Source organism: Callorhinchus milii, unplaced genomic scaffold (assembly GCF_018977255.1).
Source record: "Callorhinchus milii isolate IMCB2004 unplaced genomic scaffold, IMCB_Cmil_1.0 Scaffold5, whole genome shotgun sequence".
NCBI classification, from domain to species: Eukaryota; Metazoa; Chordata; class Chondrichthyes; order Chimaeriformes; family Callorhinchidae; genus Callorhinchus; species Callorhinchus milii.
In genome coordinates, this window is record NW_024704746.1 from 1,994,840 (window position 1) to 2,066,928 (window position 72,089).

Here is a 72,089-nt window from a genome sequence, read left to right on the forward strand (position 1 = left end):
CCCCAACCCCCACACCCCACCCCGCAAAAATCATCCCCAACCCTGAGGTGCCGAGGCCAAGAGAAGAATAATCTTAAACAGAAATAAAGCCTTCTCCTTCAAAAACAAAATATGTAATTGATTTCAAAGCTGGAATTCATTTAATTGCGCCCTATTAAAATTATCGGAAACAAGGGTTTCTTTTTGAAATCAAGACGCCCTCAATTTAAAACTTAAGAGTGATTTTCTTCGAGCGAGTTGAAGTGATCTTATCAAGGTTGGATTGTGCGCTAAATGGGTACCATCTGCTGCCTGACCTTGACTCTGTACAAGGAAGTGCTGTCACTGTGCCTTTCCTTAATCAGTCACCGGCTGCTTTTCATTAAACCTCACGGAATCGTGTTTCTGGGGCTGTTTCACCTGTGCAACGAAGAGGAGCTCACAGCAATACCAAACGGGTACCCATTGCTGCAGCTTCATTGCATTGTCCCTAATACTGCAGAAAGACAAAGCATCATTGTATTGTACCTAATAATTATAATAATCCCTGCATTTAATAACAGCGCCTTATCACATCGTTGAGACATCTCAACGTGCTTCACAGTTTATAATGTTAAGTGGTTTGACCGTATATTTTGTGGGAGAAACGCGGCAGCCAATTTCACACGGCAGTGTACCACAAACAGGCATGGATTTCGTGACCAAATTATTATTTGTTTGAACAGATTATTATTAACCCCGGGAGATGATCTGCCAATTGACTAATGACCGGTCTACTTACTGCTAAGTAAACAGAGGCGTGTGGAGTAGTGAAACTTGCCTAAGATTTTGCCCTGCCCGGCAATCGAACTCAGGTCCTCTCGCTTGTGAGGCGAGCGCTCTAACCACTAAGCTACAGGACTTCATGATGCCCATCTCCTATGAAACATGCTGCATCTGAGCAAACCAGCAGAGAGGGTGGAGGACACAGCTACCTGTGTCATAGCTACACAGCTATGAAGGTTGAAGAGATCCTGGACAAACCAACTTCACCTCCTTCCTCAACAACATGAACACTCTGCAGAATTCTCTTCCTCAGTGAGGATTTAAAGTGCCTGTTGCTACAGCTATCTCGTCAGACATCTGTTACCTCAATAGAGCTCCCAAGATAGAGCCATCTTGTTAAGATGGAGCGGCTGAAGGTTTTCCTAGTTCTGCTATCTCTGGTGGCTTCCCACTCTGTGCTGACAGCAGCAGGCGGGCTTGTCCGGCTAAACCGAGGGATTATGGTCGGCAGAGGACAGTCTGTGTATGTGACAAATAGGGACCTACAATTCAATGTCCCTGAAAACCAGGATCCCTGCAAAGTGGAAGTGGTGTTAAACGAACCTGCTACGCAGCAAGTCGGCAAGTTAAAACCTCAGGTGAGTTGGTGTTCATTCTGTAAGATACAGCGGGGAGAGAGGTAAGGGGCGATTTGCTACTAGTGTAATGTAATAAATAACAATAAAACCAGAAATTGCTGGGAACACGCAGCAGGTCACGCAGCATCTATGGAGAGAGGAAAGGTCGATGACCTTTGGTTACTTTTAGTCCTCGACCTGAAACGTTAAAAAACAAATAACAGACCTCGCGTTTGATATGATGCCCAAACCTCTCAAAGTGTTTCAAAGGGAATTAGTGTCAAGTGTAGTGACTGAATTGTTCTAGCGGGTGAATTATGCACAGCAAGGAGTTTGCTGGTTTCAGGCAAGGCTGCTTCGGGGGTGGGGGTAAATTGACTACTTAAATGAGTCCCGTTACCATCTATGTACAAAGAAATACTTCCTGTTGCATATCCTGAAATTATCCCTCCAACCCTAAACCTGTGCCCTCTTGTTCCCCCTGCCCTGGCATAGCTGGAAGTATTGTTGTGGGGTTTAACCCTCTCAAACGTGTTTGGAAGCTTAAGCACTCCGAGACACTACCCCATGTAATTTTGCTCCAAGTCTATGCAGAGCATCACACTGATGTATCAAATTGCCGAATGCTTCACCTTTCATGAATGATTATATCTCCGAGCAGGTGTTTGACTGCCATTTCTTCCCCGAAGAAGTCAAATATACTCACAATGGCTGCCCCATCCTGGAGGAGGATAATGTGATGATGAGGATCTACAGGTAATGACAATTTCCTTACTCCAGGCGCCTCTGTTTACCCAGCAGTAATTAGGAACCTGGTTGTTAGTCGATCGGTGGATCGCTTTTCCAGGAGCAGTAATTCTTTCAAAAGATAATAATAATTGATCACTCAATCCACAAGTGTTTGTGGGACGCTGCTGTGCGCAGTTGGCTGCCACGTTTCGCCCATAAAACACACAGTCAATCCACTTTACAGTGTATCCTGTGAAGTGCTTTGAGACGTCTTGAAGAGATAATAAGGCGCTATATCAAATGCAAGGATTATTATTAGAATTACATTAAATTGAAGGATTATTAGTATTCGCACCTTGAGTTATTTTACTCATCTGCATTTCTCTCAATTGACAGATTCACAGAGACCGAGACCTTGATGGAGACCTTCCTGCTGAAGGTGAGGGTCAGCGAACCCGAGGCCGGCCTGGTTTGCTTCGGGACGGTTGCCTTGGAGGTGCCAGAGTTTTACGGCGTCTCGAACCCCATCGACAAAGAAGTTGTATCATTCAGGTACAATGCGGAACGATCAGGGACAGTCTGCACAGTCAGGATCTTACCTCCTGAGGCTCTGGTTCCAGCTCATGGCCAGATCATCACTGATGTTCCTCAGTATCCAAGAGGACGGTCACTAGATGCAGGAATCAACAATGATCAGAGGACAGGTAACGACTTTGTCATTCATGAATCGCACAAAAATCCAAAATCTAAAATAATATTTACACAGCGCCTTTCACGTCAGCAGGACATCCCAAAGTGCTGGTCAGTCAGGGATTTGGAATCCTACAACACAGAATGAGGCCATTTCCACAGAGTCCCATAGAGTAGTGGTTAGCCCTCTCGCCTCCCAAGCGAGAGGACCTGGGTTTGATTCCTGGGCAGTGGGAAACCTTAGGCAAGTTTCTTTACAAGTAAGTATTCAATTCCCTTTTGAAAGTTATTATTGAATCTGCTTCCACCTCCCTTTCGGGCAGTGCATTCCAGATCGATCAATCGATCGACCCACTCCACGTCTGTCAACCTTGCAAGCCAAAGCCCAATCAAGCACTGGGAAGGTTGTGAGACAGTGATCTCAAGGACAACCTATGCGGTTTTAGCGGATTAGAACCCAGCAGTTACCCCAACACATACTCTGTGCTTCCCAAGTTTTGGGCCTCTCTCTGTACACAAATTGGCTGCTATGTTTGCAAACAGACATTGCACTTAAGAGCGAATTCTGTGAAGCGCTTTGATGCATCTTTCCGACATTAAAGCACTGTAACGAGTAATGATTATTATAAAAATGGGTAGAATAATACAACAATAAATTACATCTATATAGTGCCTTTCATGTCGGGAGTATGTCCTGAGGCATTGAAGGAGATTAATGTATAAACAAAAGGCAAAATACTGCAGATGCTGGAAATCTGAAATAGAAACCAGAAGTGCCTGGGAACACGCAGCAGGTCAGGCAGCATCTATAGAGAGAGGAAAATGAGTTAACATGTCAGGTCGATAACATTTCATCAGAACTAGCTTACTGCAATCTGGCAGGTGGTGAAATAGGCCTGAAACAACACAGACTAATCTATATAGCACTCGGATGAGGTATTACCCCCCGGAAAGCGGATTGTGTAATTTGCTGCTGTGGTTCGCCCACAAAATTCACAGTCAATCCACATTACAGAATATTCTGTGAAGCGCTTTGAGATGACTTAAACGACACTAGAAGGCATTTATAAAATACAAGGATTATTATCATTATCATCATCATTATCATTATTATTATCATTACACCAATGCTCTGTTGACTTGATTGGTTCATAAAGCAATCCTGGTAATTTGTATTTTTGTATTGTATTTTTTTGCAATGTTAATTCTTCAGTCAGACAGACTGGGCTTCTGTGTGCCGGGAACAAGGCTTGCCCAGCTGGGGCTAAGGAGGTGCGTTTCCTGAAGGCTGACTGTGAGCATTTCCTAACGATGGGGCTGAAATATCAACACCTCAGCCCACCTTCTCCTGATGTCGACTACATTCCCATTACTGTGGAGATCAGAGACGAAAAGAGTAGATTACAGCTGCAGGTAACTCCGTCCCCCCTCTTTTCCGCCACCTCTCCGACTCTCTCCTTCTCCCCCCCCCCCCCCACTCTGCCTCTCTCCTTCTCCCTCCTCCCCCCCATTCTGCCTCTCTCTTTCCCCCCACTTTCTGCTTCCCGCCCACCTCCTTCCTGCCCCCACTCTCTCCTTCCTGCCCCCTCTCTCCTGCCACCCCCCTCCTACACCCCCTCTCTCTCTCCTAATCCACTCTCTTTCTCCTGCCCCCTCTTTCCTTTCTGCTACCCATCTCCTTCCTTCCCCCCTTCTCCTACTACACACTTCTCTCTCATGCCCCACTCTCTCCTTCCTACACCCCCTCTTCTACCCCTCTCTCCCCCTCTCCTCCCCCTTTCTTGCTGCCTCGTTTTACCCCACAAAATATACAGTCAATTTATTTAACAGTATAACAACAAAAATATAGCAGGATCCCTAGAGAGTTTTGGTTGCTCAATTTCTCAGTCAATCTATATTCTGTGAAATGCTTTGAGACCTGCCTCGATGACGTGATAAGGCAAGGACTATTATTGTTATTATTATTATTATTCTCCATGCTCTGGAATGCTACCCTATGTGAGGGTCGCTATATAAATGCAAGTTGTTGTTGTTACCGACCAATCTGATTTAATGCTCCTTTCCCAGGTGGAAAACGCTTGGATTCCTGTTAAGATTAAAGGCGGAATTCCAAACCAGCGACCAAAAGCTGCCTTCATGTCAATGTTCATCCTCGAGCTTGACCAGTTCATCCTCACGCCGCTCAGCACGGCAGCCCTGGACGCAACCGACGATGAGTCCCCAAAGCACCGGCTGTTCTTCAAGATCACCAAACCTCCAGAGGAAGGTTACATCACCCACTTGGAGGACCACACCAAGCCCATCACCTCATTCACCTGGCAGGACCTGCATGAGATGAAGATAGCGTACCAGCCACCGAACATCAGCCACACTGAAAGAAGGAACTACGAGGTAATAATAATAATTCTTGCATTTGATACAGCACTTTATCACGTCTTCGAGAAATCTCAAAGCGCTTCACAGAATACTGTAAAGTGTAAATACTGTAAAGTGAATTGACTGTATATTTTGTGGGCGAAACGCGGCAGCCAATTGCACACAGCAGCGTCCCACAAACAGTTGTGAATTGAGTGACCAAATTATTTTCATTTATTTTGAAGAAATTCTTCCCCCTGGAAAAGCGATCCGCCAATCGCCTAACAGCCAGGTTCCTACTTAATGCTTGGTAAACAAAGGCGTGTGGAGTAAGGAAACTTGCCCAATGTTTTGCCCTGCCCGGGAATCCTTGCATTTGATATAGAACCTTATCATGTCTCACTGAATTCACAACCATTTGTGGGACACTGTTGTGCGCAATTGGCTGCCGCCTTTTGCCCACAACTTATTATAAGAGAATTATTATATTTAATCTTTGTCATATTTCAGGTTGATTTTAAGGCAGTCGATGTATTTTTCCTGGACAGCGCTCCCATCATGGTCCATTTTTCAATCAGAACAGCCGAAACAAATGCTCCCAGGGTTTCCTGGAATATGGGTAAGTGTATTTTCAAAGAAAACGTACAGCTGCCTTTTCTCTGTGAGTAGCACAATGGGGAATGTCAATTTATTACAATTGCCTTGTTTTTTTTTCCTATTTAGAACAGAATCACAGAAATTTAAGTAAGGAAAATGGGGCCTGGCCCATGATGTCTGCACTGGTGCTCGCTCCCCCACTGGAGCTCTCTACTCTAACCCCATTCCCTGCTCTCTCTCTCTCTCTCCATCGTGTCTGTGCTGGGGTTCCCTCCCCCACTGGAGCTCTCTACTCTAACCCCATTCCCTGCTCTCTCTCTCTCTCCTCATCGTGTCTGTGCTGGGGTTCCCTCCCCCACTGGAGCTCTCTACTCTAACCCCATTCCCTGCTCTCTCTCTCTCTCCCCATCGTGTCTGTGCTGGGGCTCGCTCTCCCACTGGAGCTCTCTACTCTAACCCCATCCCCTGCTCTCTCCCCCCATCGTGTCTGTGCTGGGGCTCGCTCCCCCACTGGAGCTCTCTACTCTAACCCCATTCCCTGCTCTCTCTCTCTCTCTCCATCGTGTCTGTGCTGGGGTTCCCTCCCCCACTGGAGCTCTCTACTCTAACCCCATTCCCTGCTCTCTCTCTCTCTCCTCATCGTGTCTGTGCTGGGGCTCGCTCCCCCACTGGAGCTCTCTACTCTAACCCCATTCCCTGCTCTCTCTCTCTCCCCATCGTGTCTGTGCTGGGGCTCGCTCCCTCACTGGAGCTCTCTACTCTAACCCCATTCCCTGCTCTCTCTCTCTCCCCATGGTGTCTGTGCTGGGGCTCTCTACTCTAACCCCATTCCCTGCTCTCTCTCTCTCCCCATCGTGTCTGTGCTGGGGCTCGCTCCCCCACTGGAGCTCTCTACTCTAACCCCATTCCCTGCTCTCTCTCTCCCCATCGTGTCTGCACTGGGGCTCACTCCCCCACTGGATCTCTCTACTCTAACCCCATCCCCTGCTCTCTCCCCATCGTGTCTGTGCTGATGGTCGTTCTAGTGAGTACTAATGTTACTGTATGCCCATTAAATACACAGTCAATTCACTTTGCATATTCTGTGAAACGCTTCGACATCTCAATGACATGATAAGGTTTTATATTAAATACAAGAATTATTATTACTGTAATATTAACATAGTTACAGTGAGTGAATTTAGCTCTGTTTACACTGCAACTTTGCTAACTTTTGATCAGTTTTCTTCCCAACTGTTAACCGGAGCATATGGGAGAGTGGGATTAGACAAGGTCGACCAATGTTTCAAAATATGTGGAGTTGATGGGCCAAATGGCTTGTTTCTGTGCTGTAGTGTTCTGTAATTCTCTAATGTCAAGGCTTAGGGTCTGACTGGTCTTTTCTGCCCTGCTAGACAAAAGTCATTTGTTTTTGTTGGTGTGCCCCATGTCCTGTGTTCTGATCTTCGGATCTCTTCACTGTCCAGGCCTGGACTTGTTGGAAGGTCAATCTCGATCAATCACCTGGGAGAACCTGCAGATAGTGGACAATGATAACATCAACGCTGTCCGTCTGGTAACAGTGGAAGGTCTTCAGCACGGGAGGCTCACTGTTCGAGGTAAGGTAACGTGTATTCTCATGAGCATTTTATTATTGCTATGTCAGCCTTTCATTCACACTGCACCGTTACATACAAAACAAAGCACCGGTGACAGACCAGTATCGTTAGTATCAGCCTGGTTTGGCCGGTAACACTCTCTCTCTTATCATGGTTCAGATGATCACGGCTTCTAATCCCAAATCAGGAATAGTCCAGTGAAGAATGAAGAATATTAAAGATTCTGAAATACTGTCCGAAGTAAGAAAGGATTTTTTCCCGATGTTCTGGGCAACAATTCCCCTAAATGAGTGGATCAGTCACTACACTTGACAGCAATTCCTTGTAAAGTGGCTTGAGACATTTCTGGGGGTAATAATACCTTTTAAGAAAATTGAGTCCCACAACTGTGTGTCAGACACTGCTGTGCGCAATTGGCTGCCCCATTTCGCCCACAAAATATACAGTCAATCCACTTTACAGTATATTCTGTGCAGCGCTTTGAGGTGTTTGAATGACGTGATAAGCCGCTGAATCAAATGCAAGGATTATTATTACTAATTATTATGATGATTACTGTTCAAATATGGCAGCAAAGCCTACCATATTTTTTGTCGACTTTTCTGTATTTGAAAAGTCTACCAATATATATAGGTTTTCAAATTCATATTTTACAAAAAGATGATGTATATTTCTGATGGCTCTGTGTCTGATCACGAACCCCCTTTTTCCTGGTTTAATTCTCAATTTAACCATCGCCAGATGGCAAAGGCTTTCTCTTCACCGTGCGAGACATCAAGGACGGGGTCGTGCGCTATCACCACGACGACAGTGACACCACCAAGGACTACATTGTTTTCAGAATCTCCGACGGGAAACACGTGGCTCGACACAAGTTCCCAGTCAACATCCTGCCCAAGGACGACAGCCCTCCCTTCCTGATCAACAACCTGGCCCTCCAGCTCGCAGAGGGGGAGCTCCTGCCCATAGAGGACCACATGCTCCTTGCCTCCGACTTTGACTCCAGCGACGATTATATTCTGTACCGCATCACACACCCACCCAAAGCCGGGGATATAGTGAAGAAGACAGTCTCTGATCTGCCAGGTAAGGAAAGGCTGATGGTGTTAAAATGGTGTGGTTAACAACAATGACAAACTATATTTACATGGCGCCTTTCACGTCAGGAGGATGTTCCAAGGCGCTGGACGGTCAGGGAACCGCAACGGAGCTGGGGGTTGGGATCAGGAGGGAGGGTAGGGATTGGAGGGTGACTGAAGACGCGGTCAAGGAAAAGGGTCTTGAGACGGGGCTTGAAGGAGGCAAGGGAGGCAATGTAGATCAGAATCATCACTCAGCCCACCTGAACTTCTCAATCAACTAATTTTGTGGCTGGTGTCAGTCTTGTATTGGCATCAGTGTTCTTTAATGTTGTCAGATATTTGCTCGCCGGCAAATACCAAAGGCAGCTATGGAGGCTTAGGGGTATTTCATTTGTCGTATAAACGCTCTAAGTGAGTTAACGGGAACCGAACTTCAATGCAAACTTTTTGAAAAGATTTTGGAGAGGTCATGTGCCTTTCCTTCCACCTGGTTTGACGTCAGGTTCCACCATTGTTAAGCGCTCCGAGACTGCCCCACACGCATAAAGGCCGCTATTTAAATACAAATTGTTGTTGTTTTTGTGCCAGCCCGGCTCAGTCGGTAGCTCTCTCGCCTCTCGGTCACTAGGTTGTAGGTTGAAGCCCCACGTGAGGACTTGAACTTGTGGTCTACGCTTGATGTTTTGTTGTGGTGAGGGTGGGGGGGTGTTGGGGTTGCCATAGATCTGATCCTTCAGATGAGGTGAGGGAATAGCAAGCTTGTTTCACTGCCTTTTTGAACTTCATTCCCACAGGCCTTCCAGTGACCAGCTTCCTGCAGCGGGATCTTATCCACGGATTGATTTATTACCGGCATTCTGGAGGCGAGATCTTTGAGGATTCAGTAGTATTCGTTCTGTCTGACAGCCAGGAGCCTCCTAATCTCTCCGATCCTCAGGCGAGCTGCCCCAAGTAACATCCTGGATCTTAATTCTCAAAAGCATTAACCACCGGTGGCCACACTTTCAGCCACTATGCCCCAAAACTCTGGAACACTCTTCCTCTATCCCTCCATCTTGCCCCCTTCTTCCCCATCTTCAGGCCGCACCTGAAGACCTTCCTCTTCGACCGTGCCTATGGTTACCTCCCCCCTCCCTTTGGCTCGGCGTCATGCTCCACCGCTATCAAGCGCTCTGGGACGCTACCCTGCATGAGGGGCGCTATATAAATGCCAAGTTGTTGTTGCTGCTGCAAGGTTTTGCACAATGCAGAAGATCAGAAGAAGTGATGAATATTTACACTAAATATTGGACTGTCCATCAAACTTTGGAGAATAATTCACAAACAGTGATATTCTTGTTACTTAACAAGAAAAAACTCTTGTTTCTGCACTTATCAGGTCTCAGTCTGGCTCAGTTGGGAGCACTCTCGCCTCTTAGTCACAATGTTGATGAGTTCAAGCCCCACTTTGGTAGAGTCTGGAGTGGACATTCCAATACAGAGGTGGGGGTTCTTCACTTCTGTGGGCACCATCCTTCGGATGAGACATTAAACCAAGGTCCCCTCCGTGTTTATTTCGGGTGGATATTAAAACACCCACAGCAATATTGGAAGAACAAAAGGAGTCACTCCCAGTGTCCTGCCCAACGATCCCCAGATAAATTACTCATTCTTTCATAATAGTAATCCTGGCATTTGATAGCGCCTTTTCACGTCTTCGAGTTGTCTCAAAGCGCTTCACAGAATACACTGTAAATTGAATCGACTGTGTATTGTGTGGGTGAAACACGGCAGTCGTGTCCCACAAACAGTCGTGGTTGCTGTGTGTGGGACACTGTTCAAATTGGCAGCCGCTTTCACCTACAAATTATGCAAACACTACATTTTACAATACATCTTATGAAGTGCTTTGAAGTGTTCTCCAAGACTTGATGCTGCATCGAATGCGGGAGTTATTATTAACTTTTATTCTCTTTCAGACGATGATGGTTCATGTGACCCCCGTGAAGGACCAGTTGCCGAAGGAGGTTATCGGGACCACCCGCTCGCTGGTGGTGAAAGAGACAGAGATTGGTTACATCACCGAGGATCACCTGCACTTCACAGACACCGAGTCCCCAGAGAATGAGCTGATGTACATTGTCACAAAATCCTGCTTCTTCCCATTCAACCGAAAGTATGTTATTGAGATGAATGCCTTCTGCACATCCCTTGTCCCATTGGCTCCACCATCAGTGGCTGTTCTTTTAGTCACTACTGCCCAAAACTCTGGAACTCCCCGCCTCAGTCCTTCCACCTTGACCCCTCTTTGCCCATCTTCAGATCGCATCTGAAGACCTTCCTCTTTGACTGTGTCTAGGGTCACCTCCCCTCTCTCCCCAGTTTGGTGTCAAGCTCCACTGTTAAGTACTCTGAGGACCCTACCCTGCAATGAAGAATGCAATATAAATGCAAGTTGTTGTTGCTGTCAAGCCTTTTTGCCTAGGGATTAAATTATCATGTGCCTTTTCTTTGATTATCTTTTACTTCTCAGCTCTTGAGTTTATATGCCTTTCAGTGATTAGGTGTTAGACGGCTCAGTCAGTAGCACCCTCGCTTCTCAGTGACTAAGGTTATAGGCTGAAGCCCCACATTTGGTCTTTAGCTCACAGTCTAAGCTTGATGTTCCATTATGGTGCTGGTCAGAGTGGGGAAGAGCATCTGCAGATGAGACGAGACCCATCTGAGCTGTTCAATTGGTTGTTGAGAAGAGAAGGGAATGTCTCCTGCTTCCCTTTTCCTGCAAACTTCCAGATAAAATTGGTCCTGGCTCCCTGAGCTTGTCTATGCTTTGGTAGCCCAGTTGTTAGTCGATGGACAAATTGCTTACTGGTGTTGATAATTCCTTTAAAAAGAAATAGTAATGATGATTTGGTTGTCCAATCCATGACTGCTGTGTGCGATTGGTTGCTGGATTTCGCCCAGGGAATACACACTTTACAGTGTGTTCTGTGAAGCACTTTAAGAATTTCTCAATGACGTGATAAGGCACTATATCAATTGCAAGGATTATTTTTATTATTGTTATGATCACCACATGTGATGGTAATTGCCTTTGAGACATTTTGATGTTGTTAGACATGTGTCAAATGCATAGATTCTTATTCTTTTAAGAAGCAGATTGTCTTGTGTTACAGAAGGTACGACGCAGGGAAGATATTTTTCACAGGCAGTGTAAAGAACACGAAGAAAGACCCCTCTATCCCAATGTTGAAATCGTTCACACAGGTATCTGAAAACAAAGCAGATCACATTACCTGAGCGATAATTTCCTTCATTCACTGTATTTTATATATCAGAATTTTGGAATCACACCCATCCTCTTGGAAGTCCGGTCCCTGAGCCAGACAGGTCTTCAGGACACTGCTGATGTCCCACCAGCCCAGCCTGGCCTGTCAGCATGATTTGGATGGGCAGATCAGTCATCGAAGACTGGGATTTTCCCACTCAACTCCCAGTAACCCTGCAAGGCAAAGGCTTTATTTAGACCATAAAACCACACCCAAACAGGATGCTATGGCGTAATACCCCCTCCAGTGAAACCATCCCTCCTATCTCAACTCCCAGCTCTTATAGGTGTTAGTCTGGCTCAGTTGGTAGCACTCTCACCTCTGAGTCAGAAGTTATGGGTTCAAGCCCCACACCAGGCCTTTGACCTTGCAGTTTATGTTGACACTCCAATCCATTGTTGGGGGAGCGCTGCACAATCGGCGGTGCCATCTTTTTAGATAACACATTAAACTAAGACTCTGACTGCCAGTTCCCAGGGTGGACGTTATAAAGAGCGCTTACTTAAAATGAAAAAGGAGTTTCTACCGGTGTCCTTGCCAACTATCCCCTAGATAAACAATTATTCACTTCATGGTTCAAAGGGTAATTAGATAGGTACTTGAAAAGGAAAAATTTGCAGGGCTATGGGGAAAGAGCGGGGGAGTGGGACTGATTGGGTAGCTCTTCCAAAGAGCCAGCACAGGCACGATGGGCTGAATGGCCTCCTTATATGCTGTAATATTCTAAGATTCTATTGTTGTTCGTGGGACATTGATGTGTGAAAATTGGCTGCCGCATTTGTCTACGAATACATAGTCACTATGTTTCACAGTGAAATCCCGTGAAACGCTTTGAGACGTCTCCACGAGGCAATGATTATTATTTATGACTGGCATAACAGGTGCTGTAAAAATGCAAGTTTCTTCACTTTCCTCCTTGTTATTGGACTCAGACGTTGTCTCTCTCTTCGCAGCACGCGGTCAGACACATGAAGGTGGCCTACATGCCCCCGCAGGGAGACCTGGGCCCTGCTCCGCTGCTGGTGCAGTTTGTGTTCTCCGTCACAGATCAGCAGGGAGGCACAGTGACCGGCCTTGTCTTTAACATTACCATCATGCCTGTGGATGATCAGCCGCCAGAGGTATGGAGAGCCACACAACGTGGACCTCTGAGAAAGTCTAGTTTATTTATTTAAGACGCTGTTGTCTTGTCCTCTGTTCATTTTGATCTGTACCATCTGTTTAATCGCACACTTTCACCCCGACCCAAGACCACTTTATGTTAAGCATGTTGCACATTGAGTACATGAGACCAATTAGATTCACTCCAGCACCAACTGACAAGCTCCCTGGGCAGCTTATGAGGAGACAACATCGTTTAAACTCCTTTTCTCTGCATTAATATATATATATATTTATACTTTTTAAAAGTGGTGAATTATTGTAAGACACACACATCTTTATAGATCCACTATTATTTAGGAAATAATGTGAAGCAAGATGGACTTTAATAGCATTCTCTGTTACAGTGATTTCTTTTTCCTTACGATGTTGTCCAGGCGAGGGTCCAAGCCTTTAGCCATTCTCCGGAACCTTCTCCTAGGGCCCCTTTCGCCTTGTCCCAAAAACCCAGGCTCCCCCCCCACAGCCACAACCGTTGAAATGAAGTGTGAACAAATAACCGACTTCCGGGTCGTCAGGTCGCTGCGATGTCACTTCCTGTGGGCGATCTATGAACAGGAAGTGTTGCCAACATCATTTCCTGTGGCTGTGTGGATGTGGATGTCTATGTGGGTGCTATGCGCAGGAAATGGCATCATTTGGTAAGGTGGCCATTTTGTAGTGTGGGAAACCGGGGATTGTAGCTATAAACACCCGCACGTAAAACCAGGGCCTACCATAACACGGCTGCCCTGTATCTCTTTGCCTTCAGTCAACTTCTCTTCAGTTAAATTCTTTTTAGTTAAATTGCCTTTCTTCTCCTCCACGTTCCATGTCCTCCCTGCAAAGCATTTTGAGGCATTCATACAAAGCGGAGAGTGCTAACCTTCCCCCCAAACCCTCCTCACCACCCAGGAACGTGTTCTTATCACACACGAGGCATGTCAACGAGATTCTTTGTCCGCTGCATGTTAGATTTTCACCAACCAAATCAAAGCGGAGGAGGGCTCGGGGTGCCTCATCACCCAGGCAAACCTGATGGTGACGGACAGAGACACCCAGGACGAGGACCTTCGTATTCAGCTGCAGCGCAGACCTGAGCATGGAGAGGTCCAGGTGCTGGGCAACGTGATGTGGGAGGGCGACATGTTCACACTCCAGGACCTCAGATCCTTTCAAGTCCGGTAAGGACTGCAAGCTCTCTTCTCCCCCCAAGTTCCCCCCCACTTTTTTCCTGCATTTCCTATCATAATTCCTTCAAAAATTAATAATAATAAATTGGTCACTCAATCCACGACTGTTTGTGGGTCACTGCCGTGCGCAATTGGCTGCCAAACGACTAACAACCGGGCTCCTACTTTACTGCATGATAAACAAAGGCATGTGGAGTAAGGAAACTTGCCTTAGCTTTTGATTATTATTATTATTAACTGTTGTTTTGAGTCTGCCTTGTGATGGAGGGTTTAGCAGGTTCTGCCGTGTTGTACTAATTTCCGACACGGTTTCCGCTGTGTTCACAGGTACCAACATGACGATTCGGAGACCTTGTCAGATTCAATGGTATTCACAGCCACAGATGGCTTTAACACTGCAGATGGAGTGCTAACAGTAAAGGTAATGAGCGAAGACAAAGCATCAATATATATCGCAGCATATGGCAATCTAGCACAGGGTTTTATGTAAATCTATGGGAGAACAATGAAGTGTAGTTTAATTCCTGCGGGATCTGACAAATGGATTAAGCTTTCATGCTTTACACTGCATGTACAACCTAAAATATATCAGAGGAAGATTTTACAGAGTGCCTGGGGACTGTTTGACTGACATTAAGTCTGCCTTTCGTCTTATAGTATTATGAACATAAGAGATAATGCTTTCAGGAATTAGGTGAGCAGAAGAGGAGACAGAGTGAGAGAGTGAGAGAGTGAGAGAACTCCATTCCAGCCACAGGGATATTTCCATGAGTAGCTGCAACTTGCAGTCTTAAGCGAGAGATGGTTTTCCAACATGTGTCAGACAGATACCGGGCTGCCGAAGGGAGGAGGGAAGGGAGGCGAGGGAGGGAGGCGAGGGAGAGGGAAGAAGGAAGGAAGGAAGGAAGGTTTATAGGATTGTATCACGTCAAGACATCTCAAGTAATCACAAATTTGGCTGTCATTTTGCTCACAGCGCCGTCATTGGCACCAGCCTTCAGATGAGATGTTAAATCGAGGTTCTGTGCGCTTGTACATTTGGGCAGTAAAACATCCCAATTCAAACAGGGAAGAGATCCTGGCAACAACCCCCATATCCATCAGTTATTCACGTCAATACAACTGCAGGACCTTGCAAGTGCCAGAACCCCAGTTGTATTGATGTGAATGACTGATGGATTTCGGGAATTCCAGCATTCATCTCTAAATACACAGTCACGTCACTTGACAGTCATTTAGTATGTGGGGATGTTGCTGTGTGCAAATTGGCTGCCTTGTCACCAACAATCGATAAATATTAGGTCAGGTTATTAAGGAATATGGGGCAAGGGCGGGTAACTGGACTTGAGGTACTGATCAGCCATGATCTTACAGGCTCAAGGGAACGAATAACTACTCCTGTTTCTGTTTCTATGTTTCTGTGTTTCTACTAAATTCACAGTCACTACAGTTACTTCCTTACAAGTAATATTACAAGTAAATAGTTGTTCGAACTTGGAATGATCTGCCTGAAAGGGTAGTGAAGTCCGATTCGATAACAGCTTTTAAGAGAGAACTAGACAGTATCTGGGGAAGACGGGTTTGCTGGGTTATGGGGAGAAAGCTGCTGATTGGGGTTAGTGAAAGTGACGCTCTGTCAAAGAGCCGCACAGACTCGATGGGCCGAATGGCCTCCTTCTGTGCCGTAACATTCTATGAAAATGAATATCCCGTGAAGAGTTTTGAAACTCCCAATGATAGTGATTTTAAATGTAAAGATCTTATTATTATTGTTAATGGTAATTATGAAGCTCATTAAGACAGTAGACTATAGCCACATTCATTGTGTGCAAGTGCCTCGATTAGCCCATAAAATACACAGTCACGCACTTTACACTATATTCTCTGAAGCGCTTTGAGACGTCTCAACGGCATGATAAGGGGCTGTATCAAATGCAAGGATTATTATTATTTCTAAGTCTAGATGCCATTACTTGACATGTTAATGGCTGGTATATTCTTTGATCATTCATATTAATAATAATCCTTGTATTTGATACAGCGCCTTATCACGTCTTCGAGACGTCTCAAAGCACTTCACAGGATAGACTGTAAAGTGAATTGACTGTGTATATTTTGTGGGCAAAACACGGCAGCCAATTGTGCACAGCAGTGTCCCACAAACAGCCGTGGATTGAAGTGACCAATTTGGGTTTTTTTTTGCACCTTTTGGTGCAGATTATACCGATCAACGATGAGCCCCCAGAGTTGGGGCCAAGGCTGAAGTCCGCACTGCGCTGCCCCGAAGGGGAAAAGGTCACCATAACCACCGAGTACCTGCACGCAACCGACATGGACAGCGACGACATGAGGCTGAACTACATGATTGCCCGAGCACCATCGTACGGGGCCGTGCAAAGAGGGGGCGTCACTGTGGACAAGTTCTCACAGCTGGACATCAGCCGAGGCTTGATTTCCTACTGGCACACAGGTACTGACGATAATCCTTGTATTTGATACAGTGCCATATCATGTCTTCGAGACTTCTCAAAGTGCTTCACAGGATATACTATAAAGTGAATTGATTGCACATATTTTGTGGGCGAAACGCGGCAGCCAATTGCGCACAGTAGCGTCCCACAAACACTCGTAGATCGAGTAATCAAATTATGACTTTAAAACCTTTTTTTTACAGCCCTTACATGTGGAATTACACACAGCATTTCCCAAACAATTATAGGAGCAGAGACGTTGATCAGACCAACTCGTTCTGTTCCCACAGCCCAACTCTGACCCCAACTCCTTCTATTTTTGTTAGGTAAGGGTAAAGTGGAGAGCTGTAGCTCGGTGGTTAGAGCACCAGGCTTCGGGACCACATCACTCCCACCCTCGCTCGCCTCCACTGGCTCCCCATCCCCCAGAGGATCGAATTCAAGATCCTCATCCTCACCTACAAAGCCATTCACGGCCTCGCTCCCTCCTACCTCTGCTCTCGGTCTGCTCCACATCCCCCGCCCCAACCGCCCTACCATCGGTGGCCTTCAGCCTCTCAGCCCCGAGGCTCTGGAACTCCATCCCCAGTGCCTTTGCCGCCTCCTCCCTTTCCTCCTTCAAGGCCGATCTCAAGACCTTTCTCTTTGACTGTGCCTTCAGCTCCCCTCTTGACTCTCTACCCCCTCCTCGCTCCCTCCCTTCCCTCCGCTCACCCTGAACATTTCCCCACTGCTCGGGTCCCAACCCAACTGTACAGCGCCTTGGGACGTCCTCCCGACGTGAAAGGCGCTCTATAAATGAAATCTTGTTGTTGTTGTTTATAGGACACTGCTGGGCGCAATTGGCTGCCACATTTTGCCCACAAAAATACAATCAATTCACTTTACAGTATATTCTGCGAAGCGCTTTGAGATGTCTCCAAGACGTGATAAAGCGCTATATCAAATGCAAGGATTATTATTATTATTGGTACACTTACGCTCCTTAGATGGAGTTCGAAGTGATTTCACGCTTATGTTTCTGCATATTCTACCAAAAGAAAGACAATACAGTATCAAAATACATTCCTCCTTTTTGTCTCCAACACTCCCCCCACCGATCACCTCTATCCAGGAGGTGAAATAGGTTACAGTTCCCTTGTGGATACAGTGACGGTCATTGTCTCAGACGGTGAGGCGGGCACTGTGGACAGCTGCTGTTACGAAGGACCACTTCCGCCACCGATTCCGCTCCATGGCTCTCTCCCCGTCTACGACCTTAACATCACGATTCTGCCCGTCAACAATCAACCTCCGGCCGTTCATGTTGGTGAGTCAGTGAACACACATTGCCTTCAGGTGCCTCCATCTGTCTGAGCAGGGGGAACGGGGGGGGTGTTGGTGGTGGGCGGTTTGGTACACTGGCCTTTCACCTCTGGGGCCGAGCTTTGAATCAAGCTGAGTCCTGTAGCTCAGTGATTAGAGCACTCGCCTCGCAAGCGAGAGGACCCGGGTTCGACTCCCGGGCAGGGCGAAAAGGTAGGCAAGTTTCCTTACTCCACACGCCTCTGTTTACCCAACAGTAAGTAGGAACCTGGTTGTTAGTGAATTGGTGGATCGCTTTCTGGGAGTAATAATCCCTCAAATAAAAATGTGCTCACTCAATCCACAGTCGTGGGACACCTCTGTGCACAATTGACTGCCGCCTTTCAACAGCAAAATATACAACGAATCCACTTTACAATGTATTCTGTGAAGTGCTTTGAGATGTCTCAACGACGTGGTAAGTCGCTACATCAAATGCAAGGTTTATTATTGTTATTAAGCGATTGAATAATTTTCTTTAAAAAAAGAAAAATAGCCTCTCATTTTGCGCTGCGTGTGGCTGATGGTCTTATCATTGAAGGGGGAATGTGAGGTAGTCAAGCCTGGTAGGAACGGGAGACTTTGAAAGTGTGGTGGTGCGGAAGGCTGGTCAAGGTCACTGGTGATAGTGCAACCCATCTGCTAGCCTGTGTAGTCACGGCAAATATTAATGTACATGAACACTCTGAGGGAGTTCTTCATCCAAAGTTAAGATTCTGCAGAAATCATATGTACTGAGCACAGCTGGTAAACCCCATATGGTCACTGTTCGCAAACTCCCACATATAGGGTCTGATTTAAATAGATAATAATAATAATAATCCTTGCATTTGATACAGCGCCTCATCACATCTTCGAGACGTCTCAAAGTGTCTCACAGGATACACTGTAAGGTGAATTGTATATTCCACGCCAGCCAGCCAATTGCACACAGCAGTGTCCCAGATCGTTTAAAACGGTAAGGGGTTAATAAATCCAGAATTCTGCTATGCGTTAACCTGCGAAACCCATTTGGACTCGAAATGTAAGATTTGCTGGAATTCAGTCGAGCAGAATTGTTAAGTGTCAGTCTGGCTCAGTTGGTAACTCTCCAAGTCAGTAGGTTGTGGGTTCACGCCCCACGATGGGGGAACTTTGAGCTCACAGTCTAGGCTGACATTCCAGAGTGGCGCTGGGGGAAGCTCTGCATTGTCAGAGGTACCGTTCTTCGGATGAGGCGTTAAACTGACTGTGCCAGTTCAGCTGGATGTTTAGGATCCTGTGGGGCTATTCGAAAAGAGAAGGGAGTTTCGCCCAGTGTCCTGGCCAACAATCCCCCAGATAAAATTCCCCATTCACTTCTCATCTGTGTGCGGGACATTGCTATGTGCAAATTGGTTGGGGTCACATTCACCTACAAAACACACATCCAATGCAGTTCACAGTAATTCCTGCAAAGTGCTTTGAGAGACATCGTGACAAGGCATTTATAACAGAACAGTCCGTCAGGCTAAGACTGGGTCAAATTTCAGGTCTTGGATTTGCAAAGAAAAAAAAAATTGTTTTAATTTTTCTCTCTCAGAGCGCTCTGTCTGACTGGGAAACTTTCCATTTTAGCTGCTTTACGTTCCCTGCACTCCGGAGCATCTGTTTTGTGTGGGGTTTTTTTGTGTTTGTCTTAAGTCAATTGATTTAAAATGTGTGAAAATCTGAAGTCAATGCCAGTATTGGGGAAAAAAATAGCAGCTTTGTTCTCTATCTCCACAAACAGCTGGTAGCATTAAAGCCAATGTTTTAGAAAGCCTGCCCATCCGGAGTAACAAGTTTTCTAAACATCAAAAGGCTTGGAGAGGAATATGAATGTGTGGTGAAGCATTTTCTATTTCTAACAACCTGTCTAAAACGAGAAGGGAATTTCTCTCTCCTGGTGTCTTGGCCAACAATTTCCCAAAATAATATTGGTAATTCGCTTCATAGCTGTTTGTGGGGCATTGCTGTGCGCAATTGGGCTACTGCATTCGCCTACAAATCCACATTCACTCCATTTCACTAGATTCTGTGAAGCTCTTTGAGGCATCCTTCTGATGTGATGAGGCACTGTACCAAATGCAAGGATCGTAATACAACATCACAAGATCGATTTGAGTGAATCTCATTTGATCTCAAACTTCCAAAATGCCCGTCCTGCCGCAACCACGAGGCCGACATCCAACGAGGGTCCCACGTCCTAACAATGCGGGTAATGTCCCTCTTCCCCTTCACAGGAGAAATGTTTGTAGTGGATGAGGGCGGGAAGGCCAGCCTGTCAGAGAGGTATCTGAGCGCCACGGACAAGGACACCAGACCAGAGGAGCTGACCTTTGATCTGCAGAGCCTGCCACAGTTTGGGTACCTGGAGAACACTCTCCCGTCTCCCGGGTATGAGAAAAGCAACGCTGGAATCAACATAGGTAAAGACTTCCATCTCCTGGAGTGGGTTAGAGCGCTCACCTCGAAAGCGAGAGGACCCCAGTTTGTTTCCCGGGCAGAGGGCAAAACCTTAGCAAGTATCCTTACTCTACACACATGCCTCTGGTTACCCAGCAGTGAGTAGGAATCCGGTTGTTAGTCGATTGGCGGATCACTTTCTGGGGGTAATAATTCCTGTGCGCCTGTGCAATTGGCTGCCATGTTTCGCACACAAGAAGTATATACAGTCAATTTACTTTACAGTATATTCTGTGAAGAACTTTGACATGTCTCAACGACGTGATAAGGCGCTGTATCAAATGCAAGGATTTTTATTATTATCTCCTAGCACTTAGGCGCTGCCAATAACAACTTGCATTTGCACTGCGCCACTCACACAGGATAGCATCTTGGGGCGCTGGACAGTGGTGGGGTCGGATACTGAGCGAGGGAGAAGGGGGCGATGACCATAGGCTCAGTCTGAGAGATAGGTCTTAAGGTGGGAATTAAAGATAATAATAATAATCCTTGCATTTGATATAGCGCTTTTCACGTCGGGAGGACGTCCCGAAGCGCTTCACAGAACACACTGTAAAGTGAATTGACTGTATATTTGTGGGCAAACGCGGCAGCCAATTGCGCACAGCAATGTCCCACAAACAGTCGTGGATTGAAAATGACCAATTTATTATTGTTTTTGGTTTTGGAAGGATTATTATTAGGCTCTGTGTGGAGTAAGGAAACTTGCCCAAGGTTTCGCCCTCTGCCTGGAATTGAACTCAGGTCTCTCACTTGCAAAGCGAGTGCTCTAACCCCTGAGCTACAGGACTCCACAGATAGATAGAGAGGGTGAGGCAGAGGTTTTGAGGCAGAGAGCTCCAGAGGTGAGGGACATAGTGGCTGAAGTCTTACCACCGACCAACCTAATTTTTGAAGATGTCTTTCAACCACATTTTCTTAAAAAGTACTGTTTGTACCTCATTCTAAATCAAAGAATGTTATTCTTTATGCTTTCACTCTCCCCCACTCCCACCCCCACCGTGTCGCCCATTCTTAATACTGATTTTAATTTTAATCCACATAATATCGGAAGTCATCAGGGGACGGAGGATTTGTTACAGTCAATGGAAGGATAATTAAAATAATCATTGAGCTTTCTTCCTGAGCGCTCAACTGTTTCTGCTGGATTTTAACGGATTATCGCAATAGGATTAGGGATTGAGTGTGTGTGCTGACAGTCAGGCTCCAAATCCAGGCCTGAGCCTCGGATTATGTAACATTGTGAGATGGTTTCGAGGTGGGATTCAAGGCGATATCTGCTACTAAAACCCTCTGCTGTCTTTGCCTGATACGGGCAGTGATGGGAGGGAAGGGTGATGGGCTCCAGTATCTAAATTGATTTAGTCCTGTAGCTCAGTGGTTAGAGCGCTCACCTCGCAAGTGAGAGGACCCGAGTTCCTTAGGAAAGTTTCCTTACTCCACACGCCTCTGTTTACATAACAGTATATAGGAACCCGGTTGTTAATCGATTGGCGGATCGCTTTTCGGGGATAATAATCCCTTTTTTAAAAAAAAGTAAAATAATTGGGCACTCAATCCACGACTGTTTGTGGGACGCTGCTGTGCGCAATTGGCTGCTGCGTTTCACCCACAAAATACACAGTCCGTGTACTTTACAATATATTCTGTGAAGCATTCTGAGATGTCTCAACAACATATCTATATCAATTGCAAAGATTATTATTGTCTAAGTTGGATAAAATGTAAAACTTTAACCTTGATGACTTTCCCTGCAATTCACTGATGTCTTTGATGCTCACGTACAAACCGCACAGTCACTACACTTTTCCAGTAAAAATAATGTGAAGAACTTTGAGACGTCCTCCCGATGTGAAAGGCACTGTATCAAATGCAAGGGACTGTGATTAATATATATTTTTTAATGTTTTCAATCACCTGCCTTCCCATATCAGAGAGGTGGGTGAAACTGTGTGAAGCACTTTGAGACGTCCTCCCAACGTGAGAGGCGCTGTATAAATATACATTTTTATACGATTGAAATGTTTATATCCAGCGTTCTCTGGTCGTTGGTCTGTACAAAGCTTTCTGAGGAAAGTAGTTTTATACTTTGAACGACAGAATTTTCGAAGACAATATGAAGATTACCTCGTCCAGACTTTGAGTCTCAAAAAATGATTAACATGCTCACATTTGTATAAGGATTTCAATAGCCAAATTCGGATCAGAGCCCCGGAATTTCTCACGTTCTTAGCCTTAAGACCATTGTCTTAGAATGTAAGATTTTGGAGAAAAACCTTAAAGAGCTTTAACATCAGTCTTAATTTGAAAGCCAATTTTCCGCAGTTCCTAATCGGCTTCCAATTTAAGGCTGTTCCCCAATATTCCACCTAATCTTGTATTTGTAAAACCGTAGGTTTTAAGGCTAAGAATGAGAGATATTTCGGGCTTCAATTGATTCCTTAAAGAAGCATTATGCTGTTGTCACGAAGGTGTGCAGCCGGGAGCTGCAGCTCCATCCCCCGGCCTGGCACAGAGCGCGGAGATTATTCACCTCACTAGAGGGCAAGTGATGTGCTGACAGAGAGAATGTGGTTTCCTTTTGGGGAGAGGATCGTGTGTTCTAAGTGAATTTGTGTTCTGTGTTTGTGAGGGAGTGTGATTGTGTTTGTGTGTATACGTGTATGTTGTGTGTTGAGTGTGCATGTGTATTTGCTGTGTGAATTGAGTGTATGTGTTGTGCGTGTGAGCATGTGTGAGCATTTGTATGTATCAGTGTTGTGCAAGTGTGTGCGTGCGCGTATGCGTGCGTGAGTATGCGTGCGCGAGTGTATGCGTGCGCGAGTGTATGCGTGCGCGAGTGTGTGCGTGCGCGAGTGTGTGTGCGCGCGGGTGTGTGTGCGAGCGGGTGTGTGTGCGCGCGGGTGTGTGTGCGAGCGGGTGTGTGTCCGAGCGGGTGTGTGTGCGAGCGGGTGTGTGTGCGAGCGGGTGTGTGTGCGCGCGGGTGTGTGTGCGAGCGGGTGTGTGTGCGAGCGGGTGTGTGTGCGCGCGGGTGTGTGTGCGCGCGGGTGTGTGTGCGCGCGGGTGTGTGTGCGCGCGGGTGTGTGTGCGAGCGTGTGTGTGTGCGAGCGTGTGTGTGGGTGCGAGCGGGTGTGTGTGCGCGCGGGTGTGTGTGCGAGCGGGTGTGTGCGAGCGGGTGTGTGTGCGCGCGGGTGTGTGTGCGCGCGGGTGTGTGTGCGCGCGGGTGTGTGTGCGCGCGGGTGTGTCTGTGAGCGGGTGTATGCGTGAGCGAGTATGTGTGTGAGCGCTTGTGTGTTGTGCACGACTGCACACAATTGCAAAGCCAAAGTGGTTTGATCCAATCTGTCCCTTTAACAGTGTTGTTCAGTCTGCAGCATCTCAAGGCGGGCTCCATCAACTACGTCCAGGCTAGACATGAGCAGATGGAGCCGACAGCTGACCACTTCCTAGTATCTGTCAGTGACGGGATGCAGGAATCCAGGGCCATCCCGTTTTACATCATCATTAACCCATCCAACGACGAAGCCCCCGTCCTGCAAGTGGGGAACATCACGGTAAATGGAGATTAGAATCTTGGAATATTACAGTGTAGGAGGAGGCCATTCGGCCCATCGGGCCTGTGCCAACACTTTGGAAGAGCCACCCAATCAGTCCCACTCCCCCGCTCTCTCCCCATAACCCCTGCAATATTTTCCTTTTCAAATAAATTAATAATAAATAATAATAATCCTCGGATTTGATACAGCGCCTTATCACGTCTTCGAGACGTCTCAAAGCGCCTCACAGGATATACTGTAAAGTGAATTGACTGAATATTTTGTGGGAAAAGTACTTATCTTCCCTTTTGAAAGTTGTTATTGAATCTGTTTCCACCGACCCTTTCAGGCAATTATCTTAAATCTCTGTGCCCTGGTTACTGACTCACCCGCCAGTGGAAACACTTTCTCCCGATCTACTCTTATCAAAATCCCCTCATAATTTTGAACACCTCTATTATATTAGTAGAAAATAACAAAACCGTCACTTTAATAATAATCCCTCAAAAAAAATTTGACCGCTCAAATCAACGACTGTTTATGGAACACTGCTGTGCTCAATTAGCTGCCGCGTTTCGCCCAGACAATACGCAGTCACTCCACTTTACAGCATATTCTGTGAAGCGCTTTGAGTGAGGTGATAAGGCGCGATACCGAATGCAAGGATTATTATTTTTATTTATTCATCTCGCTTTATTCTCTTCCCCGTTGTATTTGTTCATTTATTGTGGGGTGGGTGTGGGGGTGGGTATGGGTGTGGGGCGGGGATGGGGATGGTTAAGGCAGAGGTGATACTTCACCCAACTGTTCTTTCAGTGATGTGAAAGGAGACTCTCGGATGTGATGTTCAGTGTAAGTTATTTAGTTATTCCCCCACCCTCCATTTGCAGGTCGAGTCTCAGCTATAATGTGCTGTAATAGTATGTCACGGTTCCATTTATAGAGCGTTTGCGTGCTGTGTGTTGGAAGTGAGTTACCCTTCATCCTCGCCTTCTGTGGGCGCAGGTCACAGGAAGTAATGTCAGCAACGACCCGACAGACCGGAAGTGCTGACCTGCAGCCATTTTTACAGTGTCCTTGTTATAATGGGGGGAGGGGGGGGGCACAAGTTTATGTACCCTCTCCTTCCCCCCGCACCCCGCCACCCACCACCCCACCCACCGCCCTTGGCCTGTGTGTAATAGAAAGTAAAGTGCATCCACTTGATCACGTGTGCTGGACACCACCCACCTCCCCCCCACTACCCACACACACGCCAGTCAAGGATCCATCCTGCTGACTGACAAGCCGGCATTAGTTACAGGTGCGTGAGAGGGAGAGTGACTCCATAAGGTGCGTTACAGAAACCCACATCTGGAGCAAGCCTGCGGAGCCATGGGCAGAAATAGCCCATCGTTGCTTCATCACACAGCAAGGCCCAGCTGGTGCTCCCAGCAGATGCCTCTCACACTCCACATCCAGGAGTCTTTTACGCTGAAAGCCTTTCCCCTGCACTGTCCTCCTCCAACACCAGGAAACAGTGCCTGCTACAGTCGCTCGTGGTTCCTGACTGAAGCAATGGCCTGTTGTTATTGTCTTCCTCTGCACTCAGCCTGGCCCAATTGGCAGCAGTCTCTCCTCTAAGCCGTTACATGTCTTGAAGTGAATGACCAATTTTATCCGAAGGGTTGTTGACCAGGACACAGGGAGAAACTCCTTTCACTCTGCAGGGCATGTTGGTTTTCGCAGCCACCAATGGTGGGATCAGAGATGGTAAGAACTAAAAAAAATGGATCTGTAGCGTTCAAACGTTCAAATACACATTTTGGAATTTTTAATCTAAATTTTTTTAAATCTAAACTTTTAACCTAAATTGAGCTTCACTCAATTGGTCGCACTCTCGTCTCTGAGTCAGAAGATTATGTGCTCAAATTTGTTCTGTTCAGGTGGATGTTAAAGAGAAGGGAGTTTCTCTCTCCCAATGTCCTGGTCAACAATACCCTCTAGGTATTGCTGTGTGCAACTAGACTGTCATGTTCGCCCACAAAACACACGGTCACTTCACTTCACAGTAAGTGCTGTGAAGCGCTTTTGAGACATCCTCCCAACGTGAAAGGCGCTGTAACAAATGCTTGAATAATTTATTGTCCCCATTTATTATCCCTGGTTGGAAAGAGCTTTGGAACGTTGATCACACGTGAAGGGCACTGTTGTTGAGCTCAAGTTGCCGTCGGCGATTTGCAGCAGCATTTTGAAGAATTAATGGACCATCTCGTTCGTACTTTGTACAGGTAATGGAGGGTGACATGTGCCAAATCGGACCCGGAACATTGAGCTCTGCGGATCTGGACTCTCCTCCCGATAACCTGGGGTTCTCCGTGGTTAGGCCACCCGTCCACGGGAAGCTTCTGAACGCACTCTACGGCGAGGAGGTGGTCAGATACAGACAGAGGAGCGGTGATCTTCTGCACCGTGTGCTGACAGTCAACAGCTTCAGTGGGGAAGAGATCAAGCGAGGTCCGTGTAGAGTGTGCTCCAGGCGCCCCCCGCTGGACACCGTGTGTCATTGCAATGTAGCAGCGCAGGTGTGACCATTTCTCACGCTGGAGGGAGTTGAGGGATTCCGTTCGCTCCTTCCACGCACAGCGTAAAACATGTCGTTTTGAGTCCTGTGGAAAGCTCCTCCGTTGACCTAGTGGGTAAAACGGAGAGCGTAAACCACAGAGGCCAGGAGATGGCAGGTTCGAGGTCCGGCCAGGGCAGCGATTGAGTGTCTGCAGTTGACCTCAGTGCTTGTGTGACAGGGGGCAAACCAAGGAAGTGCAGTCCTCACCTACAAACACACAGTCACTACACTTTACAGAAATCCTGTGGAGCACTCTGAGACGTCCTGACGTGAAAGGTGCTGTATCATCTGTAAGGGTTATTATTGCAGTAGCGTCTGACCAAAGCAGTGAGTATCATATACAATATTTACTCCAGGGTCCTGTGTACTATTATACAGCACATATCTGGATTGCTTTATTCTCTAATAGGCCTCCTACATGTTTATAAGGAGCTCAATGCTGGTAGAAGATAGGTTTACAGGGTGCTGCGCAGTTTTATGCAGTGAGTGAGTGAGCGAGTGCAACTTTAGAAGCAGGCTGTGGGTTTTCATGGAGTACCATGTGATTTTGTATGTTCGCGTTAGCCCTTTTCTCTCCCTCCCATACTTTGCTTCGTTCACTTTCTCCCATTGCTCACGCAGGATTGAGGCTCGCGTATGTGCATGACGGCTCGGAGACCCTCAGAGATAGCTTGACCTTGCAGCTGACCGACGGCAAGCATGTGGTGTGGGGGACATTACACATCAACGTAACGCCCGTCAATGACGAGATGCCAGTGGTTTTAAAGTAAGATTCAAGCAGAAGCAGTTGATTCAACTCTTATTCAACAGCGGCCTTTTAATGAAGATAACCCTCGGGTTCCCTAATGGTTATTTCTGTTCTCTCGGTCTAGTCAACAGGCTGACACTCCAGTGCCATGCTGGGGGGAGTGTTGCATTGTCAGAAGAGGTGTTAAAAGAGCCCCATGACACCATCCGTAAATTCCCAAGGAGTTTCTCCCTCCCGACCTGATGTTCTGGCCAACAATTCCCTGAAGTCCAAATCAGTCATTCTCTTCTTGGCTGTCTGTAGGACATCACTATGCGCGCATCACACGGCTGACGTGTGTGCCTGCAAAACACACAGTCACCGCGCTTTACAGTAAAACAGGTAAAGCGCTTTGAGATGGCCTCCCAGCGTGAAAGGTCCTGTATTAAATACAAATGCAAATCGAATGCAAGGATTATTATTATTGTAATCTGCCGCGCAGTGACTCCTGCTTGAAAATGCATGATTATGGTTGTTGGGTATGGACAGGAATGGGGTGTCTCCTCCCTTTGACCAGACTCCTTGTGTGAGCCGACACCGAAAGCGATCCACTGGGTTCCTTCTTACTGCTGGAGAAACAGAGAGGTGTAGTGCAAGGAAACTCGCCCCACCCGGGAATCGAATCCAGGTCCTCTTGTTTACGTGGCGAGTGCTCTAACCATCGCCCTACGGGACTCCCCGTGGCAAACGAGACTACAGGAAATTAGATAGTTTGGGGGAGGGGAGGAAGGAACAACAACAACAACCTGATCACTATTCTCGTTCAGGAACACTGGCTTGGAGGTAGATGTGGGAGAGAATAAGGTGATCTCTAGCGTGGCTTTGGAGGCTGAAGATAGGGACACGCCACGACACAAGCTTCACTACATCATCAACAGCATCCCGAAGTTTGGCCAGCTGCAGCTAAAGGTAAGAGATGGAGCCTTGCTTTGGGGAATGATTTCTTCACCATTCCTTCAAAGGGCCTTACCGTGGTCAGAGCTCCGGGAAAAGTAATTTAAGGCCACCAAACCTCATCCCACCAATGTAATGTGTTTGTTACAAAAAGGAGCAGCGGATTGCAAGGAGATAAGTAATAAATAATAATCCTTGCATTTGCTGTAGGGCCTAATATTGACGCTGAGACGTCGCAAAGCACTTCACAGACTATACTGTAAAGTGGAGTGACTGTGTATTTTGTGGGCAAAACGCGGCAGCCAATTGCCCACAGCAGCGTCCCACAAACAGCCGTGGATTGAATGACAATTTTTTTGTTGAGGGATTACTACCACCGAAAGAGATGAATGCTGTGTTCAAAATGATGGAGATAAATTTGACTTACCCCTAAATTAGTACCCATTATCATTATCACACCACGGTTGGCGATTTGTCTCCCGTTTGTGCTATAAATGGGCAAGATGTGAAAAAAGGGGGTTGCGGGGGGGGGGGGCAATTAGGAAGAGTGGAAACTCATGTGGGGTATGGCATGACATGGACTGGTTGGGCCAAATAGGGTTTCAAGTAGCTCAATGGTTAGAGCACTCGCCTCGTAAGCGAGAGACCTGGGTTCGATTCCCGGGCGGAGCAAAACCTTAGGCAAGTTTCCTTACTGCACACACCTCTGTTTAACAGCAGTCAGTAGATTGTTAGACGATTGGCGGATCGCTTTTCTGGGGGTAATAATCCCTTATAAAAAAGAACATGACAAAAAATAATAAATTGGTCACTCAATCCACGACTGTTTCTGGGACGCTGCTGTGCGCAATTGGCTGCCGAGTTTCACCCAGAAAATACACAGTCAATTCACTCTACAGTGTATCCCGTGAAGCGCTTTGAGACGTCTAGAAGACGTGATAAGGCGCTGTATCAAATGTAAGGATTATCATTATTATGATTATTATTCAGACGCATTCCTTTTGCCCAGACTCAGTGGCAGTGGATGGTTGTGTATCCGGGGATGAACTTCACTCAGGATGACGTGGACATGAACCTGGTCTGGTATCTGCACACCACCATCGTGGGGTCAAAAGGCCACGACAGCTTTCGCTTTTACGTGACGGACGGCGAGAACTCGTCCCCTCCGGAGAACTTTTACATCTCGATAAAGGAAATGGAGAAAGGCAAGTCACCCCACCTTCACATACACCTACACTGCACAGGAAAATAATCCTAATGATACTTGCATTTGATACAGCACCTCGTCACATCGTTGAAATGCCTCAAAGCGCTTCACCGATTATATAGTAAAGTGGAGTGACTGTGTATTTTTGTGGGCGAAAGGCGGCAGCCATTTGCGCACAGCAGCGTCCCACAAACAGTCCCGGATTGAGTGACCGCAATTTTTTTCTGGAGGGATTATTACCCCCGGAAAGCGATCCGCCAATCCACTAACAACTGGGTTCGTACTTATTACTAGGCAAACAGAGCCGTGTGGAGTAAGGAAACTTATGTAAGGTTTTGCCCTACCCGCAATCAAACCCGGGTCCTCTCGCTTGTGAGACAAGCACTAAGTTACACAACTCCACGATCCTGTACGGAGCTATGGAACGCCTCAGGATAGGGCACTGTATGAAAGCAAGGATTTATTAATACTATTAGAGGATGATAAATAACAATACTTGCTTTTGATGTAGCGCTTTGTCACATTGTCGAGATGTCTCAAAGCGCTTCACAGAATATAATGTCAAGTGGAGTGACTGTGTGTTTTATGGGCAGCCAGTTTCCGCACAGCAGTGTCCCACAAACAGCCATGGGTTGAGTGACCAATTTTGTTTGGGGGATTTGTTGGCTAGGACACCGGGAGAGACAACTCCCTTCCCTTTTCGAAGAGTGAAGATGCACATACAACAACAACAACTTGCAATTATATAGCACCCTTCACATGGGGCAGAGTCTCAGAGCACTTTCAGCACTACAGCACTGCAAATGCACATTGGGACGTCCTCCTGACATGAATGGCACTGTGTAAACGTAAATTTATACAGTGCCTTTTACACCTCAAAGAATACTGGATCCAATCACATCTTCCAGACTGAGGTGGATAGCTATTTGTTAAGTCAGGGTATTAAGGGACATGGGGCAAAGGCGGGGAATTGGACATGAGGTACAGATCAGCCGTGATCTTATAGAATGGTGGAACAGGCTCGAGGGGCTGAATGGCCACCTCCTGTTTCTGTGTTTCTATGTTTCTAAAGCCCTGACTGGGGGCCTGAGCGGTCTGTGTGTGCGCGTGGGTGCGCGAGTGCTAGTTTCTAGTTAGTTCCTTGAAAAGTAGCATAAGGTCTCAGGATGCCAGAGCAGCCACGAAGAGTTAATCCATGTCGCTGGCTTATTGATGTGTGTTTTTTTGTATATCACAAATTGGCTGCATTTAGCACAACACCAGCTGCAAACAGTGCTCAGAACCCCATGTGTTCAGCTTAATGGGCTCTGGCACGTGCCTCAGTTTAAAGGGACTGCGTTGTGTTGCATCGAACTGCTCTGTTCTCGGTGCCGTCACTGACCCCTGTCACCTCAGGGACGGCTTGATGGGCTGATGCATCGCCTACAACTTGAGTTTAAGCCGTGATCGATGGCGGCCGGGTTAGAAAATCTGGTACAAAATTTCACTCTGGATACAGGGTTGGCCGTTGAAAGGTTCGGGGTGTGTGGCGAGCCAGAGTCACCAGGGGCTGATTGATGCAATAAGAAATAGGAGCTGCCATCGCTCTCTCTTTTACTCTCTTTTTTTCTCTTTTTTTCCCTCTTTGTCTTTCTCGCGCTCTCTCCCTTTTTCTCTATTGTCTCTTTCTCGCAATAGTTCTCTTTGTCTCACTCTTCTCTCTCTTTTTCTATCGGATGTTTTTCTTTCAGTCTCACTTTTTCTCATTTCTCTCTATTTTTCTCTCTCTACCTCTCTCTCTTTTTCTCTCTCCTCTCTTTCTCTCTCTCTCTCTCTCGAGGCTTTCCCTGGCACCACTCTCTGATAAACATTTTCAGCCACAACTGGTGAGAATGGGGTGGGGGTGGGGGGAGAGCGCCATCTGCAAACTGTAAATCCTAAAACATTTACACAATCTGCCTCTCCGCACTGACAATGGGGAGTTCATAAAATCAAAGCCACTCTGTTAAATGCAATCGGAGGTCTGCGTTTTACCAATTAAATGGAGCTAAGTCATCACTAACACAGCTGAGGCCATGTTTGTCGGTGACAATATCCGAGACTGTTGGTGTGGGTGTGTGTGAGAGAGTGTGTGTTTGTGAGAGTGTATGTGTGTGCGCGCGTGCGTGAGAGAGTGTGTGCGTGAGAGAAAGGGTGTGTGCGTGAGTGTGTGTGTGTGTGTTTGTGAGAGTGTATGTGTGTGCGCGTGTGTGTAAGAGTGTGCGTGTGCGTGAGAGAGTGTGTGCGTGGGAGAAAGGGTGTGTGTGTGTGTGGGTGAGTGTGTGAGAGAGAGAGTGTGCATGTGCGTGCGTGAATGTGCGGCCTCCTTCACTCTCATCTATCCTCTCCCTCTCTTTTATCACAGGTGACATTGTTGTGTTGGCCAAACCTGTAACTTTAACAGAAGGTGACAGGGTCACCTTGACGACAGATGTTCTCCTGGCAACAGATGGCACTGGCAAACCCGAGGAGCTGCTGTTTGCCATCTCTGTGCCACCTGCGCATGGTCAGATCCAGTACATCAATTACCCCGGCTTGGCTGTTTCCAGCTTCAGCCAGTTGGATGTGGCAGCCCAGAAGGTCTGCTATGTGCATGACAACAGTCATGAGGGCAGCCAGGACAGCTTCAGGTAATGCCCCCCCCCCCCCCCACCCCCGCCAACCCTACCGCAGCCCCCAGCTCAGTGCACACTCTCTAGATGTTTTCTTCTTAGAACATACGCACACCCCTCGCGCACGAGCACACACGCACCCCACACACACACACACGCACGCGCGCCCGCGCCCTCACACCCACGCGCACACACACGCACGCGCGCACGCGCACACCGTTTACGGAGAGTAAATTGTAAATTGAGAATTTACATCCACTTAACACGTTGTCCTGTTTTATTGATCACTTCCCATAGCGAAACGCCGATACCGACGGTGCGTTTCACTACAGGAAGTGATCACCGAGAGGAAATCAAGTCTATAGGAAGTGATCAGTTATAGGAAATCACATTTATCGGGGTGTGATTTCTAAAACCTCTAGCGCGGACACGATTCAATGCATCGCATTCAAACTGCGGCAAAATGGATGGATTCTCTCGGGAGACAAACAGAGTCCGGGGGAGAGAGGGGGGCGGTGGGTGGAGGGATGTCTGAGCCCTGTGACTGTGATGCAACAGAGGACGTATTTCTCTCTCTTTCTCTTCCTCTCTCTCTCTCTCTCTCTCTCGTGGATGTTTATCTCTTTTTGAAGTTAGCACCGTCTGTCTTTACGCAGTGCCAAAGCTCCCCATCAGACACGCTATAATTCATTCCTAGAGATTTCTTTTTTGGAACTGATCTGGTTCCAGGTGATTTATTAAATTGCTTTGTATTGTGCTACACTCCTAAACCTGTCCATCTGTTCGACGGCTCCTAACCTGCAATCTGTCTGCACTTTGTAGCGAGACAAAGTGTCAGAAGGCGGCAGGCACGCCAAGGCACTTGACAATTCTACCTCGGATTAGATTAATACCAGTTGTGACAGATTTCTGCAGCTTGAAAAAGAGATGCAAAAAAAAGTCTTATTAGACTCCCCCCCCCCAACACCACCTCCGTTGGCACTGATCGGTTTAGACAGACAGACGGACGGACTCAGAAAGCTGGGCGCGAGAGATAGAGAAGGATTCACCCGAGTAAAAGGAACAGAGAATGGATCCAGTTGCTTACGCACAATGCGGTTTTGAACCAAATTTCAAAGAGAGAGAGAGAGAGAGAGAGGGGCCGGGGGTGGAAGGGGAAGAGAGTGAGGGGGAGGAATCTGGGTCCGTCAAAAACGCTCAGAAGGTTAAGGAATCATCCCGTTATCGGCAATTGGGGTAGGCCGATGAATTGGCCAAGTGAATTGGTGTGTGGGGGGGAAATTAACAGGGGTGTTGCCATTTGTAGGGCTATTTAAACGATGTCTTCTCACCAGTAGGATGATGGATGATTAACACACTGACTAGTCTTGGCACCGTCATTCACGTTTAGAGTTGGAAGAGCCTTTTCATGGGGATTGATTGGGATAATTATACGGCAAAAAAACACGAGGCTTCCCAACAGATGCTGGGTCAAGTGCACCAAGTTAACATGCTTTTTTTGTTCTCTCTCATTTTAAAATCTCTTTTTTTTTTCTCCTCCTCTCTTCCCTCATCCCTCCTTCTTCGCTCCTCCCAAAACCTCCTCTCTCGGCCCCTCAACCGTCTCTCCTCTTCCTCCATCTTCATCTCCCCCATCTTCTTCCTTCATCCTCCTCTTCCTTCACTCTTCTCTGACTTCATCCTCCTCTCCTTCCATTCTCCTCTCCCTCTCTTTCCATCGTCTCCCTCCATCCTCCTCTCCCTCCTCTCCTCTTCTCGCTCTACCCTCCTCCTCTCCCTCCATCCTCCTCTCCTCCACTCCCTCTACCCTCTTCTCCTCTCCCTCTAATCTCCTCTCCTCCTCTCCCTCTACCCTCCTCTCCTCTTCTCCCTCTATCCTCCTCTTCCTCTATCCTCCTCTCCTCTGTTCCCTCTATCCTCCTCTTCTTCTATCCTCCTCTCCTCTGTTCCCTCCATCCTCCTCTCCCTCTATCCTCATCTCCTCCCCTTACAGGTTTCTGGTCAGTAATGGATTAACAGTCACAAATGGTTCCCTGCAGTTCATCATTGAGCAAACAGACCACCTCCCACCAGTGCTGATCAGCAACAAAGGCCTTCAGGTGCCAGAAGGAGCCACCATGATAATCTCCCCCGATACCCTGCGGCTCACAGACCCCGACACGTCCTCCGCCAACCTCACCTTCACCATCACCCGCCCCCCCCACCACGGCACACTGCGCCTGGAAGGCAGAGTTCGCTCCCCGGAACGTTTCACTCAGCTGCAAGTCAGTAATCTGGATGTCTCCTACAAGCACGATGGTCAAGCCTCCGGGCTCGACAGCTTTGCCTTCGTAGCCTCTGATGGCACCAACCGGGGCTTTATGGTCAACGGGCAACTGAGAGAAGAGCCTGTGACATTCACCATTCAGGTATGTGGGTTTCAATCCCCACACAGGGGATGCCCAGACCACGTGGGTATCAGTGGATCTTGTGGAGGAGGCTCTGCTTTAACCCAGACCTTAAGGAGTCAGCCTGGCTCAGTCGGTAGCACTTTCTCCCTTCAGCCCAGTTGTATCTGGGGGGGACTGTCGGCCAGGACACTGGGAGCAGAAACTCCTTTTACTTGTTTAGCAGCGCCATGGGTTGCTTAACGTCCACCTGAACAGGAATCGATGGGCCCTTGGTTCAACATCTCATCCTCTTCTCTGACAATATAATAATAGTAATAATAATAGTAATAATAATAATCCATGCATTTGATATAGCGCCTCATCGCACAACACTTCCCCCAGCAATGCACTGGAACGTCAGCCTGGACTACGGGGGCTCAAACCCACAACCGTCTGACTGGGGCGGGGTGGGGGGGGGGGGCGTGAGAGAGAGCGCTACCGACTGAGCCAGACTGAGACTTTCAGCCCAGAAGAAGACCCAGCTTGCTCACACCACCTCTACCTTTTTAATTCTGTTTTTCCCTTATTTACCCCAATTTCCAATGCTTCCCCACCCACGTCACCGAGTGGTTTTCTATTTACTTCTCAAGCGCTTTTCCACAACTCCTTTGAACAATTCCTTTCATTCGGCTTTAATATGACAGCAACTCGTGTTGATGAATCCCACAGCCTAACAGCCCTCCTTCTTCACTCTCTTCATTGAACATCCACAATTATGAAGGGTGGGGGGCGTTGTTTTAACAGAACTGCCTCAATATTGTAACTACAACATTGAGAGGAATGAACTGTGGAACCGTTTGCTTTTATCGCCTGTGTATATATATTTTTTGGGTTGGGGAGGTGGGCTCACGCTTGCTTAATTAACGAACTCATGTCCTGGGACCCACGAGGCATAGGAAAGGCTTTTAATGCAGATTAATAAGCGATGTCCATTAAGCCCTCAGTCACACATCAATAATTACTGCTTTTACCATTGCGCTGAGTTAACCCTTTCAGGACCACCCTGCGGATCCAGCGCTTTGCTTCCCTTCGGCGAATACAGCAAAGAAAGCCTCCGTGTGCCTGTCCACCTATTAGTCAGTTTCCTGAAGCCTATTCGCTCAAGGGATGAGAATAGGTAAGCATATTCCCTTGACGTTGGCTACGCGTCAAGGGAATTTGCTTATTATTAAGTTCACCACCATGATAAAGTGTAGTGCCTGCGTATTTTGTCGGCTAACATGACAGCCCAATTGCGCATAGCAATATCCCAACAAGAGCTGTAAAGGGTAAAGTGACTGTGTATCTGTAGATTAATGCAGCAGCCAGTTTGTGCACAAAAACAATGGCCCGCAATCAACCATGAAGTGAATGACCAATTTTCTATCCAGGGAATTGTTGGCCTGAACACCTGGGAAAAAACACATTAGTACAAAATGAATGACCAATTTTATCTGAGGAGTTTGTTGACCAGGACACCGGGCCAGAGAAACTTCCTTCTCTTTTTTGGGTGGTGGTCCAGGATCCTTAATGTCCACCTGAACAGGCAGACGGGACCTCTGTTTTACATCCCATCAGAAGGACGACACGTCCGACAATGCAAAAGCCATTCTGCCCCTGCTGTCTGGAACTCCTATCTGGGCAGCCATCAAAGTCGCCCATCAAATACACAGTCCATCCATCTCACAATATATTCTGTGAAGAGCTTTGAGATGTCTCGACAACGTGACAGATATGTCAACTACAAGGATTTTTATTATATTATAAAATTCCCGATGCACTTTTCAAAAGGAAAGAAGGAGTTTCTTTTTCCCAGCGTCCTGACTGATAACATTTCTTTATTCACTTCGTGGCTGCTAGTGGGATATCATTGAACGCAAAATGTCTGCCTACAAAGTACACAGTCACTTTGCAAATCCCGCAAAGTGCTTTGAACGATCATGAAAGGCTGTATTAAATACAAAGGATTGTGCGTTTATTCTCCATGAGTTTGAGAGATTGAATAACAATAATAATAATCCTTGCATTTTGATGTTGATGCCTTATCATGTTGAGACGTCTCAAAGCTCGTCACAGAATATACTATAAAGTGAATTGACTGTATATTTTGTGGGCAAAACACGGCAGCCAATTACGCACAGCAATGTCCCACAAACAGTCGTGGATTGAATGACCAAATTATTATTATTTGAAGGGGTTATTACCCTGGAAAGCGATCCACCAATCGACTAACAACCAGGTTCTTAATTACTGCAGGTAAACAGAGGTGTGAGTGTGGAGGAAGGAAACTTTCTGGGTTTGAATCGAACCTGGGTCCTCTCACTTGGGTGCTCTAACTAACCACTGTGCTAAAGGATCAATTGCTTCTCTGATACGGGAGAATTGCTTCTCCCCTTCAGATCAAATGACAAGCACGGGCCAGAGTGGAATATTCAAATGTTAGAATCATGTAAATATTTTCGCAGCACAAATTGCACCCGGAGTGCGAGCGTCAGAGAGGTGGCTGCTGAGATGAGGTCCTGAGCCTCGGATTTACCTCCTTCAGTGGTGATTGCAAGTTTATAAGGAGTGAGAAGTTAGTGGAGTGGAAAAACAAGCTGTTTTCCTGTACAGAGAAGTGTCTGCTCGGTGCTTAGGCGGGTTAATTAGGCAGGTGCTGATGCAAACTGAATCACTCAGGCCCACTTGGCAATACATCAAGAAAAGATGTTTTGGAATAAATTGGCTCTGCCGTTTCTCTGGAGCTCCCATTGCCCCTCTGCCCCTTCCCCCGCCCCCCATCCCTGCGGCCAATCTTTCCCAAATTCGCCAATGGGGATCACTCACTTTCTGTCTGTTTCCCAACACATACCCCTCCTGTAGCTCAGTGGTTAGAGAGCTCGCCTCGTAAGCGAGAGGACCGAGACAGGGCAAAACCTTAAGCAGCTTTTCTTACTTCACTCGCCTCTGTTTACGTAGCAGTAAGTAGGTACCAGGTTGTTAGTCGACTGGGTCCAGGGGTAATAATCCCTCCCCCAAAAAATAGATAATAATAATCTAGTCACTCAATCCATGACTGTTTGTGGGACTCTGCGGTGCGCAATTGGTGTTTCGCCAATTTACTTTACGGTATATTCTGTGAAGAGCTTTGAAGCAGATTATTATTATAACATAACCACAGTAATTCCCAATGCACATTCCCTTTTTGATGTTAAATTCTGTCCTTGTCAAGTTTATTTCCTTGTTGTGGTTAGGGTTACACTCCAGTGGGGATGGAGGGAGGTGGTGTGGGGGTGGGTGGTGGTTCTCAGTGTCCTCCTATAGCTCCAGCAGATGGGCTGGGTTCAGCCACTCATTAACCTGAAGGTTTTGTGTACGAAACTTGTCGCACGTCTGGGGTGTGAGGTTGACAAGTCTGATTGTAAAGCAGCCAGGATTCAGCGATGTGCCGCAGAGATGTGAAGTGAATTCTTTCCCTTTGCTAAATATCTGTTGGCTCGTGCATTTGCATGAACGCCACTGGGTCTGAATTGACCGTATAATGGCAGTGTGTGGGCAACAGCCCGAGATAGATAGCATCCCATTATCTGAACAGCATTGTAAGACGGTCCTATTGTAGGTATGGTTTGCCCTCTCGGCAGATGTAGAGTCCCAGTGACCAGGGAATCAAACTAATTTACGTGAGCGCTTAGGGGGTGAAAAGACGACATTTCCAAAACTTGAAGTTGCTGTGTCAGTGCTAATTGCCACTGAAATTGCAGAACATTCAGCATAAAAGAAAGTGCAATTTTCCGCAAAGAAGGAATGCAACGGGATTGTTTGGGTTGGATCGGATTGATCTGTTGAAGATTTAACTAGTGGTAGTAGTCCGAGACGCTGCCCATGGGAAGGGGGCTACATAAATTCAAATTGTTGTTGTTGTGATGTCTGCATTGTTCGAAGGAGCAGTAATTAATGACTGGAAGAGGTTGGCAGGAAGGGTTGAGGACTCATTTAAAAAGCAGTTTGATGCTGTGATGTAATGATGGTAGGGTGGCATTGTGGAGGGAGGAGATCAGATCCGATCTGTCTTCTTTATCCAAACTGATCTTGGGAAAAAAATTTAATTGCAAATGGGGCAATTTTACAGGTTGAACACACTGACAAAGCCTCTCCCAGGATTCTTACTAATGAAAGTCCGACCGTAATTGATACGTTGAGAGACGGTCGCTTCGGAATCTACATTACAGCCCGAAACCTGAAAGCCTCTGATGTCGACAGCGATGACGAGGAACTAATCTTCACTGTTCTACGTCCACCTAACTTTGGATACTTAGAAAACGTAAACACAGGTAACTCAGGTGATCTTTGTTAACAAACTGCAAAAATTGGGTCAAACTTCATCTTAATCTTCAGCACATTCGGCATTTGAGAAGTCCCAATCATCGCACGTTTCGTATTGAGAAATCCGTTAAGAAATAATTATAATCCTTGCATTTGATATTGCGCCTTATCAGGGCTTTGAGACGTCTCAAAGCACTACACAAAATATACTGTAAAGTGAATTGACTATATTTTGTGGGTGAAATAAATTAGACCCTAATCGAATTAAGCGAGAATTTACAGACAATAAATGATCTTACTTACAGGCGGGTATATTCGAGGGACGTTTACTCAGAGTGACATTGACAGGCGCAGAATCCGCTATATCGTAAACTCTTCCATTGAAGTCATATCTGACAGCTACGAGTTCAAAATATCCGACCCAGCTGGCAATTCTATTGTACCACAAGTGTAAGTGTCACCACAAGTTTAGATTAAGTTTAGTTTTTTTTAGGAAATAACATTATAGAATATAGTACATAGGTGGTATATGCATGTGACCGCCAGAAAGGTGAACTAGATGGACCTTTTCTCACTTAGCTTTTTTCCCTTAGCGTGTGGAATAAGGAAACCTGCCTAAAGTTTCTCCCCGCCCGGGAATCGAACACAGGTCCTCTCGCTTGTGAGGCGAGTGTTCTAACCAATACGCTTCAGGAGTTTTAAGACATTTTCATCGTTAATTCTTACTATTGCTTAACTCCCTGGCTACAGTCACATAATATTCACAGTAAAAATGGATAAAATAGACTTGAATTTGTTTCAGAAGGTCCTCACCAAACTTCACTCTTCGAGATTAATCTCAGCTAAGCAAACTTGTTGAATGTTTCCATTTCTTGTGTTTAAAATTATGAGGGGCTTTGATAGAGTAGATCGGGAGAAACTGTTTCCAGTAACCAGGGCACAGAGATTTAAGATAATTGGCAAAAGAACCAGAGGGGAGATGAGAATTTTTTTTACACAGAGAGTTGTTATGGTCTGGAATGCACTGCCTGAAAGGGTCGGTGGAAACAGATTCAATAACAACTTTCAAAAGGGAATTAGATAGGTACCTGATAAGGAAACATTTGCAAGGATATGGAGAACGAGCGGGGGAGCATGATTCATTGGGTAGCTCTTCCAAAGAGCCAGCACAGGCACGATGGGCCGAATGGCCTCCTTCGGTGCTGTAATATTCTTTGATTCTTCATTGAAGAGAGTAAGAAAAAGTAAACTACCAAATGTGTGTGTGTTTTTATACGTCCTGTTACAGAATGGAGCTGAAATGGTCAAGAATCGAAATGGCTGAAACCTTGTACAGAGTTTGTGAAGACACAGGAACTCTCTCCATTAAAGTTACCAGGAAAGGATACAGCTCTGACCCATCTTACATTAGTATACAGGTGATGTACTACCCTTGCCTACATTATGTGCCTACCCTTGCCTCAAAACTCCAGCCTCTCTCCCCCCCACCTTCACTGCTGTCTTTCTCTATTTTACCTAAATGACAATGTTAGTTTCCTTCTCTGAAGTTTCCGGCCGTGGCTGAACCAATTTCTAACTTCACCTGTTTCTCACACCTCCTACCTAGCATCTCACTGTATTGAAATCGAGACTCATTGAGCTATCTCCTACTCCCTTTCTCAGGATTGCAACACTTTATTTGCCCCAGACTTTTCTACCTCTTACAATCAGCAACTGGTAAATAGTTCCAGCTTAATCCTCGCCTCACCTCACCACTATTTCCTGATTTAATTTGATCTTCCCTCCTCCTACCTTTTCAACTTGGTTATTTTCAGTGCAGAAATAACGATAACAATCCTTGCATTTGATATCGCGCCTTTCATTTGGGGAGGGTGTCTCAAAGGGGGTTTCAGAGGATTTACTGTAAAGTGTAGTGACTGTGTGTTTTGTAGGCAATGAACATTCTGTTCGTTGTCCAATTGGTTTGCAATTACCTCTTTGCTATCCGTACAACCATATGTTACAGGGAGTCATTCTTTGTGGGCTAATGGGGTGGGGGGGGGAAAGGGTGGAGAGCGGGAGGATATGAATGGACGGACGTGGGGTAAAGAGGGGAAATGGAGAGAGGCCCCTAGCAAAAAGTATTAGTTTCCCCGTGTTGACACCATGTCCTTGAAGCTCACTGATGTGTGTCAGAGTGAAGTCCCTCATACAATGTGCTCCGAGACGCTTCCCTGCTATATGAATGGAAGTTGTTGTTGTTTGCCATTGAAGTGGAAAGGATTCTGGTAAAGCTCTCTCTGAGACATGTACGCCTTCTAACTCATCGTGTGCTAATCACGCATTAATTTATCTGCTAACCATGTGCTAACCATGTACTAACCATATGCTGTTATGCAAAAAAAGGAAGATAATATGACAGAAATAATGATACTAACACCACCAGGATGTGGCTGAAAGCTTCTGACAAGGAATGGAAATATACATGTGATATCATACAGTGACATAAGCCTTCAAATCCATTTGGCTCCAGTGTGATTTACGCAGAGCCACAACAGTCCTATTTTAAGGACCTTCCAGTCATTTCCAAATTAGAAACCCAGCAAACTGCCATCACAGGGTGTCTTTGGAAAAGGAGATTCGGAAACCAGAACCATTGATAAATTATGTGGCGGATTCAAATGCAAATGACGACATCTCGAAGAAAAAGAAGAAGAAAAGGGAAATGTATTTTTTTGCCCTGACCTTCTTTTTGTTATTTGCGCTTTTCCTGACTTCCTGTCCGAGTTCGTGCCTTCCCATCGGAAGTCGGTCACCAGAGGTGGGCAGTGGAGGGAAACGGTGGGGGGGCACTTGAATTAAAGTGGCCACTCCGAATCTCTTCACCTTTGAATGCCATTGAAATGCTGGAATGGAGATGTCTCTTTAAATACCAGCACATGTGGGCTACTGCACTGCCTGAGAGCATTTAAGTTTAATTTGCTTTGTAGCTTGGAAAGTGTGTTTGAATCAAGGGCGCAGTTATGTGTCAGCCTGGCTTAGTGGTAGCGCTCGCTCTCTCTCTCTTTCTCTCTCTCTCATCCTTGAGTCAGAAGGTTGTGGATTCAAGCCCCAGGTCAGGACTTGGAATCACATAGTCTAAGGTGACGCTCCAATGCAGCGGCTGGGGGTGGGTGGGGATGTTGAGTTGTCAGAGGTGCCATCCTTCGGGTGAGACGTTAAACCGAGATCCCGTCTGCTTGTTCAGATGGACGTTAAAGATCTGTGGCGCTATTGGAAAAGAGAAGGGAGTTTCTTTCTCTATCAGTGTCCTGGCCAACAGATTAATCAATCAGTCAATCGTGGCTATTTGTGGGACAGTGCTGTAAATTAGGGAATACAGGGGTTTAGGAGAGGGGATTAGCAGGGGTGGATGCCCGTGTGGAATGTAAACACCAGCATGGACTAGCTTAGGCAGAATGGCCTGTTCCTATCTTGTTGTACAGTTTGGAGTAATTAGAAAATGTCTGCCTTGTTTCCCTACAAATGCACAGTCACTGCAAGTCACACCAAATCCCAGTGAAGCACTTTGAGACCTTTCAATGTCATAGGTGCTATATAAAATCCAAAGATTATTGTTGTTCCACTATACACCAAACATTGCCCTGAAAGGCATTCACAAGCAACTATAAACAAATGAAGAATTTGCCATCCTGCCATTGCAAAGCTTTGGATATTGAACTCCGCATTTCTGAGTTTGTGTCCTGTTGTGTCCCGCCACTCCCCCAACACTCTCCCCCCATTCCCTCTGCAGGTCCAGGAGTTATCAGCTATAGTTGACAGAGATTTCACTCACAGTTCGGCCAGCTTGATTCAGTTTGATCCGGGTGAGTTAAAGCAGGAGATGCATCACAAACCTTGGGATATCTCAACGACATGGTGAGGCACTATATGAAATGCAAGGATTATTATTAATCACAAAAATAATTTGTATTTATATAGCGCCCTTTATGCAGAGTCGCGTCTTGGAGCACTTTAACAGGGAGGTGGGGAGGTGACCGTGGGCAAAGTCAAAGAGGAGGGTCTTCAAGTGCGATCAATTGAGGCAGTGATCTCCATAATTTGGGGGTACTAACTGAAAGCATGACCGCCGATGTTGGAGCAGAGGTGAAGAGGGACAGAGCCACCTGAGTGAAGGAGGCAGTTAGTGGAGTGGTTAGTGGAATATTATTGCCATGCCTTGCCATGCTATACTTTGCTGGTCCTGTTATGCCTTGAAGTGCCACGCTGTGGCTTTCTAGGCCAGACTTCCCCTCAGCTAACATTCCTTGGTTTAACGCAGGCGTCTCCACGAAGGTTTGGAATGTTTTTATCAAGGATGATGGACTGGAAGAGAACAATGAAAAGTTTGAAGTGAGGCTGAGGACTCCTATCAACGCCATCCTTGGCCAGAACGACATTTCTTTGGTGGAAATCGTGGACTTACGTGGAGGTAATTAATGGCTGTATCTCTTACTAATGGACTTTATTTCTCAACAGTGAGGGGCCCTAGCAATAAAACAGGGCGACCACTACCCCCATCATTCTCCAACAGAGTTTGGCAACTTTTATCTTCAGCGAGGGCAAAGATTTGCATATCCCACCCACCTGCCGCCCCCTCCCCAATAATTCAGTCATGGGAACATAGAAATTTGCAGCAAAGGAGGCCAGTTTGCTCACCAAATCTCTTTTATTTGCCCATGGATTCTCAAGCATGGGTGATGGGTTTCTGCATGTGCCAGTCACCTAACTGACCCCAAAAAAAATCTTACCCAAGAGAGTATTCTTCACTTATAAGTCTTGACAGTGAGTGTTGGCGGGCTATTCACAGGATCACAAGATTGGTCTGGGTGAAGATGGCCCTTTGGCCCATCTGATCTCATAATTCCAGAAGACTAACCCTACTGACCCCCAACACCTCTCCCACCACCCCTCCCTACCCTATCACAGTATCAAGCTCTTTTTAAACAAATCCCAGTTTCCTTGCCTCAACCACCATCCCTGGTAACCTGTTCCAGTTGTTGCTTACCCTTTGAGGAAATAAAAACTTCCTGGTGTCTGCCTTTTACACCCTATTCCAGGGACAATCCCCAGATGAGATATTGTGTCCCTGGAGCCAAATTTGCCCTGACTTGAGTTCAGCATCTAACTAAGCAAGAGCAAAGAATTCTAAAACAGATACACTCATCAGCGAATTATATACATGATTTAATTGGAATGGTGGAACAGGCTCAAGGGGGCTGAATGGCCTCCTCCTGTTCCTATGTTTCTAGAGCCATTAATCCACCAAGCTTCTTCAGTACTGCCAGCATCAGGAATGGTGGTGAGTTCAATTTAGTTTACAAAATATAATCCCTCTAACCCATATTCAAGTATGGGTGGGAAGGGTCAGTGCAGCCAATTGTGGCCTCACCCAATGTCCACCCACTTTCTGACCAGGGATGTTGGATAGTAACCCTGGCTGATGTGCCCCTCTCTGATGACATTAGGTTTGTATGTCAGTAGGTGGTTGTGCTCTGATACATCCAAGGATGAGTGAAGAGGACGAGACACATGATGGTTTTGAAGGAGCTCCACATTCAAACTCCAGGTCTCCTCCTGACAGCCGAGGAAAAGTATTCAGGCAGAGGGGAAGAGCGGGCATGGAGTCGGAGCCGGATTGGGATTCCTTCCCTTCTCCTCCTCGAGGCGATGTCCCTCAGACTGATCAATTATGCGATCTTCAAGCCCTGACCAGAGAAGAAGCCTCTCCAATTGTCCCCAGGAGACAGATTCATTCCATTGAAAGTGGCAGAACGGTACGTTCAAACAAGGAGACATTGTAGCATTATGACTTTTCGATTTCTTCCTCGTAGTTTCTTCCTTGTATCAGCCGGACTTTATTTAACAGTCCCATCAATATAATAATAAGCGAGACCTGGGTTCTATTCCTGGCAGGGAGAAATATTGGGCAAGTTTCCTTACTCTTCACGCCTCTGGTTACCTAGCAGTAAGTAGAAACACGGTTGTTAGTCGATTGGTGGATCGCTTTTCCAGAGATAGTAATCCCTCAAAAAAACCTATAATGAATTGGTCAATCCCTGACTGTTTGTGGGACGCTGCTGTGTGTAATTCTCTGCCGCGTTTCGCCCACAAAAACACGGTCAATTCACTTTACAGTATATTCTGCATTGAGATGTCTCGAATGCAAAGATTATTATTATTAATATTAATCCTTGCATTTGATATAGCATTTTATCATGTCTTCACAACGTCTCGAAGCGCTTCACAGAATATACTGTAAAGTCAATTTTCTGGGTATTTTGTGGGCGAAACGTGGCAGCCAATTGCGCACAGCAGTGTCCCCAAAAACAGTCGTGGATTGAGTGACCAAATCATTATTTATTTATTTTGAAGGAACTATTATCCCCGGAAAAGCGATCTACCAATCGACTAACAACTGGTTCCTACTTACTGCTAGCTAAACAGAGGCGTGTGGAGTAAGGAAACTTACCCAAAGTTTCACACCGCTTGGGAATCGAACCCGGGTCCTCTTGCTTACGAGGCGAGTGCTTTAATCACTGAGCTACGGGGCTCCATGATACAACCATTCGTATAACGTTCCAATGGAAATTTGTTCCCCTTTGTGTTTCCTTCCTTCAAATTCATCCTCTTCCACTCCCAAAGCTTCCAATTCTGTGTTGAGCTGGTGTCTCCCCGTCACAGCACTGAGATGCTGGGAATCCTCTGCTCCAGTCAGGCACAGACTTAGCGGGCAGGAGACCGGAGCTAGCTGAGGGGAGGGCAGCGGGTAGTGGAGTGGCCAGGCCGTGGCACATGAGAGCAGCACAAAATCTGTGTTGTTTTCCAGTCCCGCGAGATGGTGTCAGTGAGGATCGAGGAGAGATCAGTCCCTGGCAGTAACTGGCGGTGGCCTCTGTTTCCATTCCCTCTGGGCAGCAGACAGGAGCTGCCTCAACAAGATGCTTCCATTCCCCTTGAAAAAGCTCATTCACACGACAGCAATGATAAGGTTGGTATCACTGCTTCTCCTCATGAATCAATTAATGTTTTGGGTCAGTCTGACACAACAACAACAAATTACACTTGTAGAATGCCTTTCATGTCAGGAGGAAGTCCCAAGGCGCTGGACAGTCAGGGATCTGAAGCCGAGCTGGTGGTTGGGATCAGGAGGGGTTGCAGGGTGGGGAGGTTAGAGGTAGGAGGATGACCGAAGGCATGGTCAAAGAGGAAGGTCTTGAAGGAGGCAAGGGAGGGGGTGAGGCAAAGGGGCTGTGGGATGGAGTTCCAGAATATGGGGCAGAGAGGCTGAAGGCCTGTCTGGATATGGAACCATCGTTACATCAAATGCAAGGATTATTATTATTATGTATGGTTCCAGCAGAGCCACAAAGCCAAGTGCCCCATGGGCTGGACACAGAATGAGAAGCACTGCTACCTGCTGAACTCATGGAGAAACGGCACCTGGGAGGGAGGCCAAACCGCCTGCAGCCACATGTAAGTGCTCAACTGCTCAGTGAAGCTTTTACTCAACACATCCCAACTCCCAACTCCCAGAGTGCGATGAACACAAGTTATCACCTTTGTTATTATTATTATTAATGATAGAGATGGAGAGAGGAGGGGAGAGATAGGGAGAGAGAGCTAGCGTGACAGAGAGATAGCGACGCAGAGACAGACTGACAGACGGGCGGGTGGAGAGAGGGACACAGACAGATTATGATTAATTAATTAATAGCTGTGATAGATTATGATTAATTAATTAATAGCTGTAATCCTGAACTCCTGTAGTTGAGGGGTTAGAGGACTCGCCTCGCAAGCCAGAGGAACTGAGTTTGATTCCTGGCCGGGACAAATCCTTAGGCCGGTTTCCTTACGCCACACACCCTCTGTTTACCTAGCAGAGATTGTTAGTCAATTGGCGGATCGCTTTTCCAGAGGTACCAATTCCTTCAAACAAATTAATAATTTAGTCACTCAATCCATGTGGGACACTGTTGTGTGCAATTGGCTGCTGCGTTTCAACCACAAAATATATTCAATGAATTCATTTTACAGTATATTCTGTGAAGCGCTTTGAGACAACTTGAAGACGCGATGAGCGCTGTATTAAATACAAGGATTATTATTTTATTAATTACAAACATATTATACAAGTTGACAATTAAGAGCTTGTAACATTGACTTTTTCTTTTCCTACCTCCCTCTCCCCCCACTCTGCCCTCCTTCCCTTCCTCCCATATCATGGTAGGTTCCATGGTAACCTAGTCAGCGTCCATTCTAAGAAGGAGATGAAATGGTTCTCGAGATTTGCCCAAAAGCAGCCAATCTGGATTGGTACGTACCCTTGAGCAACATTTGAATAGGACTGTCAGGAAGAAGGATTGAGGCCAGGATGTTTAAAAATCACACAGCTCAATGGGGGAGGGGAGCAGTAGGGCAGATATTCTGGATAAGGATGAGATCAGATGTGCCAAAGGACCGTCTTCATCTGAACCCATCTTGTGATCTTCTGACTAAGATTCGGCAACCTTTTGACACATTAGCGACCCATTCCGTTCACGCAGAACTTTCTCTCGAGGTTAAATAGTTGGGGTAGAGTCCATAAGGCGATTCTTGTATAGGAGCTATGGAAGGAATGTTCTGCCTTCATCTCATGGATCTGAGTGTTCTTGAGAAGACGGATGTTGGTGGGTGGATGCTGGCGAGACAGGTGGTCACCATGTTATGTTCTCTTTGTTGTAGGTCTCAGGGCGGAGGTTGGATCAGGGAGATGGGAGTGGACCAATGGAAGACCCGTCACCTTTACAAACTGGAAGAAACCAAAGATGTGGTCAATGGGGGGAGACGTCCAGTCAAAGTGCGCTCTTGCCCAGGGAAAGGGCAAGTGGGTGGTACGTCCTTGCAGTGACCATCAGGTTGGAGGATACATCTGTTCCATTTCTCTAGTGTGAGCAGGAACAGGCCAGAACTCGTGTAAATAAGGCAGGCACATCGTGGCTTTGTCTTAAGCTATTAGGCAGAGCTACTCTGAAAGGCAATTTTCACAATTACCAATTATTTCAGAGTCCCAAAGATGACCGTAATGGAAGCCAATATTCTCGGTCACATCTGCACAGGACTCCTTGCCAAGACCTCTAACTTAGGTCATCATTGCTAGGCTGTTCCTGTCATTAAAAGAGCTGTTTATAAAAGAATTTCATAAATCCCTATCGCCTCTTAGCCTGTGTGAGGAGCAGTGTGTTGTGTTGTAGTGTATTGAACGGCGGTAACCATTTCAAAACTGAATTTGCACTGGCACAAACGGGTTGGTATAACACATGACAGCTCCTACCCTACACACCATAAATAAATTGTTCTTTTAAACCTTCAAGCCATTAATTCACTCCCAGGAAATATCAAAGCCCAGAGCTGTCAGATGTTTGCAGTATTAGGAATGTGCCAATGTGATTTAAGCCTTCCTATTGTCACAAATCAACAGGCTTTCTTAGCTTGGGATTCAACATCCAATAATAATAATAATATTAATAATATTAATAATGATATCCTTAAAAACATAATTTAAATAAAATAGTTAAAATAATAATAATTTGGTCACTCAATCTACGACTATTTGTGGGACGCTGCTGTGCGCAATTGGCTGCCGCGTTTCGCCCACAAATATAGTCAATTCACTTTACAGTATATTCTGTGAAGCGCTTTGAGACGTCTCGAAGATGCGAAAAGCACTATATCAAATGCAAGGATTATTATTATTTATTTAGCATCAACAGGGGGTTGGTCACTTCCATTTGTCACTTGCTGCTCTCCTCTGATCGGACTTGCTGAGACCGACCTCCTCTTCCCATATCAATACTCTGCACAAACCCCGTGCCCTGATGTGACTTTCGTTCAGTCGACTGCACTCTCGCTTCCAGGTCAGAACATTATGGAATCAGCACCATGTCGGGGACTTTGAGCTCACAGTCCAGCCTAATACCCCAGAAAAATACTAGGGGAAGAGCTATGTTGTCGGAGGCAGTGACATGTTCACAGACAATGTGCAACGGGGTCCTGGCTGGTCAACTACACTGTCTTGTTGGAGGTACCATTTTTCGGATGTACCTTTAAGCCAAGATCCTGTCTGCCTGATCTCTTCGCGCTATTCAAAAGACACGTGAAGTTCTACCAGTATCCTGGCCAACATTACCCCAGATAAAATCAGTTGTTCACTTTATGGCTATTTGTGGGACGTCGCTGTACAAATTGGCAGGACACATTTGCCTACAAAATGCACAGTCACTACACATTACAATAAATCCTGTGAAACGCTTTGACAATTTTTTTTCCCCCACTGCATCAAATGGAAGGATTACTTATTTTGTTTGCTGTCAGTGGGAGGTTGTTTGGAGATTCCCACAGGGTGTGTTAGGAACATAGGAACAGGAGTAGGCCATTCAGCCCCTCGAGCCTGATCCGCCATTCTATCAGATCATGGCTGATCAACTCCAATTACCCGCCCTTGCCCCGTATCCCTTGATACCCTGACTTGACAAATATCTATCCACCTCAGTCTTCAAAACATGAATGGATCCACCATCCACAACCTTTTGGGTGTGGGAGAGAAATCCAGATTTCCACCATGTGTGAAAAACTGCCTCCTGATTTCACTCCTAAATGTCCGAGCTCTATGTTTAAGATGAGGCCCCCTTGTTCTGGATTACCCCACCAGAGGAAATAGTTTTTGTGTAGATACCCTAGCGAATCCCTTTACCTCTTTTGCAGTTGTGTGTGATTTGTGGGTGGAGAAGGCAAATGAGACTATTGTTTTTCGCATCCGATACCTCCTTACATTTAATATTCCGTAACAATTCTGCAGACAGAAACAAAGGAAGTTGTGCATTTTCTGTGCATCGAGGTGTGATCCTGTAGCTCAGTGGTTAGAGCACTCACCTCGCAAGTGCGAGACCTGGGTTTGCTTCCTGGCAGGGCAAAACCTTGGGCAAGTTTCCTTACCCCATACCCCTGATAATAATCCCTCAAGAAAAAAAAATTGGTTACTTCAATCCGCGACTGTTTGTGGGAAGTTGCTGTGCGGAATTGGCTGCCACATTTTGTCCACAAATATACAGTCAATTCACTTTACAGTATATTCTATGAAGCGCTTGGAGACGTCTCGAAGACGTGATAAGGCGCTATATCAAATACAAGGATTATTATTATTACCCAAGTGTAACTGCGATCAGACCACAATCATTCATTTCTGGAATATGTTATAGATATTATTCACAACCTAAGCCTGAAAAACATGTGTTTTTTTGGTTAAACGAGACGGGGGGGGAAGGGAGGTAGGAAAGAATGACGCATTCAAAAAAAACTCCCAATAATTTGCACGTGGAGGATGGATGGGGTTTCTAGTTAATTGTGTTGAACCCGGAGCCAGCCCAGCTGTGAGGCGACGTGGCAGTGAAATGCTGCTTTTGGAACGGGCTAATCTGGTGCAGCTGATGATTTCTGCAACCTGCACGGAACAAACAGCGTTGTTTTAGTGCCGATCACTGTAGCTCAGTGGTTATAACACTCTGGGTTTGTTTGTAACAAACCTGGGTTTGTTTCCCAGGTGGGATAAAACCTCAGGCAAGTTTCCTTGCTCCACACGCCTCTGTTTACCTAGCAGTCAGTAGGAACCTAATTGTTATTCGATTGGCGGATTGCTATCCGGGGGTAATAATCCCTCAAAAAAAAATTTTTTGTGGGACACTGCTGTGCATAATTGGCTCCTGCATTTTTTCCCACAAAATACACAGTGAACACACTTTACAATATATTCTATGAAGCGCTTTGAGATGTTTCAACGACGTGATAAGGCACTGTATCAAACACACAGGTTATTATTATTAACAGTATGATGAGCAGGAGGGAGGGTGGGGTGGTTCGTGGAAAGTAAAAGCCTAAACATGCTGTCATTGTATCGAGCGAGATACATATAAACAACTGTGATGGGGAGGGAGGTGTTTGCAGTGGAGGGTGAGGAGGTACAAAACAAGGCAGAAATCAGTCGTCATAGCAAATCACACAGATAATTTTTTTCCAAAAACATTATCCGTAAATTACCTTCTAATAACCTTTGCTTCTGTGTCAAGCGGAGCATCGCAGGAGTATTGCCTGCCGCTGTCGGAGACTGGCAAGGGGGGCCTGGCAGGGAAGGTAAGCAAGTGACAGCCACTGCGCTGGCCACACTGCTGTGTGCAGCAAGTGCTTCAAGGCACCTGCAAACCATTTGCCTTATTATCCTGCACCTGTGTCTAGCAGTGCCAACAACAACAAAATGACATTTACACAACGTCGGGAGGAAATCCCAAGGCACTGGACAGTCAATGTTTTGGACCTGAGTTGGGGGTCGGTTTCGGGGAGGGCAGGGGCGAAGGAGGGTAACCAAAGAGGAGGTTCTTGAGATGCGTCTTAAAGGAGGTGAGAGAGGGGCGAGGTGGAGAGACTGTGGGATGGAGTTCCAGAGGGTGGGTAAACATGGGCATAGCAGTCTGGACCTTTGGGTTAATGGTGTACGATGTGTCTATCAGCAAAGGAACGGCTTCTGCATTATTCATATCATAGAATCATAGAATCGTACAGCACAAAAAGAGGCCATTCGGCCCATCGAGTCTGTGCCGATTTTTTGAAAAGAGCAATATAATGTCAATCCCACTCCCCAGCCCTTTCCCCGTAACCCTGCAAACTCGTCCTCCTCAAATACCCGTCAACCGCATTTTTAAAAGTAGTTATCGAATCGGCCTCGACCGCCCTTCCAGGCAATGCGTTCCAGATTCGAACAACTCGCTGCATGAAAACATTTCTTCTCACCTCCCCTCGGCTTCTTTTAGATACTATTTTGAATCTGTGACCTCGAGTCACCGACACACCCACCAGTGGGAACAGTTTTTCCCTTTCTAACCTATCAAATCCCCTCATGATTTTGAAGACCTCTATTAGGTTCTCCTCGTAACCTTCTCTGCTCCAATGAGAATAATCCCGGCCTCTCCAGCCTTTCCTCATCATTACGGTCCCTCATTCCTGGTACCATCCTAAATCTCCTCTGCGCCCTTTCCAATGCCTTAACATCCTTCCTATAGTGTGGTGCACAGAACTGGACACAATATTCTAACTGAGGCCTAACCAGTGTTTATATCAGTTAATCATAACCTCCTGACTCTTGTACTCTATTTATAAAGCCTAGTATCCCATATGCCATTTTCACAGCTGTATCTACCTGTCCTGCCACCTTTAAGGATTCATTTACCTGCCTCCCAGGTCTCTGCTCTTTCACCCCCCCACCCTTAAGATTGTATTACCAGCCTATACTGTCTCCCCTCATTCTTTCTACCAAAATGGATTACTTCGCATTTCTCCACATTGAAAATGTGTCGCCCATTTTACCATTCTGTCTATGTCTTCCTGTATAATAGCAGAGCAGTAGTCCCAATACTGATCCCTGGGGGACACCACTGTGCACTTCCCTCCAGTCAGAAAAGCAGCCGTTCACCACAACTCTCTGCTTTCTGTCTCCCAGTGAGTTCTGGATCCACTGCCACTGTCCCTTTTATACCGTGGGCTTCTATCTTTCTTACAAGTCTTCCATGTGGCAGCACTTTGTCAAATGCCTTTTGAAAGTCCATATAAACTACCTTTATCCACCCTCTCCGTTACCTCATCGAAAAATTCTATTAGATTTGCCTTTAACAAATCGGTGCGGCTGTCCCTAAATAACCCATATTCTTCTAAGTGAAGATTTATTCTGTCCCGGATTATAGTCTCCAGGAGTTTCCCCACTACTGATGTTAGGCTGACTGGCCTGGAGTTCCCAGGTTTGTCCTTCTGTACCTTTTTGTACAGGGAGTCACATTGGCCACTCTCCAGTCCTCGGGCACCACTCCTGTGTCCAATGAATATTGAAAAATTGTAGCCAAAACCTCCGCTATTTGTACCCGTGCCTCCCATAGTAACCTCGGCTGCATCCCGTCCGGACCGGGTGACTTATCACCTTTAGCCCAGTCAACCTTTTCAATACTTCCTCTCTGTGTATAAGTATCCTATCCATTTCCTCTGCCCTCTCCTCCGATACTGCAGCATTTGATGCATCCATTTCTTTTGTGAAGACAGATGCAAAGTACTAATTCATCAGCCATGCCCTCTACCTCCACAATAAGATTTCCCCCTTGGTCCTTAAATAGCCCCACCCTACCTTTGATTAGCCGTTTGTTCTTGATATGTTTGTTAAAATATTTTAGAATTACCTTTAATGTTACCCGCTAACCTTTTTTAATCTTTTTCCCCTCTTATTTCCTTTTTCAAACCTCTTCTGCACTTCCTATATTCTATTTGGTTGTCTTCTGTATCTTGGGTTTGACATTTGTCAACTCCTCCTTTTTCTACTCCACTCTAGGTACAATTACCTTCGTCATCCAGGGAGGTTTGGAAGCCCTACTTTTCCTTTTTGTGGGAATGTATTTATTCTGTGCCCGAGCGATCTCATCCTTGAAGACTTCCCACTGCTTTTAGTTGTTCTACCTGCCAATCTTTCTTTCCAGTCCACCTTGGCTAGGTCCCTTTTTAATTCACTGATATTTGCCCTCTTCCAGGTGAGTATCTTTACCTTCGATGGTTCCTTGTGTCTTTCCATATGCACTCTGAATCTAATGATGTTATGATCACTATTGCCCAGATGCTCTCCCACTGAAACCTGCTCCACTTGCTCTACTTCATTCCCCAGAACTAGATCCAGCACTGCTTCCTTCCTTGTTGGGCTGGAAACGTACTGATCAAGAAAGTTGTTCTGTAAGCATTTTAGGAATCTTTCCCCCTCCTTGCCCTTCGCGCTGTTGTTTTGCCAGTCTTTATTGGGATAATTAAAGTTCCCCATTATCACAACTCATTAAGGTTAAAAAAGGGTCAGGTGGTCCTAGCTGGAGAAGCAGCGAGAAAGCTTGCCAACCCAGCTATATCAATGGCAAGTTTTGCTGATTGGACTCCAGCAGTTACCCCAACGCACACTCTGAGGTCCCCCAAATCTTGGCTCTTGCCAACCTGCGCCTAATACTTTCCAGAATTGGATAAGTAGGATGCATCGCTGCGGGAGAGAGAAAGAGAGCGCACATTCCATTCCAACAATCTATCTCTGGGATCTTCATGTGTAGGTGGGATCCACAGAATTCTCAGCTTGGTTTGGAGACTCTTAAGCAACGGTGATGGGTTTCCGCATGTGTCAGACACCCGGCTGACCAGAAAAAACGTTAAACAGACCCTTGTCCGCCTCTCAGACATTAGCCTGAAAGGAATATTGGAGTCCTGTAGCATAGTGGTTAGAGCACTCGCCTCGCAAGCGAGAGGACCTGTGTTCAATTCCCAGTGGGGGGGGGAACCTTAGAAAAGTTTCCTTACTCCACACGCCTGTTTACCTAGCAACTTACTCAGTTGTAAGTTGATTGCTTTTTCGGGGGTAATAATCCCTTAAAAATAAGTTTAAATAATAATGATTTAGTCACTCAATTCACGACAATTGGCTGCCACGTTTCGCTCACAAAATAAACAGTCAATTCACTTTACAATGTATATTCCCGAATACGTGATAAGGCGCTGTATCAAATGGAAGGAATATTATTATTATATTGTGAAAGCCAGAAATCTGAAACCAAAATCAATGTTTACAGCCTATCGTGCCTGTGACGGCTCTCTGAGAGCTCCGTGCCCCCTTCCCCCTCCCCGACTACCTCCTGTCCCCTATTCCCCCCAAATCAAATTGTTCCAAATCCCTACACTGCTTCGCTGAGCGAGAGCAACAATGGCTGGTTTCCCAACAATCAATCTGGCCACATGTGGTGTGGTTTGCCAGCTTGGCTTGGCCGTGTAGCAACCTCGCCTCCAAATCTGGGTTCAAGCCCCACGTCAGGACATGAGTCCTGTAGCTCAGTGGTTAGAGCACTCGCTTTGCAAGTGAGAGACCTGAGTTCAATTTCAGGCAGAGGGCGAAACCTTGGGCAAGTTTCCTTACTCCACACAGAGCCTAATAATAATCCCTCCAAAACCCAAAACAATAATAAATTGGTCATTTTCAATCCACGACTGTTTGTGGGACACTGCTGTGCGCAATTGGCTGCCGCGTTCACCCACAAATATACAGTCAATTCACTTTACAGTGTGTTCTGTGAAGCGCTTTGGGACGTCCTCCCGACGTGAAAAGCGCTATATCAAATGCAAGGATTATTATTATTATTATGAGCTCAGAGTCTAGGCTCACACTGTGGCTCAAGTCAGAGTCTTAAGCACTCGGAGTTGCTGCCCAGCGTGAAGGCTGTGTGTAAATGCAAGTTGTTGTTGATGCTACACAACAACAATAACAACTTGTATTTATGTAGCGCCCTTCACACTGAATGCTGTCTTGCAATACACAGTCACTGCATTTTAAAATGTAAAATACGTTTGCCTACAAAATTCACAGTCACTGCTCTGTAAAATCCTTTACTGGGGGAGGGGGAGCTAGTGACCCTACTCCCAAACTCTCCTTCCCACCCCACACACACACCCCCACAAATAATTCCCAACTTTACTTTCAATCCCTTGTTTTTTGGGTTGCAAACAAAAGACAGCTGTAAGTAATGAGACAGACAGTAGGTGACGCTGTACGCTGCTAATTGCCTGAAGTAATGGACGATACCAATGCAGTTTAAGTCTGCTTGTGTCAGCGCCACAGTCAAGCGTTTAGAAGATATTAATAATAATCATACTAATAATAAAAAATAATAACATATAAACATATTTTAGGAAACTTAAATTAGGGTTCAGGAAGTTCAAACTGTTTTCATAAATAATGGTTCGTTATTGTAAAGTCGTTGACTCACTTAACGGCTGTTTGCCAGACATCTCTGTGAGCAACTTGGCTGCTGTGATGCATTTTAAAATGCAAATCCCGTGAAACCTCCAAAATACAGTCACTACACTGTGAAATCTCTTAAGCGCTTTGAGACTTCCTCTCAATGTGAAAGGCACTGTGTCAAATGTCAGGATTATTATCATGTGGATGGGTCAATAATCTTAGTCCTTGCTTTTCGTATTCTCGAAGCACTTTATAAGTCATTACCATTGACGTTTTTTTACTGTTCGCCAGTTTTTTATTGTTTTATTGTCCCGTAGATGACCAGCTATCGTTTCCTCTGGAGATGAACAGGTCAAGACCATAGATATGCAGAAAACAATTGGCCAGACTTATAATGATGGAGTTCAAACGTTTGTGGAGAAATTCCATCCAATTCCAGGTCCATCTAGATTTACTCCATTTAAAATCAAGTTTCAGAGGGCCTGAAGTTTGGCAAATTGTTGAATTTAGTCTTACCTTTGAAGACATTTATTTATGCAGTTCTTAAAGGAAACATGTGCAGAAAAACAGCTTCAAAGTTAAGGCTCTTTGAGAATTTGCCAAATTCTTGATGCTCTAAAAACAGAGTAAATCTTGATCCCAGGTGGGGACACACACACGCTCACACACACTCACATACAACTCACACACACGCTCACACACTCATACATACAATCACTCACACACTCATACACACGCTCACACACAAGCACTCACACACACTCACTCACACACATACAACTCACACACACGCTCACACACACTCACTCATACACACACTCACTCACACACGTCACATACACACGCTCACACACACACTCAGACGCACTCATAGACACACACTCACACACACTCAGACACACTCACACACATACAATCACACACGCTCACACATTCACACACTCACATACACACGCGCTCACACACACTCTTACACTCACATATGCTCACACACACTCATACACGCTCTCACACACGCACTCACACACACACATACTCAGACATACATACTCACGCATGCACACATGCTCATGCACACACTCACACACCACTCACAAACGCAGTCACACACACACTCACAAATGATATGCAGAAAACAATTGGCCAGACTTATAAATGATCTGGACTTGGGTATAGCCAGTACCATTTCCAAGTTTGCGGACGACACAAGGTTAGGGAGGGGGTAAACAGTGAGAAGGATAGGAGCCGACTGCAGGAAGACACAGACAGATGGTAAAATGGGCGACACGTGGCAGATGAGTTTCAATGTGGAGAAATGCGAAGTAATGCATTTTGGTAGAAAGGTTGAAGGGAGGCAATATAGGCGGTAATACAATCTTAAGGGGCGTAAAAGAACAGAGAGACCTGAGGGTGCAGGTAAATGAATCCTTGAAGGTGGCAGGACAGGGAGATAAGGCTGTAAAAAAGGCATATGGGATACTAGGCTTTATAAATAGGGGCATTGAGTACAAGAGTCAGGAGGTGATGATTAACCTATATAAAACACTGGTTAGGCCTCAGTTAGAATACTGCGCCCAGTTCTGGGCACCGCACTAATGGAAGGATGTTAAGGCATTGGAAAGGGCGCAGAGGAGATTTATTTACGAGGATGGTACCAGGAATGAGGGACCGTGATGATGAGGAAAGGCTGGAGAGGCCGGGATTATTCTCATTGGAGCAGAGAAGGTTACGAGGAGACCTAATAGAGGTCTTCAAAATCATGAGGGGATTTGATAGGTTAGAAAGGGAAAAACTGTTCCCACTGGTGGGTGTGTCGGTGACTCGAGGTCACAGATTCAAAACAGTATCTAAAAGAAGCCGAGGGGAGGTGAGAAGAAATGTTTTCATGCAGCGAGTTGTTCGAATCTGGAAGGCATTACCTGGAAGGGCGGTCGAGGCCCATTCGATAACTACTTTTAAAAATGCGGTTGACGGGTATTTGAGGAGGACGAGTTTGCAGGTTACGGGGAAAGGGCTGGGGAGTGGGATTGACATTATATTGCTCTTTTCAAAAAGTCGGCACAGACTCGATGGGCCGAATGGCCTCTTTTTGTGCTGTACGATTCTATGATTCTATGATATGAATAATGCAGAAGCCGTTCCTTTGCTGATAGACACATCGTACACCATTAACCCAAAGGCCCAGACTGCTATGCCCATGTTTACCCACCCTCTGGAACTCCATCCCACAGTCTCTCCACCTCACCCCTCTCTCACCTCCTTTAAGACGCATCTCAAGAACCTCCTCTTTGGTTACCCTCCTTCGCCCCTGCCCTCCCCGAAACCGACCCCCAACTCAGGTCCAAAACATTGACTGTCCAGTGCCTTGGGATTTCCTCCCGACGTTGTGTAAATGTCATTTTGTTGTTGTTGGCACTGCTAGACACAGGTGCAGGATAATAAGGCAAATGGTTTGCAGGTGCCTTGAAGCACTTGCTGCACACAGCAGTGTGGCCAGCGCAGTGGCTGTCACTTGCTTACCTTCCCTGCCAGGCCCCCCCTTGCCAGTCTCCGACAGCGGCAGGCAATACTCCTGCGATGCTCCGCTTGACACAGAAGCAAAGGTTATTAGAAGGTAATTTACGGATAATGTTTTTGGAAAAAAATTATCTGTGTGATTTGCTATGACGACTGATTTCTGCCTTGTTTTGTACCTCCTCACCCTCCACTGCAAACACCTCCCTCCCCATCACAGTTGTTTATATGTATCTCGCTCGATACAATGACAGCATGTTTAGGCTTTTACTTTCCACGAACCACCCCACCCTCCCTCCTGCTCATCATACTGTTAATAATAATAACCTGTGTGTTTGATACAGTGCCTTATCACGTCGTTGAAACATCTCAAAGCGCTTCATAGAATTGTTACGGGGAAAGAGCTGGGGAGTGGGAATGACATTAATTGCTCTATACAAAGAGCAGGAACAAACTCGATGGGCCGAATGGCCTCTTTTTGTGCTGTTCGATTCTATGATTCTATGAAATGCTCACACACACACTTACACACAGATACTCACACTCACACACGTGCATGCACGTACTCACACATGCTCATTCTCACACACAACAACAACAAGATTACATGTTTACGCGCCTTTCACGTTGGGAGGATGTCCCAAGGTGCTGGACACTGTACAGCATTTCAGACCCGAGCTGGGGTCAGGGGGGAGAAGGGAGGGGAGAGGAAGGGGGGGGTGGCTGATGGCATGGTCGAAGAAGAGGATTTTGAAGCGAAACTTGAAGGAGGCTAAGGAGGGGTTGAGGCGGAGTGATTGGAGGATGGAATTCCAGAGGTTGGGGGCAGAGTGGCTGAAAGCTCTCCCACCAATGGTGGGGAGGGTGGGTTGGGGGACGTGGAGCAAGTCGGAGACGGCTGAGCGGAGGAAGCGGGCGGGTTGGTAGGGGGTTAGGAGGTCGCAGAGATAGGGTGGGGCGAGGCCATGGAGGGCTTTGTAGGTGAGGACCAGGATCTTGAACTGGATCCTCTGAAGGACAGGGAGCCAATGGAGTCGGGCCAGAGTGGGGGAGATGGGGTCACGGAGTTTGGTGCGGGAGAGGACACGGGCTGCAGAGTTCTGGATTATCTACAGTCTGTGGAGGGAGGAGTTGGGAAGGCCGACAAGCACGGAGTTTGCATAGTCGAGCCTGGAGGTGATGAAGGCATCAACAAGAGTTTCAGCGGCCTGAGGGGTGAGGTAGTGGCGGAGTCGGGCGATGTTATGGAGGTGAGGTTATGGCAGAGCGGGTCATGGCTTGGATGTGGGGAAGAAAAGACAGTTGAGGGTTGAACAAGCATGCTCACACTCACTCACACACTCATACTCACACATACTCACACACACCACCCGCTCTGGCTGGGATCAGCTAACCCAGTGCATCTTCAGAGAATCTGTGGAATCTTGTAGTTCAGTGGTTAGAGCACTCGCTTTGCAAGCGAGAGGACCTAGATTCGATTCCCAGGCAGGACAAGTTTCCTACTGCAAACGCTTCTATTTATCTAGCAGTAAGTAGAAACCTGGTTGTTAGTTGCTTTTCCGGGTGTAATAATCTCTTCAAAAATAATATTTTTAAAAAATAATAAATTGGTCACTCAATCCACGACTGTTTGTGGGACGCTGCTGTGCGCAATTGGCTGCCATGTTTCGCCCATAAAATATAGTCAATCCACTTTACAGTATATTCTGTGAAGCGCTTTGAGATGTCTTGAAGACGTGATAAGGCACTGTATCAAATGCAAGGATTATTATTAAGAGTACCATCCCAGACGTGTGTGCAGTAACCCCAAAAAATTCATCAACATTGCTTGAAGTGACTATTATGATGTCATGGCAACTAAATAATCTCCCCCCACCCCACTTCACTGGGATGGGGGGTGGGGGGGGTGGGCTGGGACTGTACGTATCTCGCAGTGTTAGGTGCTGTAATGTCAGGGCTCAGGGAGAATCGTAAAGCACAAGAGGGAAAATATTTACGTTCTTCATCTGAACCCTGAGATTGGAACCCTGAGTTATTTGTTGGGAGGCAGTCGCTCAGGTAAAATGTTTGCGTCTGTTCCACTGACCACCTCCTCACACGCCACCACCCCTTTTGATGCTTCCACTTCCCACCAATTGCCTTTGGTGACGTTCTTTTCAACAATAATTTGAACTTATATAGCGCCCTCCACGCAGAGTGGCGTCTCAGAGCACTTAAATAATTTTCGCAGCATGAATAATAATAATAATACTTACATTAGATATAGCTCCTTATCACGTCTTTGAGACGTCTCAAAACGCTTCACAGAATATACTCGACGAACAACTAGATTCCTACTTGCCGAGTTTGGCCCACAAAATATACAGTCACTCCACTTTACATTATATTCTATGAAGTGTTTTGACATGTCTCAAGAACGTGATAAGCTCTATATCAAATGCAAGGATTATTGTTGTTATTATAATGGTACTAAATTGCGAGAACTCTGTGATTTGGAAACTCTTAAGCACGGTAATCAGTTCCCTCATATGTGATTGACCCCAAAATTGGCCATTTCACTTCATTTCACTGCAGAGTGGTTCGTTACGAGAAGCTGCAAATGCCCCGAGACACTGCTCCTCATAAAGGGCACTATATAAATGTAAGGTGTTGTTGTTGTTCACGACCGTATCCCCATCCTCGCCTGACTCCACTGGCTTCCCATCACTTAGAGGATACAGTTCAAGATCCTGGTCCTCACCTTCAAAGCCCTCTATGGCCTCGCTCCTCCCCTCTCCTGTGACCTCCTAACCCCCTACCAAACTGTCTGTCCGCTCCCTCCACTCAGCAGTCTGGTTCACGTCCCCCCCATCCCCAGCCTTGCCCGCCCCACGATTTGCCCTCTGCCCCCACCCTCTGGAACTCCATCCCACCTCCCTCACTCCATTTCCTCCTTCAAAACCTGTGACCCTCCTCTTCAACTATGACTTTGGTCACCCACCACCCCCTACCTCTACCCTCCCTGCTCTCCACCCCTCCTGATCCCAATCCCCAGCTCGGGTCCATAACTCTTTCTGTCCACAGCCTTGGGACGTCTTCCCGATGTGAAAGGCGCTGGTAAATGTAATTAGTTGTTGTTGTTATAACCCAAAAAGTTTGAAAACTTGTGATGTCAACTTGCCATTGTGGTATCACACCAATAAAATGTAATTATTTTATTTGGCCTTTTTCACCCGGCATTTGTGTAAGTGCTCATTAACTTGTTTGGTATCGATGTTCTTGCCAGTGTTTTGCTCTGGGAAACAGAAGAAGAATGGTTCGCTGAGCGAGATCGGGTTCCTCATTACCACGGCTGCCAAATCACACAAGGGAGTCTTTACATATAATGAGTTACTTAAAACGAAGGCAGCAAAGCTTTTCCTAGGCAAAGGTTGGTCTCCATCCACAGAGTGAATCGAGCAATTCTATGTGCTTCACGTTTTGGAACACCAACATCCTCGCCTCCTCAGAATTTAGCTGGTTGGACTCCAGCAGTTACCCCCCAACACACACTCGCAACTCCCCCAAGCCTTGGCTCTTGCCAACCTGCGCCTAATACTCTCCGGAATTAGGTAAGCAGGATGTGTCCCTCCAGGGAGAGATTGCGCATTCATTCCAACAATCTATCTCTGGGATTCTGGGCGTGTGTGCGCGGGCGACATGGCAATCTCTGCTTAGTTTGGAGACTGTTAAGCAACGGTGATGGGTTTCCACATGTGTCAGACACCCGGCTGACCATTAAAGAAAAATCCCTCCCCACCTTTAAATCCTGTCTTAGGAAATTTCCTATCGACTCCTCTTACACCCCCTCCCCCCAACCTCCCTCCTCAACGAACACCACACCTGGCTTGGGGTTCCAGCCGATTCGTTGAAGTGTCTTCCCAATATGAAAGGTGGTGTGTAGTCATGCAATTACCAAGCTAGAGAGTAGATGGGGCTACATGGACCTTGTTAACAGTGTTAAGTAGCTACCACTGGTGGGTGGGTTGGTAACCAGAGGACACAGATTTAAGATAATTGGCATAAGAACCAGAGGGGAGATGAGGAGAATTTTTTTTTCGCAGCGAGTAGAGTCCTGTAGTTCAATGGTTAGAGCATTTGCCTCACAAGCAACACCTGGCAGGGCGAAACATTAGGCAAGTTTCCTGTTTACGCCTGTTTACCCAGCAGTAAGTTTGTTGTTAGTCAATTGGCGGATCGCTTTTCCTGGGGTAATAATCCCTTCAAAAAACAAAACAAAATAATAATAATAATAATTTGGTCACTCAATCCATGACTCCGTGGGAAGCTGCTGTGCGCATTTGGCTGCCATTTTTTGCCCACAAAATACACAGTGAATTGACTTTACAGTGTATACTGTAAAGACGTCTTGAAGATGTGGTAAGGCACTCTATCAAATGCAAGGATTATTATTTTATTATCATATTCTGCAGCAGTGATAGGAGGCGTGTTGGCTGGTGGAACATCCTCCTAATGTTTTGTGAAACAATTTATTTCCCTTGTACGCACACAGAGAATTTGTGGCAATGTTGTTTGTTATTATTATTATTATTATTATCCATGTTAGCCGCTCAGTTCCGAATCACAGTCACAGATAGCGATCATGTCTCAACACAGACACAGAGTGAAAACGTCAGCCTGGTTCAGGAGGTGACAATATCTTCAGGCCTGGCCCCTCATCTAATGTTCCAGTACAGCATTGCGGAGGTGGGGCTGCAATTGTCAGAGACACCGTGCTTTGAATGATACATCAAACTGAGATTATTTGCCTGTTCTTGGGGTGGTTGTGAGAGATCCCATACCACTGCTTAAAAAGAGAAAAGAAGGACTACAATTACGTGGAGAGACTAGAGAAGCTGGGATTATTCTGCTTCGAGCAGAGAAGGTTGAGGTCAGATTTAATAGAGGTGTTCAAAATTATGAGGGGTTTTGATAGAGTAGACAGGGAGAAACTGTTACCTCTGGTGGGTGGGTCGGTAACCAGTAGACACAGATTTAAGATAATTTCCAAAACAACCAGAGGGGAGATGAGGATTTTTTTTTACTCAAAGAGAGTTGTTACAGTCTGGAATGCGCTGCCAGAAAGGCTGGAGAAAACAGATTCAATAACAACTTTCGAAAGGGAATTGGATAGGTACTTCAAAAGAAAATAAATTCAAGGCTATGGGGAAAGAATAGGTGCGTGGGACTGATTGGGTAGCTCAATTAAAGTGCTGGCACAGACACAATGGCCAAATGGCCTCCTTATGTGCTGTAATGTTCCATGACGATGGCTCTTTTTTGTGGGACTTTCAACTCACAGTCTAGGCTGATGCTCCAGGAGGAGTGCTTCATTGTCGGAGGTGCCATCCTTCAGATAAGATGGTTAATCCGAGAGAAGACAGATTCTCTCCATGCCCTCTACCAATAATCCTCCAGCTAAAACTGGTCATTGAGTTCTTGGCCGTGTGCGGGACATGAGTACCATGGGATTTTAACATCCACAACAACAACTACAACTTGCACTCGTATAGGGTCCTCCAGGCAGGATAGGCTCTCAGAGCACTTAAACAGGCAGATAGGACCGCAGTTTAAACGTCTCGACCAAAGGACGATACCTCCAACAATACTGCACTCCCGCCAGCTCAGCACTGGAACAACAGCCTAGACGATATGAGTTCCAAATCCTGAAGTGGGGCTTGAACCCGTAACCTTCTAACTAAGAGGCAAGAGACCTAGCGACTGAGCCAGGTTGCTGACAAAAAAACATGCAAATGGCAGTAAACATCTACGGACGTGAATGTATGGACCTGTAGGTAAAGGAATACGAGATCTGTATCGATGTTGACGGGGATTGTTGTGCTGAAATGGGAACTCTAATTTCCTTAGCGTTAAAGCGCCCTGGCTCATTCCAACACAGCTGCAAACACATACTTGTGTTAAAAATAAACCCAGAACTATCAAAGCATTGAGTAGAACAAGAAAAACAAAGGGAGAATTCCTCAACAGCGATAGCCTGTATCTCAGTTGGCAAATTGCACGGTGGTGGTGTTCCAACAAGCAACGAGACTAAGCTCTGCAACACATTGTAAACATTCTTCCCAGGAATCCTCCAGATTAATTGGCCATTTCTCGAGATGCAGTTCAGGGGGTGTGGGGGAATGGGGCATGGGGTCATGGGAGCATTAGAGCATTGCCCTGGCAGTGGTACCACCATTCAGTTGAGATCTTAACCCAAAGTTTGCATTTTAAATAAAAAATAATAATTTGGTCACTCGTTTCACCCCTGTTCGTGGGACACTGCTATGCACAATTGGCTGCCGCGTTTTGCCCATAAAAATACAATTAATTCACTTTACTGTGAAACGTTTTGAGAAAGACATGTTAAGACACTAAATTAAATGCAAGCATTGTTATTAAAGTTCCATCTGCCTGCTTTCAGGCGAATGTTAATGATTCCATGATTCCTATTGAATGAGAAACGAATTTCTCCCCGTGTCCTGGACAGTTCCAGAGATAGATAACACTAGACTGATTACTGCAAAGAACTTCGAGACATTTCACCTCGATAAAACACTATGAACATGTGTGTTGTAATATGTTCCTTTTCTCTCCAAACTAATGCCTTAAACAGTACCCTGACCTATTGTTATTCCCATTGACAAAACAGTCAGATGTTAGATTAGAAGATCAGCCATGATTGAATGGCGGGGCAGGCTCGAAGGGCCGAATGGCCTACTCCTGCTCCTATATGTTATGTTAATAAAGCATCTCTGGACAGGTTGTGTTTATAATTGGGTGAGGGTTAGCTGACCCCACTCTTGCCTCTGGGTAAGACAGCTGTGTGTTGTGGTGGGTAATGTTCGTGTAGACGGTAAACAAAATCTGCTAAGAGTTTAGTGTAAACTGAAGCTAAAAGGTATCTAATGCCTAAAGCCTGGCTCAGTGGGAAGCACTCTTGGTTCTGGGTCATGAAGCTTGTGGATTCAAGCTCCACATCAGTGTTGTGAGAAACCTACATTGTCAGAGGCCCTGCTCTTTGGTTGAGACCTTTGCCTATTCAGATGGATGTCAGAGATCCCATGGCAATATTTGATGCCTCAATCCATGATTGTTTGTAGGACACTGCTGTGCGCAATTGGCTGCTGTGTTTCGCCCACAAAATACACAGCCAATGCACTTTAATGCATTCTGTGAAGCGCTTTGAGATGTCTCAAAGACATGATAAGGCACTATATCAAATGCAAGGATTATTATTAGTATTAATAATATCTGAAAAAACAAGGGATTTTCTCTCTCCCGATGTCCTTGGCCAAAAATGCCCCCAATAAATAATGGTATGGTATTGTTTTACAAATAAAATTGGTCACTCATTTCTTGACTGTTTGTGGGACATCACTGTGTGCAAATTAGCTGCCGCATTCGCCTACACAGGAAACAGTACATGGAGTGCTGTAAGTCAGTGATTAGAGCACTCGCCTGGCAAGTGAAAGACATGAGTTTGATTCCTGGCAGGGTGAAACTTTGGGCAAGTTTTCTTACTCCACACGCCTGATAATAAGCCTTCAAGAAAATAAATAGTAATAAATCGGTCACTCAATCCACGGCTGTTTGTGCGATGCTGTTGTGCGCAATCGGCTGCTGCATTTTCGCCCACAAAATATACAGTCAACTCACTTTACAGTATATTCTGTGAAGCGCTTTGAGATGTCTCGAAGAATTAAAAAGCGCTATATCAAATGCAAGGATTATTATTATTATTACACAGTCACTCCACTTTACAGAACATCCTGTGAAGCACCTTGAGACATCCTGCCGACAGGAAGGCCCGATATCAATCGCAAGGATTATTACGAGTAGTAGTTTCTGGGTTTGTGTACAAATAGATTTGTGATGCTGGTTTACAGCAGTTTTTTGTGAGTTCTTTTGATGTTGTAGGTGCAAGGATTATTCTTGCATTCCAGTTACTGCCAAGTGTTACTAAGGTATTTTTTTTATACTTGAAAACTGTAGTGATCCAAGAAGTAAAGCCATGGAAGATGTTCATTCAGAGACTCGACTTCCTGTAATTGATACCCTTAAAGCAAGACAGACTCATTCAGTCCCCTCCACAACACAGGACCCACACCAGGAATCTCCAGCTGAGAAACAGATGTGCGAAAGCCAGCAGGTAGGCAAATCGAACAACGTGAATGTTTTAAAGAGCTCCATCCTCCCCCTCACCACTGTACAGCATTAACCAAACGTAACGTTATGGCAAATAAGAAATGTTAAAAATAGAATCTTTGAACGCAATGTTTGAGCTTTATTTGGGATTTTCAAGTTCGCCTACAAAATACACAGTTACAACACTTTACCGCAAATCCTGTGAAGGGCTTTGGGACATCCTCGTTACCTAAAAGGTGCTTTATCAAATGCAAAGGTTATTATTTTTATTATTTGTTTTTTACGGCATCATTTGCCTTCAAGGGTAAGACAGAATCCTAAAATCTTTGCAAATGGAATATTGGGAAGCCTACCGGGGTAAGTTAGAACTCTCTAATTGTCCATTCTAGTTAAACTATTTGCACGGCATTAAAAACCTTACGTTTGGGTAATGTGAGCAGCATTGAATAGCACACATTGATATGTGGAAAAGCTTGGCTCAGTCAACAGTCCTCCAATCTTGAGGTCAGAAGATTGTGGGTTCTAGAGCTATGTAGGGTGTTTGAGCTCACATTGTGTTGACGTTCCGATGCCATCCTGGGGGAAAGTGCTGCTTTAACTTTTGCTTTGGTGCACATCGTTGACTGTGCAGCACTTTGGGACGATCACCCAATGTGAAAGGCGCTACAATTATCCATAACACTCTCCATAATTCAAAATGGGAAGGGAGCTTGTCACTCATGGCCAATACTCTCCCAGATAAGAAGTTTGGTTCTGGGACCTTTGCTGTGTGCACATTTATAGTATCAAATATCAAGAATAAAATCAATTATTCCCTTTGTGACTGTTGGTGGGGATGTCGCTGTGCACACATTCGCCTACAAAATCATAATAATAGTAATAATAATCCTTGGTGTTGCACCTTATCACGTTGTTAAGGCGTCAAAAAACGCTTTACAGAATATATTGTAATATATTGTATTGTCTGTGTATTTTGTGGGTGAAACGCAGCAGCCAATTGTGTCCACAAACAGTCACTCACAAATTAAGTGAGCAATTTTTTTTTGCGGGGAGGGATTATTACGCCCGGAAAGTAATCCGCCAATCGACTAACAACTGGGTATCTACTTATTGTTGGGTAAACAGAGGCGTGTGAAGTAAGGAAACTTGCCTGAGGTTTGGCCCTGCCCGGGAATCAAACCCGGGTCCTTTCACTTGCGAGGCAAGAGTTCTAACCAATATAGTGCAGGAGTCTAGTTGAGAATGGCTTTATATGTTTTGATATTGGAGCAAGTGCCACGATTATCTTTATTTCACAGTATCTATCAATTGTTGCAGGTTTCGAATCTCCCTGTGGCTCATTATATGTCAGCACCCACTGGAGATCAGACACTGTCCTATATCCACGGGCTGAAGGAACCATATCACAGGTCTCAGACATTAAATGCATTGGCTGTTCTGCCAGGAATCCGCAAGGTACAGACCTAATAGCAGTTATTTTGAAACCCATGAAAACAGAATGTAGATTAATGGGGTAAATAATGGCTGTGTTCATGTGTTAATTCTCACATAGAGAAAATGCGATTCCTTCAACAACAAATTAGATAGATTTCTAATACCTCGTGATAGAGTATATAGTTTGGGGACATGACACATGCAAGCAACTGCTAGGATGGTGGAAGACGAACTGGTTTCCTTTCATCCAGCAATTCTTATGTTCTTATAGCATGATCTCTAAACAGTTGGGACCATACATTGAATATGGCTCATGACTAGCACGAGTTATGTGAAAATGATAAATAATAGGCAGCTCAATGGGACTTGGACAGGTGCATGACTTGGATGATTAGACATTTATAGACATCTATATAGACAGTATGCGAGTTTTAGTGTAAATATAAATTATTGTTGTTATTGTTGTTTGCCCCTAGAACCTCCATCAGAAGCTGAATGTCTCCCAGAAGGTGTCTGACATGCCTTCCGAAGAAGGTTCGCTGTTCACCAAGGTGGTCAATGATTTCCAATCATACAGTGCCAGCAAACTAGAGAGCATCTTAGCTGAGCTGAGGAACTTCGATTCAATCCTCTCTGGATTTGTTCCCCATTCACAGCTCAGCCTCCTGTTGTTGAGTTACGACCTGCCGCTGCACCTGCCTACTCTTAAACAGCTATTGGAGAGGTTTGCCAAGCCCAGCAATCCAACCATGGTATGTAACCCTCTTCAAATCATTCCAGCTTCTAATTCTATCCTTCTGGTTTGTTCTAATCCTTCATCAATACCCGATTACCCTGAAGGATTTCCTAAAGCCAACAGAATGATTATAATCCTTGATTTGATACAGCGCCTTATCACATTGTCGCAATATCTCAAAGGGCTTCACAGAATATACTGTAAAGTGAATTGACTGTATATTTTGTGGGTGAAGTGTGGCAGCCAATTGCACCCAGCAATTAAGTATATTTTTTAGGGATTATTACTCCTGGAAAGCGATCCGCCAATCACCTAACAATTAAGTTCCTACTTACAGTTAGGTGTGTAGAGTAAAGAAACTTGCATATTCTGTGAGGTGCTTTGAGACGTCTCAACTACGTGATAAGGTATTATCGAAAAATGCAAGGATTATTGTCATTATTATTGACCAACAGGCTTTTAAAACCCACGTTTGCATTAACTGACCACGTTTCCTGATTTACCTTGTTTCTTTGACACTCTTTGAAGCAAACACTGCCCATTATCAGCTTTCTCAGTGGGAAGGAAATCCAACCTCCAGGTTCCACCGAGGTCTCCTCTTATTTTGCCCACTGATGCAGCATTCGAGAATCTTGCCTTGCAGGTGCACTATGTGAACTTACTGAACTTTTTAAAAACGGCAATGTTGAGCAATAAGTACGAAAGGCTGACTGTTCCAAAAATATTTGAGCAAGATGGCAGGCCTGGGGATAAGCAGAGAGCCTTGCAGCCTGATGTTTCTGTGACCAACTCCATTGGCAAGTTGCAAGTGCCAAACTCTTGGGAGCCACAAGGAGACCGGAAGAGGTATTACCTTTTTTCAGTCATTGAATATGTTTGTTTGAGGGTTGGTTGGCATGAACATACTGTGCTTGTGTCAATTGACGCACACTTCCCTTTGTAAAGTAGGCAAGGTTGGGGGCAGTATGGTGCAATAGGGTATCTACTAAGATTATTTAAGAGGCTGTTACACAGGGAGCTACTGGCTAGCCACGAGAGACAGGGCACAGGATAGCAATCAAGATGATCTCCTGATTAGAGTATTGAGTTATGAGGAGTGACTATTTTAATTAGTGATCTTCAGCCTTGAAAAGAGATTGCTCATTTGGAACCATATAGAGATATACGAGATGCTTAATGGGATTGAGATAGCAAACGTGGAATAGTACTTCAACTTGAGTCAAAGTGGCACAGAGTTGTGGAGGGCAAATTTAGGACAGAAACCAGGAAGTATGTCTTTACACCTAGGTTAAATAGCTAACAGCACTTACCGGGAAGGACAGTTAAGTTGAAGCTGGGACACTTCAGAAAGAGACGAGGATGGTAGGGAGGTAGTTCTGGGAGGATGAGATCAAGGGCCTTCTTCATCCAAACCTCTCTTGTGATCCGTTAATTGATTAGAGATTCTCCCACTGAAGTCGGCCACTTGAGAAACCAAAGCTCTGATGATAAGCAGCTGCTTATGAAATTACAGAACCGATTCAAAAAACACAGAGTCACGTTCAGAGTGGAGAAGGTTCATCAGAGCTTTCAGGAAGCAGACCGAAGCCTCACCGGGTTCCTGACACCTAAAGAGGTAAACCAGATGAGTATTCAGCACCCTTCTGCTCACTATTCTCACTATGTCGTGGTGGCACGTATAAACCAAGGTCCCGTCAGCTTGTTCAGGTGGACCTTAAAGATCCTGTGGCGCTATTTGAAAAGAGAAGGGAGTTTCTCTCTCCCAGTGTCCTGGCCAACAATCCCCCAAATAAAATTGGTAACTCAATCAATGACTGTTTGTGGGACACTCATGTGCGTAAACCAGCTGCATTTCACCCACGAAATACACAGTCAATCCACTTTACCATATATCCTGTGAAGTGCTTTGAGATGTCTCAATGACATAATAAGGCGCTATATCAAATGTAAGGATTATTATTATTAATTTTGGGAGCGCATCACAACACAGCTACTAGAGCCTTTCCCCATCTCAGGCTACACAGGGGCTGAAGGTGCTCAGCACTATATTGGACATCCTGCTTTACATTGTATCACATCAGGGAGTTATAGAATTAAATTTAGGACTTCGGTGATGATAAGGGGTATTTGGGTTGGAATTGTATCAAACGTCTGGCTGCTCGCGCTAGTAATCTGTATTGTATAAAGAGCCTTACCAATACTCTGTATTTGCAGATCAAGGCTATCAGTCAAAAGCATAAGCTGCCGATCCCTGAGTTTATAATAGAAGCTTTAATAAGAAAGGACAGTTATTGCAAAGACGGCATGATAAAGTAAGCATCTGCTGGTACAAACTACCTTGAGTTGAAGTCAAAACCATATATCAGGTAACTCATAAACTGGACTGATTTACAAGGCAGGACTGACCCATCCAACTGTTGGGTTAAGGTCACCTTAACTCACAAAATACCCTCAGACATTAAGACTCACTTCTGTTTTACTCCTTGTAATAAACACAGAGACACTGTGAGGCTTTACCTTTCCAAGAAGGTTGTTTTGTTTTGCCAACAGCTGGCAGACAACGGCGGAAGATAGCAGCAGTGAGCAGGTTTCAGCCATTCAATCACGTGGTATCGGCTGAAATGACATTGTCACGTTGTCACTTAAGCTGAAGTGATATCAAATTTCGTGTCACTCCTTCTCCCCATTGATTCCCCTCCCTTTAACATTCTAACCAAAGATGTCAGTGATTCACGATGTGATTTTTGTCTGTCAAGTTCCATCTTGGAGGTGGAGTCCTGTAGTATAGTGGTTAGAGTCTTCGCCTCGCTAGCGAGAGGACCCGGGTTTGATTCCCGGGCAGGGCGAAACCTTAGGCAAGTTTGCTTGCACCACACACCTAGCAGTAAGTAGAAACCCAGTTGTTACTTGATTGGCAGATTGCTTTCTGGGGGCTAATAATCCCTTCAAAAAATAATTTAAAAAATAATAATTTGTTCATTCATTCCACGATTGCTTGTAGGACACTGCTGTGTACACTTGGCTGCCACATTTCACCCACAAAATATACAGTCAATTCACTTTACAGTGTAATCCTGTGAAGTGCTTTGAGACGCCTCAATAACGTGATAAGGCATTATATCAAAATGGAAGAATTATTATTATTACGTTATTCTGTTTTATTTCTTACTGGCATGGGATGAAAGTAGATACAGGGGAAAATTAGAAAGGTTCCCCTTTTGCACGCAGAGGGCTTTTTTGCAACTTGGATAGATTTACCACTGAAGCTCAAACTACAATGGAATTTAAAATGAAGCTGATTAAATATTTGAAGAAGAACAATGTTTGCCTGAAAGGGCAGTGGAAGTCGATTCGATAACAACTTTCAAGAGAGAAGTAGATAATTATTTGGGGAGGACAAGTTTGCAGGGCAATGGGGAGAGAGGGGGGGAGTGGGGTTGATCAGGGCTATGGGGAGAGAGTGGGGAGTGGGGTTGATCAGGGCTATGGGGAGAGCGCAGGGGAATGGGGTTAATCAGGGCTATGGGGAGAACGCGGGGGAGTGGGGTTGATCAGGGCTATGGGGAGAGAGCGGGGGAGTGGGGTTGATCAGGGCTATGGGGAGAGAGTGGGGGAGTGGGGTTGATCAGGGCTATGGGGAGAGAGCGGGGGAGTGGGGTTGATCAGGGCTATGGAGAGAGAGCGGGGGAGTGGGGT

General features: G+C 45.8%; 2 protein-coding genes and 1 non-coding gene across 3 annotated transcripts in view; all 3 read left to right on the forward strand.

Annotated features, from left to right (window-relative positions):
• Nucleotides 1–1,220: 1,220 nt before the first annotated feature.
• Nucleotides 1,221–47,922, forward strand: frem1b (Fras1 related extracellular matrix 1b). Its single transcript, XM_042335710.1, has 34 exons — nucleotides 1,221–1,382; nucleotides 2,023–2,117; nucleotides 2,487–2,794; nucleotides 3,994–4,193; nucleotides 4,848–5,171; nucleotides 5,646–5,754; nucleotides 7,199–7,330; nucleotides 8,072–8,416; nucleotides 9,207–9,349; nucleotides 10,371–10,567; nucleotides 11,568–11,658; nucleotides 12,674–12,841; nucleotides 13,836–14,044; nucleotides 14,381–14,474; nucleotides 16,271–16,523; nucleotides 17,639–17,833; nucleotides 20,112–20,297; nucleotides 23,692–23,888; nucleotides 26,141–26,366; nucleotides 27,097–27,241; nucleotides 28,030–28,171; nucleotides 29,166–29,361; nucleotides 31,747–32,011; nucleotides 33,987–34,401; nucleotides 38,510–38,711; nucleotides 39,009–39,153; nucleotides 39,992–40,121; nucleotides 42,476–42,548; nucleotides 43,004–43,153; nucleotides 44,203–44,498; nucleotides 45,551–45,712; nucleotides 46,082–46,197; nucleotides 46,952–47,037; nucleotides 47,446–47,922. Exons 1-34 carry the CDS (start codon nucleotides 1,245–1,247, stop codon nucleotides 47,652–47,654), a joined length of 6,342 nt encoding a protein of 2,113 aa, XP_042191644.1. The 5' UTR covers nucleotides 1,221–1,244; the 3' UTR covers nucleotides 47,655–47,922.
• On the forward strand, nucleotides 28,756–28,828 carry trnat-cgu. The gene has a single exon. It is a non-coding gene; the product is annotated as a tRNA-Thr (tRNA).
• A 21,149-nt stretch (nucleotides 47,923–69,071) lies between the features above and the next one.
• Nucleotides 69,072–72,089, forward strand: part of LOC103185272 (uncharacterized protein C1orf87) — a 10,149-nt gene continuing 7,131 nt past the window's right edge. Inside the window, exons 1-2 of the mRNA XM_007903683.2 lie at nucleotides 69,072–69,239; nucleotides 69,907–70,008. The gene's annotated coding sequence lies outside the window, so the exon portion shown is untranslated. The remainder of the gene's footprint in view (nucleotides 69,240–69,906; nucleotides 70,009–72,089) is intronic.

What these genes read in the sequence shown, in the direction of transcription:
- frem1b (XM_042335710.1), top strand. Translation starts at nt 1,245, where the DNA reads ATGGTCGGCAGAGGACAGTCTGTGTATGTGACAAATAGGGACCTACAA. An exon ending in TCGGCAAGTTAAAACCTCAG is followed by an intron (nt 1,383 to 2,022) that starts GTGAGTTGGTGT and finishes ATCTCCGAGCAG; the next exon opens with GTGTTTGACTGCCATTTCTT. An exon ending in TGCAAGTGGGGAACATCACG is followed by an intron (nt 23,889 to 26,140) that starts GTAAATGGAGAT and finishes TACTTTGTACAG; the next exon opens with GTAATGGAGGGTGACATGTG.